The sequence below is a fragment of the Lynx rufus genome, unplaced genomic scaffold, assembly GCF_022079265.1.
Source record: "Lynx rufus isolate CCGP_SWC_20201006 ecotype Redwood Valley unplaced genomic scaffold, mLynRuf1.p SCAF_3, whole genome shotgun sequence".
Classification (NCBI taxonomy): Eukaryota; Metazoa; Chordata; class Mammalia; order Carnivora; family Felidae; genus Lynx; species Lynx rufus.
This window is the reverse complement of record NW_025814845.1, coordinates 115,644,950-115,712,267: the sequence shown is the minus strand read 5'-3', so window position 1 is coordinate 115,712,267 and position 67,318 is coordinate 115,644,950. Positions and strand designations below refer to the sequence as shown.

The window sequence follows — 67,318 nt, the reverse complement described above, 5'->3', positions numbered from 1 at the left end:
CCTACCTCCAGCCGTTCACCAAATCCTCTTGACAGTACCTTGTAAGTAGCTTCCTTTCCCATCCTCCCTACCTTTACTGCTCATCTTGCCAAGCCTCTCTGTAGTCCATTTCTCTTGCTACTGCTTTAAATTCTTCAATGGCATCTCTTCCTGAAAACATAAAAGTTTAAAGCAGAACATTTAAGTCCTTTGATCTGGCCTCTGCCTGCCTTCCCAAGCCTTATTCTCTTGCTTCTCTTTTGGTCATCTCTGGACTACAAACTTTCCAGGCACCCGTACCTCACTAGGCCCTTCCACAGATGGCTGCTCTCTAGACCTCCCTCTGCATTCACCCACATAGGAGTTCACTTTATTTATGGAGTTAGAAGTGACAGATATCAAAATAAAAATCTCTGAAATAGGCTGGGAAACCACCCAGGTTGGGAAGTGGTCTACTCTGAGTGAATTCTGAGGATAAAGACGGAAATGTGTAATGTATATAAAGACCAGGGTTAGGGGACAGGAAAAAGAATAAGCAGTGGGAATGAAAGATGGTTCACAGAGAATTAAAAGGATGGATGAGGAAACATTTCCAGATACGGTGGGCAACACTATCAAGTGTAGCAGAAAGGGCTAAGCATAGGTGGCCAAAGAAAAAGCCAGAGATTGTTGATACAGTAAAAATAAAAGGGCAGTTCTAGTAGGCGGTGGCCTTGAAGGCAGAAAATAAGGGATGGGGCACCTGAGACGTTACCAGTGGCCTCCCTCTGACAACCTGGCAATTACTTCACTACAGAGAAGGCATCTCTGATCACTATATAAATCAGTCGTGTGTAATAATTAGACTTACACAGGAAGACAATTTTACTGTCTTTGGGGTTATTTACAGAGTATCCTATGCTACTTTTACTTGAAGTCACCTGGCCTACTCCGAGGGCATGGACACAGCACATTGTTTTGGGGAGGCAAGAATAACCCTACTTTATTTTAGTTCCATAGCTGTCACTGTAACTTTTCCCTGTATTACAGCTTTTAACTATTCACAACCCAAGCCCTCTGTGGTTGTGATTTATTTGTACTTCAGCCCCTATGTTACAATCACCATACAATCTCCGTAATTAAAACTTACAATCTTCTGTAGGAAGTCGTACACAGTGATACATTCCTAAAGAGAATGAGAAGATACTATGCAACCCTTTGCAAGCGCACTGGTTTGCTTCCTTTGCGCATCACGCCTCCAAAGCCTTGAAAACTCAAGTGCTGCAAGGGAGACTGATCTGATTTGATTTTTATCTACTTCTCGTTTTAAGCAATCGTAACTATCTTTTTGAACACTGCAACTCAGCAGTAACGTTGGGAGTTCAGGACTTAAACACAATATATCGCAACTTCCACAGTGAGAACTTCCAAACAACAAGACTGTTTAATACTTCTGTATCAAAAACAAAATAAAACTGAACTATAAATAGGCTGTAAAATAACAGTTGTCGTCTTCTCCCAAGATCTTTCTTCCCATCCCCTTATAGTAATATGTTTAACTTTGAGAAAGTGTTGTCTATTTCAGAAGACTTAAGTGACACCATCGCTGTCATAACAGATGAAATACTATTTACATAATCTGCAAATTATTTCTGAGTTACAGGATATTAATTCACTGTAACATGTACCTTTGCTGCCCATTAGAATCACTTGGGAAGACTGAACAATCCTGTTGCCCAGGTCACACTCCATACCAATTCAATTACAACGTATGGCAGTGGGAGCCAGGTATCAGTATTAACTATGTCTAGACTTCATTGTTGCTGCTGGCAAGTTGTATGGATACAATCAAAGAAAGCTTTATATTCAGGGATCTGCTCTATCTGTCCCAAGCTTTTCTAAATGTTCAGTAGAAAAAGGTAGTTTGACATAGGTATATTAAGTATTACAACGGGCTTTTGAGTCACCTGGGTGGCTTAGTCGGTTGAGCGTCCAGTTTCAGCTCAGGTTATGATCTTCCAGTTCATGAGTTCAAGCCCCACATCAGGTTCACTGTTGTCAGCACAAAGCCGGCTTCAAATCCTCTGTCCCCACTCTGTCTATCCCTCCACCATTTGCGTTCTCTCAAAAATAAATAAAACATTTTTTTTAAAGTATTAGAACAGGCTTTTGAAAAGCCTATATACTATATATTTCATCAATTCCAAAGCCTTTCTCATATTTAACAGCTCTTTAATTAAGGTGAGAAAGTCCTACAAAACAGTATATTATGTTAACATGCCTTGTCCCTTCAAAGAAATTGTTTTGGAAAGCTATATACTAATGCCAACAATGCTACCATTGTTCGAAATGGTTTTTTGTTTTGTTTTGTTTTGTTTTTTTTTCCTAATTGCTTCCTGGAGCAGGGCCTAAAATTTAAAACATAATTAATAGAGGCAAGTTTTCTGAGGAAGATTTTAGTTTTAGAAACTGCCAAGTCACTTGAGGTAAATAAATTGATGTGAATCAAGCTAGGTAATGCCATATTTGGTTCAAAACGAGATGTGGCTATAAAATTCACAGTACTTTTCTGGAGAGCACCCTAAAACTGGATATGGAAGCAGTTCCAAAAAGTTGCAAAAATACATTTTTTAAAGGGACTTTTTTTAAGTTTATTTAGAGAGAGGGAGAGAATCCAAGGCGGGCTCTGTGCTGTCAGTGCAGAGCCGGATGTGGGGCTCAGACTCACGAACTGTGAGATCATGACCTGAGCCAAAACCAAGAGTCAGAGGCCCCCTGCAAAAAGTTTTGAGCAGTGTGAATAGAAATTCAAATTTTGTGGAGGTACCAGAGTTCAATGTTTTGAGAAACCTTAGAGATTTTCTGATCTATTGCCTGTGTTACAAAGAAAGACACTAAGGTTTGAAAACAATTGACTCCTCAGTCGTAGTTAGGTTAGTCAGTGGCAGACCTAAAAACTTCTCTGCCTCTCAATTCAGTTTTAGCCTCAATCTCCATTCCCTCCCTTCCAAAAAAAAAAAAAAAGGGTGGGGGGCGGGTAGGTCAGTTTAGGAATAAGTCTGTACTATCATCTAATGATCCTTACTTTCTCACAAACTAAATCTTAAAACGTTGCAGAATTTTGCTGTGATGCTGTTCTCTTCAGATTTACCAATCTGTGGAAACCAAAATGAGGTGTTGGACATATTCTTGGTGCCCAGTCTCCCATTATCTTTCTTTTCTTAGTTTTTTTTTTTAATCTTAGAGATGGAGGGGCAGAAAGGGAGAATCCCCAGTAGGCTCCATGCTCAGCACGTAGCCCCACGCAGGGGCTCGATCCCATGATCCTTGGGATCATGACCTGAGCTAAAATCAAGAGTCGGACACTCAGCCAACTGAGCCACCCAGGCGCCCCATTCCATCATATTTCTTGATGTTTTTACATTATAGATAAGGATTCTATAATCCTATTTCAACATTCTTGTACACAAATTGTCCACATCTAGAAACCTGAATCTGTTTAATGTAGCAAGGTAATTTATACTCTGCTTTATTACCAAAAGGATTTCAGATAGTTTACATATTCTAAGAACAAGTGAAAGTCAAAAAATAGGTAAAAGAAAAAAGGATGGCAAAAGATGAAAGCATACAGAATACATGTTGTAAAATGTTACACAGTAATTAAATTCAGCTATAAGGTTTGGTTTTGAATGTCTTGGAAGCCAAGGCAAAAAAGATGATCAGTAATGAGATTCAAAGAATCCAGTTTACCAGCTGCTTAGAAGCAACTAAGCTTTTCCTAGCATTTTGTCAAGAGGAATCGGGGCGCCTGGGTGGCTAAATCAGTTAAGCATCCGACTTCGGCTCAGGTCAGGAGCTCACGGTCATGAGTTTGAGCCCCACGTGGGGCTCTGTGCTGACAGCTCAGAGCCTGGAGCCTGCTTCCAATCCTGTGTCTCCCTGTCTCTCTGCCCCTTCCCCGCTTGCACCTGTCTCTCTCTTTCATTCTAAGAAATAAACAACAAACAAAAAGGAATGGCCGTGTCTGCATGTCTAATCTTGCATGAGTGTTCTTAGATGTGGGCTTTACACAGAAATCTGGGGAACAAAGGCCTGGAATTGTGAGTATTCTGTTCATCACTCAAAGGCAGATATTTTTTTACTTTACAAATCAAAGTAGGGTTGACATTCTCCCATGAAATTTAAAAACCAGATCACCCACAACCTCACATATGCCTGGAAGAACAATTAGGAAAAAAAACCCTTGCCATTCATTCTATCAACCTCTCACCTATTTGGGGCTTTATTTTCTATTACTGCTATTAGTTCTGCATTTTCAAACTGAAAGATTACTCTTCTTGGAATAGTAACAGTGGGTTAACAACATCCATGAATATTTTAAGACATCAAGTACAGTGCCCTTCCCTTTCTTGCTCTAAACCTTTGAAGGAAGGTTCAGTGACTTACGTGTAGAACAATTTACAGTATTGTTTTACAAACACCTCCGATATCTGTGGGGTTGACAGGGCAGGTACAATGCAATACTCTGTAGATGAGAAAACGGAGGCCCTGGAGATGGAGCGGCTCGTCCAGGGCCACGCCGGTCATGTGTCCTCGCTTGGAGCCTGGCCCCTTCTACTTGATGTTTGTTTTCTCCTCCCCTTGTTTCGGGAGCCCAACTCCAGTCCTCTACCATTCTGGGATCCATCCACTCTAGATAAAAGCTGGACTGTGCCATATTTTTATACATGTCATTTAAAAAAGCTCTTTCTGCAAGTACATTCGTTTTTTGGATGACTATCCTTGTCTAAAATTGAAACCAATTATGATTATGAACATGTGTTTTTATCTCTTTTTAGAATTTATATCTTGGATATAAGCTTCCTCAAGCCTAAAACACATTATCTAATTATATTCCCTTCACTATTATAAAACCTTGGATGGTTTAAAAATTCGCTCAAATAGAGAATACTTGCATCAATTTCCTCTAGTTTGAAACACTCCGAGTAGCTGTTCTCACTGCTTAAAAAAAAAAAAAAGCTACCATCAAAGTATGCAAATAGTATTAGATACTCTACTTTTGAACTACTTCACTGCCATCAGAATAACTGAAATCTACTCTTTGGGCCACTATTTGGCCTCTGTATCTCGCTTCTGTTCTATACTGCGTATGTACTACGAAGTATTTGACTCAGGTGTTTGACCATTTTTCATTGAACTGATCTCTTCCTCCTCCACCTATCACTTTTCTCTCCAATTGTACTCACTTGGGGCCAAAGGAGCATGTTGGCAGGGGAAAGAAGCACGTACTCTGGAGTCAAGAACTATTAGCTGTCATGTCACTTTGGTCCACGTATTTGATGTTTTACATCCATTTTAAATTAAGAGTAGTTGTAGAAACAATAATAAAGAACAGCTGTAGATCATATATGTAAAGCTCTTAGAGACAAAGGTATAAGGAGTTCAAATGTTAGTTTCTTTGTAAGTATACACCACCATGCTTTGCTTGAGTAAATGAGGTGGTCATTCCTATTCCTACCACCTTGTAGAGGGGAATCTACTGAAATAGGGCACAGAGGAGGAAAAAAAATCCATCGCCCCTCATTCTCTCTTCAAATCGGCACAATTTTACCTTCTCTCCGAAGACTCTTACTATGACCACGACTAAAATATTATGTGATATAAAAAGAAAAGCCAAACCAAAAGGTACAGAGGGATGGAATAAGAGAAATTTGTTAAATGGAACATGCTTAAAAATTTAGAATACAGATTTGTTACTTACCATTCTGCCTTCCGGTTACTGATAGTCCGTAAGGCAAAGGTGTCTATAAAGACTTAAAAGGAAGAATAAAATATGAAGTATAATCCAACAAGATTTAATACACTACTAAGAAATTATTTACCTAAATGCTCCCATAATTACATTTTAAATAGACAAATACAAAAGCATCAAACACAAGCATACTGAAGTGTTTAGGCCTCCTGTCACTGTAACTCCACAAGACCACTCATAACGAAGAGTTCCATTATAGGTTTTCCCCCATCTCCTTAATTTATGGGAACATTACAATCACAAGGTGTTTCCATTTTTTTTGTTCATTAGCATTCCCACCAACCCCGAGCCTAACACTCAATCCATCGCCTGTTAATTCATATATTGGTGGACATTTTAAATTCAGACATTATTTTGGCTTTCATACTCATCTGGAATGGTTTGCTTAAGGCTATTGTGATAGTTTCTCTTCAGGCTGGTGTACTTTGGGGTAGGCAAACAATATTTAATGCTGGTACTAGTGAGTATCCTAATCAGTATTCTGTTCCTCAACAGCATAGGATTACCATTATTGAACCAAATGACAGTTGGTATAGATGTTCTTCCTGCTTACCATTCCTTCCAGGCAGCCCTAAGATTTTGTGTGTGCAATGTACTGAAAACCTCATTTGTTTCCAAAGTAGCTCCAATGCAGAACATTTGGGTGAACCATTTTGGGGGACTCCAACCTTGATGCCTAGAGATACTACATAAGCACAGCACAGATGCCTTTCATGTGCAGCTACAGACCCACCTTTGTCCGCTTTGAAAATGAAGGTCTGTGGGTAAATGGATACTGTCGGTCACCATGTTAACAGTATTCAAAGATCAAATCTACTCCCAGATTCTTTTTTGGACTAAAAAGACAAGATATTAAAAGCACTAGCTTTAAAAGACCATTTATTATTCTTAAATATTTACAACTCATGGGTTAAAATATTTACCAGTTTATTACCAATAGGTTATTTGTTGGGATTTTGTTTGGAGGGGGCTTCGCCTGTTATCTTTACCACTTTTATTTCCTATGGAAGAGAATTCCAGGTTATCTTTCAGACTTTTTATACTCTTCTTTCTAGACGTTTTGAACTAGTCACCTGGCTATCTTAGGAAATTTCAATGACAGCTTCGTTAATAGGCTTTCTACTTTCCCGTCTCTGAAAAGCAGGTCCCACTTACTTTCTTAGCTACTGCCACATAACAGTTCCTAATTGTGAAAAGCACAGTCCAATACAAATAGACACTGGGTGACTTCAAATGTATATACCATAGCATTCCAATGGAAAACGATAAATGCAAAACAGTGATTAAATAATGAAGACTGACTGGCCATGGAATCTCTTTAAGAAACACAATTATGGGAACATGGAGGCATAGCAAGCATTACTTATGAAGAATGCATCAAGGAAACCTGATATTGTCACTTAAATAACAAAAAAATGCCTTCAGGCTAAATAGTCCCTTCGTACATGGCTACTGTTAGACCTGAAGTAAAAATATCTTAGAGATTTAAGAAAATCACTATAAATTACTCTATAACTTATGGTTTGCAAGGGTTTAAAATGTTCATAATGTTCTTATTTACTTCATCTTACATGAAGATATAAAAAAATAAATATTGCCATGCATATCTTGTTGGCATTCTAAAAACCCACAAATAAATAACTTGAAATGCTATCTAGAGAAATTGCTCCTGTATACTTATTATTATCTACGGAGGACTCAAGCAAGTCTGTTTTTATATAGCATCCTTAAACTGAAAAAAGCTACAAAACAAGCCTAATTGAAATACCCTTAAATGATCAAAATGTAATGCTAAGGGAAAGAAAACAATACAAGCCAAAACTGGAGTGCAAACACCTTTTTTGCTGTAGGTTTTAATGGAAAAGGTTTGTGGACTAATGGGATTCCTGGGTTCCCAAGGGCATGCTGGAAACACGGAAAATGATGTAAAAGAAATTGGGAATCCTTCCTCAGGCAACTTTTTATCCTATTTCAGTTTCCTGAAACATCCCTGGTTAAGACTTCTTGTGATGAAAAAGACACAGAAGAGCATTTATAAAAGTCCATCAGGTTCCTCATTAAAGCTGAAGTCACACACTAGGGACAGATGGTCTGAAGGGTAATTAAAAGACGGTAGCCGGTTGGGTCCAATCTGTTCTTCGGTGAGCAAATCAAGAGCTGACCTCACACTCAGAGCGTGTTTAGAATACCAGATATAATCCAGCGTGTGCCGGCACTCCCCTGAGGTCCGGATCTTCCAGGTAGTATACGGGGGCTCTGACTGCCCGTCAGCACTCAGCAGCTTGTAGGCACTGTTCAGGTTGAGGCTGGAGGAAGCAAAGTGTTTGTAGACCTCCTCTGTTGGCTCTGCGTTGAAGTCCCCACAGACGATAAGGGGAATCTTGGCTCCTTGAGTGATGTTTTGGAGGTTCTGGAGAAGGTCACAACCCTGAGCTGAGCGAAATCGTTCCCAGCCAGTGCGTGCTTTTAAGTGGGTGACAGCGATACAGAACTGTCTACTGGACTCCTTGCACTCTAGGGTCTGTGCAATGGCCACCTGATTGGTTTTCAGTGTCATGGCCGTCAGCCTGATATTGGCACTATTGACTAGCTTGAATCGGTTCTGGAGAAAAAACAAGGCACAGCCATCTGGTCCGTTGTTGTGTTCCACATCTAGACAAGGTGACCAGGGCTTGGGGAAAAATGTGCCTTGATAGCCCAGTCTACTGAGGAGTGGTTGGAAGGTGTCAAAATAATGGTCCACCTCTTGGAGGCACAATATATCAGGCTGGTAGGCCAGGATTTCTTCTAGGATGAGACATTTCCTTTCTTCCCACTTGAGTGCTTCCACAGGGCATTGCACAAAGTTGTCTTTTCCTTCTCCAAGAGCTGAAATAAAAAAGCCAGTCAGCTGTCAGCTACTACAGGACACATGACTTCTAAGTACCTGGAAGTCTCCGTAGGGTCTGACAGTACTCAAGACCCTCAGAACGCTTCCTCTACTTCAGATGCTTTGGGTGATTCTTCTCTGTCTAATCCGCATTAACCTACCAAACTAAATAACCTCTTACTATCCAAATGAGGCAAGCAATTTCTTTTCTTTCATATTACAACTGTTTCATGTAGGGGTGCCTGGGTGTCTCAGTTGGTTGGGCAGCCAACTACAGCTCAGGTCGTGATCTCGCGGTCTGTGAGTTTGAGCCCCGCGTTGGGCTCTGTCCTGAGAGCTCAGAGCCTGGAGTCTGCTTCCGATTCTGTGTCTCCCTCTCTTTCTCCCCTCCCCTGCTTGCTCTCAGTCTCTCTCTCAAAAATAATAAACAATAAAAAAAAAAAGTAAAAAAAAAAAAAAAAACAAACAACAAAACTGTTTCATGTAACTATATTCTAGGATATAAGATCTTAAGTTTTAGCTTGAAACAGTGTTCTTTACAATCCCTGGGATCTAACCTATGTCAGAGGAAGTAAATATTTAACTCTGTACACTAATTTTTTAAGGAAGATTTTATTTTTAAGTAATCTTTATACCCAACATGGGCTTAAAACTCACAACTCCAAGATCAGGAGTCACATGCTCTACTGACTGAGCCAGCCAGGCACCCCGTCTATACGTTAACACTAACTATAATGAACCATAAGGACTGATGCAGACACTACTTGGAATGAATGGAACCTATTTTAAATAGGCAGCTTTTCCAATCAAATACTGGGAAGTCAGGGTATACACCCTTCTTAAAAAAGCTGCCTTTGTTTCTTTTTCTTAAAATTTCAACTGCAACATGAAAGGCAATTCTACAGAGAGCCGACTGACACATTTTTTTAAATTCAGCAGACCTACGAAAGACAGCCTTTCTGCCATAACAAAGTAATATCTTAATGAACTAAAGCATTATCTCCTTAGCCTCAGGTTACAGATGCATATGGGTGGGAATCTAGCTTCAAGAACACCCAGACTCAGGGAGCCTGGGTGGCTCAGTTGGTTAAGCATCTGACTTCGGCTCAGGTCATGATCTCGCGGTTCGTGGATTTGAGCCCTGACAGTGCCGAACCCACTCTGGATCTTCTGCCCCCCTCTCTGCCCTTCTCCTGCTTGTGTGTGCTCTTTCTCAAAAATAAACATTAAAAAATAAAAAGGAATATCCGGATTCACCAGCACCCACAGAGGCCCTATTCCCTGCAGAAAAGTCCTATATGTTACCCATCCAGCAGACTTAGTTTCTGCCTTGCCAATGCTATCCTAGTGCTGTGGACTGAAAGTTGGAGGCAACGGAAAGTGAGAGAATGATAAAAGACAGCGTCCTTTAAATATGGATGTGCTAGGAAGCAGACATTGTATTTGGATAGCCTACAAACATGGAAGGTAAGGTATAAATCTTGAGTTGCTGGATTTGTTAGTGAAAATCAGATGGCTCCCTTTCTTACCCTCCCCGTCTGGGAGCTCCTCATACTGCCCTGGTCACCCCGTCCTCCTACACCTCTATCTGCCCACGCCTCTTCCCTCCACGTAACACATCAGTGCTTTAGGTATGCGCAGAAACAGAAAGGTAGTCACAGCAAACTTAACTGCTCAGGCACAAAAGCATCAGGCATACCTTGGGCAAGGATGTTCCACTGCATGACCCTAATAGGTGGGTGGCTGCTGGGGTGATCCGTCCTCAGGTCCACAAAATCCCTCTGGAATCGGGGGGGTCGAGTGTGCAGGACAGCCCTGCATTCCTCAAGGAGTTCTTTAGGATCAATGGGCTCCAGATGTTCTGGATCAGGTGACACCAAATACTCCGGGTGCTGGGAGGCAGTGCTGCTGTTCAGTGTCTTGGCGAGAGCACTATAGAGCCTGCTCGTGCCGTGTCCCATGGAGCACACTACAGGGAAGGAGAGCACAGTCACACGCCCCGCTCAACCAGAAGATAAAACATTCACCGTCCCTAGAAGCCAAGAACCCGACAGAGGGCAATGTTGCCATGTTCATGCAGAAAGCCACTGCCACAGAGGTGGATTAAAGGAGTTGCCAGGTTCTAGCTTTCTACTAGGACAGGTAACTTAAATACAAATGTTAAAGCCGGTTTCTGATTAACTAAGATAATTCTTTTAAGGGAGAAATATCTTCATCTTTATGGCCTCTTCTAATTTAGGATTTGTCTTTATAATTTATAAACCCGGTCTTAATGAAAGCATGGCTCAACAAAATTCACATTCCTTTTTCTAAATATTTTACTAAAAATTTGGAGGCCAGTTTGGAAAAAGCCAGATGTTAGAAAGCCCATGTTAATCTGGAAGAGATTAGGTTATAGCAAGCTGTTGCTGTGGACACCTCATCTATATAGATCCCTCCGTTATGGAACGTAACAGTTGGGTTAAATCCATATCCGTTTCTCTTAGGTGTCTACTATACATCAGGGCTCTGGCTTTCTGTAGGCTCTGGACGTCGCTGAGCAATATTAGTCTATAATATCAATTGCCAGATTTTTTAAGAATCTAGAAAAGGGGTTGTAGGTAGAAGGGGTAAGAGAAGGTTGCCCACATCTCCTGGGATCCTGCGAGGAGAAATGGGGTGGAGAGGAGCAGAAAACATTTTCTAGTGCTCCACTTTTTATCCTGATAGATTATAATTCACCAAGGAGAGGAGAGCACAATCTCCCACTAATTAGCATGAGGGAAACCGTACTTGTAAGCAGGTGATGGCTCGTTTATTCTGTTCAGTTAAGCATAAATTAGGGTCAATTTTACTTGGAACAACCTTCAAGATTCTGTGTATGATGAATGTTGGTATGGACGAATCTGGATTTCCCTACCACATCCATTATCCTTGCCTTCTCTTCAAAGACACAGTTTTCTAGGGTGCATGGGTGGCTCAGTAGGTTGAGTGTCAGACTTCAGCTCAGGTCATGCTCTCATGGTTCCTGAATTCGAGCCCCGCCTCGGGCTCTGTGCTGACAGCTCAGAGCCTGGACCTGCTGCAGATTCTGTGTCTCCCTGTCTCTCTGCACCTCCCCTGCTTGTGCTCTGTCTCTCTCTCTCTCAAAAATAAATAAACTTAAAAAAAAAAAGACACAGTTTTCTTATAAAATACATTATCTGGCAGGCTGACTGACTGCACCTGAAACCAGCAATCATGTTCACTGTCTCAGGACACAAAGGCAAATTCAAATATTTACCACCAAATGTCCTTAAACATCAAGGTCAATAAGCATGCAAGCATGCTCTCTATTGTTCCTTTTCATCAACTCAACGTAGTTTTTTTCCCCCAGCAAGAAAACTAAATAAAGGCAAAGAAACAAACACATCATACATTTAAGCAAGCCTGTTCTCTCTCACACATACATGCGCAAACACATGCACACACCTGTCTCCAAAGTGCTTGATTTGAATATATTAAAATATTTTTGTCAATTTGCTTGCCTATCTGAATGCATGGGTCCAAAGGAAGAGATTTTCTTCTGGGCTGGTAGTACAACTTTGAAAATCTTTCTTCTGTACTTCTAGTTTTTAAGAAAAAAGAAGTGAAAGGTCTTACTGGTTTTTCAAGTGTAGTCTCCAGAAGAGTAGCACCACCCAAACTGTAGACCGGAATGTCACAGAGCACCACAACAAACTCCCAGGTTACTACGGGGTATTTTAAATTTGAAATGTACAGCAATATTTGACATATGTCAGGCTCTAAGCAAACTACTAGCCTGATGTAGCTTAGTTTCATTTGTCAGGCTGAGTTTTGGGGTGGTTACTGTGATAAAAAAACAAGTGTGCAAAAATGAACATGAAAAAGAGAGTAATAGTGTCCAACAGGAGTCTAGGGTCGGAGGAGTTATGTGAAGCCAGAAAAACCATCTTGAACCACATTTCGTTTTAAAAAGTTAGGAACACCTTCACATAAAGAGAGTAACATCCATTTTCAGACAATGAATGCAAGCCAGAAAGACATGCCCAGAAAGCAAATCAAAACTGTATCTCACTACAAATGCAAATGAGCTAAACGTCATTAAGAAAATGATAGTACAGCCTAAATCAGAATTAAGAAACTCAGAAATGAGGCAAGAATCAGTAATTAAAAAAAAAAAGATCATTTGAGAGATAGTGGCAAATATTATGTGCTTATTTTAAGCAAAGACACAGTTTTGTGCTTAACCTTAAGCAAAGACGATCCAACATATGGGTAAAAGGAATTCTTGTAGCAGGAAAACCAATGCAAGGAAATGAAACAAATACTGAAAACTATAAATCAAGAAAACTTTTGAGAGTACAAATCATGGAGGGTTGAATTAAGTTCTGGAGAGGTAATTTCAGCTTGGTAACTATAGTTAATACTACTGTACTGTATATTTGAAATCTTCTAAGAGAGTAGACAGACCTTCAGTGATCTCAACACACACACACAAGGTAACTGTGAGGTGACAGATGTGTTAATTAGCTTGGTTGAGGTAACTATTTCACAGTGTATTCGTATACCAAAACATCATGTGGTATATACCTTAAATATATACTACTTTATTTGTTAATTATACCTCAATTAAGCTGGAAATAAATGAAATGGTTTAAAAGAAAAAAAAACTATGAGGTTAAAAAAAAGACGTATTATGGATATATTTAAACATACATGCATAAAGGTCTACCTTCTCTTTGCTATTCTAAAAAAAAAAAGAAAAAAAAACCTTAAAAAAACAATATTTGAAACTACATATTGAAAAACACATCACATACCTGAGAATATCAACCCAGAATGAGCAACACCAACTGGACTGTAAAGAAAAAGAAAATCCCTTGGGCATCTAGGCAAAAACATCGAGTTAACTTGTAAGGAAAGTAAATTAAGAGTATCATCAGACTTCAATTGCAATGTTTTATGCCAGAAGAAAATGAAGTTGCATATTTGAAATATATAACTCAAACTTTATATATATGGCTCATCTACATGTGAGCAAGGAATTTATATCTTGCAACATGGGAATATTGACTGACTCCATCAGCCCTTCCTGAGCAAATGAGCGGGGCTGACAAACCAGCCAGAGGTACTTTTGCACCGTCCTCCAGCTAAGAATGGTTTTAAAGGTTGTTAAAAACATACACAGACACACACACAATATGGAATAGGATCACTTTTGACTCTCAAAGCCTAGATGTTTACTACCCAGTCCTCTTCAGAAAAATTTTGCCACCTCTGGAACTAGAGCACTGACTTTTACTACCCAGTCCTCTTCAGAAAAATTTTGCCACCTCTGGAACTAGAGCACTGACTTCAGACCAAAATGGTAGGACTTTGATATAAGATGGGTGGTAAGCATTAAATATACTGCTACTTAGAAAATCAAGTCTAAATGAGGTGGAGAGAGTACAATATACAACGGCTATGTGATCCCACAATGAACTTACAAAGACTTAATACAGCTGAGAAAGGGGGCAGGGAGTAGGGACCACAATGACGAAAATATTTAATTTTTTTTTTTTTTTTAAATACATTCTAGGGGCATCTGGGTGGCTCAGTGGGTCAAGCGTCTGACTCAATTTTGGCTTAGGTCATGATCTCGTGGTTCATGAGTTCAAGTCCCACATCGGGCTCTACACTGACAGTGTGGAGCTTGCTTGGGATTCTTTCTGTCTTCCTCTCTCTCGCTCTCTCTCTCTCTCAAGAATAAATATTTAAAAATATATATTCAATTTAAAAATTTTAAACTGGGTTGCCTGGCTGGCTCGGTGGGAAGAGCATGCAATTGATCTCGAGGACATGGGTATGAGCCCCATGCTGGGTGCACAGATTACTAAAATCAAAATACGGTAAAATTTAAAAACCTGTAAATTGTTTTCAGAGATCATAATTAGTAGTGGTAGTGTTTGTATTGTTATTATTGTGAGACTGTTGTGTAGGTGTGAAACAAAGCAAATGGATATTCTAATTCCATCATTCTCTGTTGTCCTTTTTTTGGTTTAGTTTTGAAAATGCATTTATAGACTTTTAGCCACAACACTCAAGGAAAACACTCTTGTTAAAGCCAACCCATTTTGGACTAATTGCAATGATTAAATCTGATCACCTATCTGTTGACTCAGCCTCTCAAAGTCTTTCAGTGGTTTTCAAAAATTAAATCTGCCCTCGAAAGACAAAGCTTTACAGCAAACACAATGAAGGATGCCTTGTGGCACAGCCAAGTACTAAGGCCTGAACGGGACAGATGTCAACACACCAATTCCGCTCCTGGTTCCGTCACTGTTTAACTGTGCCCCGCTCTCTATACCTGCTTACTCAGCTTTCAAATGAGGGCCTGTCAAAGGATCCTCATTTTCTCGAGATTTTTTTGGAAAATGAATCAAGGTTAGAACTGGTGGCAACCCCAAAATAACATTTCTATTACTTGTACCAGAGACACACATATTTCTCTTGAGAAAACTTGCATGTACCATTCAGAATGACTTTTATTCCTCTCATATTTGAGGCCCAGAATGGACGATTTCACATATTAACAGAACAGCTGACCCTGAACAACACAGGTGGAACATGTGATTCAATTATATGTGGATTTTTCACAGTATAGCACTCTAAATGTATTTTCTCTTTCTTATGATTTTCTTAACATGTTCTTTTCTCTAGCTTGCTTTCCTGTATGAATACAGCATATAATACATTTAACAGACAAAATATGTGCTAATCGGCTGTTTACATTAGCAGGAAGGCTTCCTGTCAACAGTAGGCTATTAGTAAAGTTTTGGGGAGTCAAAAGTCACATGCAAATTTTTTTTACATGCACATTTTTAACTGTGCAGGGGGTCGGTACTCTTAAACCCCCTGTGTTGTTCAAGAGTCAACTATACCTGGGTATGGAATGCACTGAAAATAAGCCTTCTTTAAAAGAAGTTTTACTAGCGTAGACCTCTTGCTCTTATTTCACTGTGGATTCATTGAGCTGCAAAAGATGTCATTAGGCTAAACTGTGAAGATTCTAGGTAGAGGGAAATTGTTAGGGAGTAGTATTATAGTCTTGTCTCTGCTCCTTGGATCTTAAAGGAAACTGAAAGATGGTCCCTAAGATGGACCGATGCAAACGTGAATACCAAGTTCTATAATAACAGTGACCCAGCACATGCCTTCTAATGGTAAAGTACCTGGGAAGCTGATTAATCAATCAACCAACGTGTTGCACAGGGAGACTGAACTAAAAGAGAGAACAGATGATGCTGAAAGATGTCTCTGAGGTCGACCCACTCCTGGAGGAGGGCATCAGTCTATGCCTTCTCTGTACACTATACAATTTAATCTTTTACTCTCTTGGGTGTGGTCTTGGAGAAAACTTTTTTTTTTAATGTTCATTTTAGAGGGAGAGAGCATGAGCGGGGGAAGGACAGAGAGAGAGAGAGAGAGAGAGGGAGAGAGAAAGGGGGGGACAGAGACTCTGAAGCAGGGTCTGGGCAGACAGCATCGAGCCCCACGCGGGGCTCAAACTCACAAACTGCAAGATAACGACCTGAGCCAAAGGCGGGCACTCAACCAAGTGAGTCACCCAGGCACCCCAAAACTCTAATCTTCTTAATCTAATCTCTCAGTCCTCAGGGATAATCTGTTGACAGTATATTAATTTTACATTCTTATTTCCCTATTCCCTGAGTTTGGGGATGGGCACTCATACCAAGAAGATGTGTGTTGATCTTTTCTCTCAAGAAATTAACAAGTTTGGGGAATTAATCTTTTGGGGAAAGATTAATACACATGAACTAATGAGAGAAAAACTGAGTACTTACTATGCGGAATGGGCTAGGGTATAATAAGGGTTAAAATAATCAGAATGGATAACAATAACCAGAAAAAGACTTAAAATATGGAGCTCTAATTGCTGACTAAAACAGTTGGCCCATCACGGGTAGCCACCATAAAGTCCTGCTTCCCTCTCTCAAACACACACATAACATACTGGACACTAGCCCACTGGAGACAGACCAGTGAACTGACTAAAATCTGTCTTCATGGAGCTTCTGCTGTAGTGGGGAAATACAAGGGGATGGTCATCTGGTGAAAACGGCTATGGAGAAAAAAATGAAGAAAGGGAGATAGGGAATGCTAGCAAGTGGGGAGCTGCTATCCGTGTGGGATGCTCAAGGAGGTCTCACTAAAGAATGGAATTTGAGCAGAGAGGTGAAGATGGTAAGGCAATAAATTCATTAAGTCTTATGGAGATCCAATGGGAGAACAAACATTCTGGGCAGAGGGAACAGCAAATGCAAGTCCTGAGAAAGGACCACGCTTGGCAGGGTTGATAAATAGCAAGGCACTGAAATGATACACAGAATGAATAAAGAGCTAAGTGAAGCAGTGAGGACAGGGGAGCAGATTATACAGGGCACTGTAGGCCATTCTAAGGACTTGAGCCTTTATCTGAGAGGGGAAGCCACTTGAAAATGTTAAGCAGGAATAAGAATCTGATTTACAATTAAAAAAAAAATCTCACTGGCTGATGTCTTAAAAATACACTACACCGTAGGGAAGGGCAGACATAGAAAAAGCCATCAGAGGACAATTACAATCATCCAGGCGAAAGACAGTGTCAGTGTCGTAGCTTAGACCAGTGACAGCAGTCAAAGTGGCTGGATTATGAATACTAAAATTGGAGCCAATAAGTTTTGGTGATAAGCTGGATGTGGTCTGAGAGAGAAGAGTGGTCAAAAAGGTCCTGAGCATTGCCAGCAGAGCAACCAGAAAGAGGAGGTTTCCAATACTAGCTAGGAAGATTTGATGGGGTTTGCAGAAAATAGGAGTTTAGCAATTAGATACGACTAGGGTTCAGTAGAGAGGTACACACGGGAAATAAACGTTTAGAAGTTAGTGGACACTTGAGACTAAAGTGAATGTAGAGAGAAAACAGGCCAAAGGATTGAGCTCTGCGGCAAACCGGGGAAGATGTGGTGAAAATCTGAGGATGACAAGCCAGAGAAGTAGAATAAGCGGATCCTATTCTGGAATCTTCCTGGAAACAAAGCAAAGAAAGTGTTTCCCCCATGAAGTAGTTCCCTCTTGTGCCAAATGCTACTGACAGTTCAAGCAAAACAAAGACTGAGACCATCTGGATTTAGCAACATGGAAAACTTCAGTGACTTTAACAATAGCCATTTCCAATTTTTGGTGGAGTTGTGGGGAAAAAAGGAAACAGGAGAGAGTAGAGACATATTTTGAGGAAATTTTGCCCTGAAAGAGAGAGAAATGTAGTGGCTAGAGATGGAGGCAAGAGAATTTTTGGAGGCTATTATACATGTTTAGTTTGCTAATGGCGGGGGGGGGGGGGGGAGGCGGGTACCAGAGGGAAAAACGCTGAAGCAGGAGACTTTGGACATGACAGGCATGAAGAAGCCCACATATCCTCTCCCCCCCAAAAGCACTATAAACCTGAACAGAACTGTCAAAACCAACTATGTCAATGCTCTGGATACAGACCAAAGGCATACAACAAACAGAAGCTTCTGTTCATGAAAGCTACCGAACCCTGCACCAGGGCTAGTCCCCCCTGCCCCTCAAGCTCGATGCGAGTAGTTCAACTAGGGCAGCAAGGATACCAAATTATCAAGCCCAGGCCCTGTTGGCCTCCCTGGTGAGTCTATCAAATATTTAAATAAGAAATGACACCAATTTTCACAAACTGCCATTTATTGCTTCCCACGTACAGCCCCTCTAGAAGACAGTCTGGCAGGTTTTTATAAAGCCTAGACTTACATATGGCCCATAACTCGTGCCCCTAGGTACTTTAGCTAACTGAATTGAAAACTTCTGTTCCTGCAGAAAAATACACACACAAATGTTTTATTAACAATCATCCCAGGGGGTGCCTGGGTGGCGCAGTCGGTTAAGCGTCCGACTTCAGCCAGGTCACGATCTCGCGGTCCGTGAGTTCGAGCCCCGCGTCAGGCTCTGGGCTGATGGCTCGGAGCCTGGAGCCTGTTTCCGATTCTGTGTCTCCCTCTCTCTCTGCCCCTCCCCCGTTCATGCTCTGTCTCTCTCTGTCCCAAAAATAAATAAACGTTGAAAAAAAAAAATTAAAAAAAAAAAAAAAAAATCATCCCAAACTGGAAGCAACGAAGATGCCCTTCACCATGGGAATGGATAAACAACTGAATAACACGGTATCCAGCCGTGAAAAGGATCAAGCCGTCGATTTGCAAGAGTCATCCTTGCAACACGGATGGATCTCAATTGCATTCTGGAAGTGAAAGAGGCCAGATCCTAAAACTTACCTATTATGTGACTGTGTTCACATGCCATTTTTGAAAAGGCAAAACTATAGATTAGTAGTTGCCAGGGGATGGAGGGGGGAAGCGGTGGCTGACTAGGGGAATATTTGGGGTGATGGAACCAATCTGCACAGTCTTAGAGTGGTAGAGACACGATCCTATGCATTTGTCAAAATCCAAACAACTGTCTGTCAAACTTTAATGTGTACAAATTTAAAAGATCAACCAGGAGGTGGAACGATCTCAAGAGGGAATGCAGACTTTGACAAATGAATCTAACTTTTTACAAATAAATGTATGGCAATCTCACAGAAGGGGTTCAGTAAAAAGGGAGCTGTTGATCTGAGTAATTTTGGAAAACACTGTTTAATGGGAAACCACATGGCTCAAGACGAAAGGAACAGTATTCTAGTTAGTAAAGTTTCTCACGGGTGTAGTAGGTGTTAATCTCAAAACTGCTTCATATATATTGGTGTTGAACAAGTAAAGGGGTAGTGGATGATGGGAACCCTATTTCTCACAGAGACTGAAGTTAAGTTAAAGAGCAAAAAAGGCTAGAATGAATCATGTGGTCAGAGACATCAGGATGAATTCATGTTTCGCTTACCATACACATAAGATGTACAGATACAGAAATAATTATAGATATGTGTAGGATTCTGATTTTCCACTTGCTGTATGCCATTAGCTAACAACTGAGTTATCTCTGCCATCAACCTTTTATGCATTCTAAAAACATGCATTTTATATCTTTTTATGTCCAGGATTATTGTAAGGATAAAAATAAAGATATGAGTCTAAAACATTTCTTATAAAATATAATCTCTCTCTGCTCGAGAGAGAGAGAGAGAGAGAGAGAAAGAGAGAGAGAGAGAGAGAGAGAGAGAGAGAGGGAGAGGGAGACGGAGAGGGAGAGGGAGAGGGAGAGGGAGAGGGAGAGGGAGAGGGAGAGGGAGAGGGAGAGGCAGGCAGGCGCCTGGGTGGCTCAGTTGGTTAAGCATACCACTTCAGCTCAGGTCATGACCTCACTGTTCGTGAGTTCGAGTCCCTCATTGGGCTCTCTGCTGTCAGTGCGGAGCCTGCTTCAGATCCTGTCTCCCTCTCTCTCTCTGCTCCTCCCCGACCTGTGCCCTCTCTCAAAATTAAACATTAAAAATATGTTTTTTAAAGACAATATAAGAGGCTGAAAGCAGACATGTATACAATTCATACAAACACAGAGCACATAACTAAATTTGTTTTAAACTGTTTTGTTTGTTTAAAAAAATTTTTTTTTAACGTTTATTTATTTTTGAGACAGAGAGAGACAGAGCATGAACGGGGGAGGGGCAGAGAGAGAGGGAGACACAGAATCGGAAGCAGGCTCCAGGCTCCGAGCCATCAGCCCAGAGCCCGACGCGGGGCTCGAACTCACGGACCTCGAGATCATGACCTGAGCTGAAGTCGGACGTTTAACCGACTGAGCCACCCAGGCGCCCCACGTTTTAAACTGTTTTAAACTGGTAGCACATATGATCACAAAAGCTAGGAAGTCACTGCTGTAAAGTTGTCTCCGTGCTGCTCCAGAGACTTCAATTACCCCAAATTATGGATAATCTTCCCTGACGTCTGTCTTTATATTTCTGGTATCCAACCTAGATTTTCTATACTTCAAAAATATTCTTCTCAAAAAGTCATGAGACAGAAAGAAAAGAGGGATTTGGGGAAGTTCCAACTCATTTTTTCCTATGTGTTCGGTTTTTCTTTTCTGTTCCTAGTCCCAAGAACATATGAGCTTACTTAGTTATTTCTTAAGGCTGTATTTCCCAAAACTTTCTGGTAACATACAGACATGTCAAAGTAAGTGCAAAATCCCAAGCTAGGGAATTAATAACGAAAAGTGAACACATAAAGACTTCACATATGGCAGCTCTTTCTGCCCCGGGGCCCCGTCCCCATGCTTTAAGAAAACCTGTTCATTATGCACCAGGGGGAAAAACCCAAAACAACACTTCACATACTATTTTTGCACTTAAAACACAGTGCCAGCCAAGACTTAGACCCACATAAGGACTACAATGTAGTAAGGCTATAAAAATTTGAAAACATAAGAAAACTAAAGATTATTGGACACCTTTCTTTCTCCCCATCCTAAAAATGATGCCAGTGACCACTAAGGATTACTGAATACTTAACAGGCACCATTTACAAATTCTGGGGTGTCTGCGTGGCTCGGTCAGTTAAACGTCCAACTGTTGATTTCTGCTCAGGTCATGATCTCACGGTTTCTAAGATGGAGCCCCACGTCATGCGATTCTCTCTCTACTTCTCTCACTCTCTCAAAATATATAAACTTAAAAAACAAACAAACAAAAACAAAGAAAACCCAGGAGCACCTGGGTGGCTCAGTCGGTTAAGCATCCCACTCCAGCTCAGGTCATGATCTCATGGTTCCCGAGTTTGAGCCCTGCATCCGGCTCTGCACTGACAGTGTGGATCCTGCCTGGGATTCTCTCTCCCTCCGTCTCTGCCCCTCCCCAACTTGTGTGCACGTGCACTCGCTCTCGCTCTCTCAAAATAAACTTAAAAATAAACAAACAAACCTTATACCATTTACAAATTCTGCTTGCTCTAACTGCATTTTCAATTAACTCTCATAACAATCCTAGGACGTAGGGACTCTTATTATGCCCTTTTTACAATGAGGAAATGACCTGGTATCAATTCTCATTGTTTCTCACCTGTTTTTTAAAAATAGCATTCATGGGGCGCCTGGGTGGCGCAGTCGGTTAAGCGTCCGACTTCAGCCAGGTCACGATCTCGCTGTCCGTGAGTTCGAGCCCCACGTCAGGCTCTGGGCTGATGGCTCGGAGCCTGTTTCCGATTCTGTGTCTCCCTCTCTCTCTGCCCCTCCCCCGTTCATGCTCTGTCTCTCTCTGTCCCAAAAATAAATAAACGTTGAAAAAAAAAAAATAGCATTCATTTTGTTCTTTCGGAGAATTAAAACAAAATTTCTTTCCATACATAAATACATGTCCAATTTCAAGATTTTAAGTCATCCTAGTTTAAGTCTTATGCCATAATAGGGGTTGCTATGTGACACTTTAAAAAGATCTTCAAAGGTTCAGGATGCTCAACATCCAAAGCCAATTTCCTCAGGTGAGACAGTATAAATAATTCGTCCCCGAAGATCCTGAAATGTATGAAATATTGACAAAAACCTCTGCGCTAAACTTTATTTGGCACTCATACTGGCTTGTAGGTGAGTTTTTTATGTATTTAGAGATGAGTATTTTCTTTTAAGTTCTTCTCAGTACAAGGAAGTCACCTTTTTTTTTTTTTGAATGTTTATTTATTTTGAGAGAGAGTGAGCATGAGCAGGGAAGGGGCAGAGAGAGAGAGAGAGAGAGAGAGAGAGAGAGAGAATTTCAAGCAGGCTCTGTGCTGCCAGCGCAGAGCCCCATGAAGGGCTCGAACTCACGAAGCGTGTGTGAGATCACGACCTGAGCTGAACTCAAGAGTCAGATGCTTGACTGACTGAGCCACCCAAGCGCCCCTGGAGATTGGTATTTTTGATTTGACCCCATATTGTATTTGTTCCCCCTTCCCCACCCCCGCCAGGCATTTTACTAGAAAAAGTATCAGCCATCATCCTCAGTGTGATACACGTTATATAATTTATACAGGCAATAGGGCAGATCAAAACAGATTTCTTATGACTAGTTATGATTTAGCAATACCATTCCTGCCGTTTTCTTTTTCTAAAAGCGTATTTCCATATACATTTGGAACTGGGTATCTTCACTCCTTGCATAAATACCTCACTGCTATTTTACTTAATAGGAACAAATAATTCTTCCCTCCCTCATGATAGCCTTTAAAGAGTTGCCAGAGAATTCAGATTTAGGTTTCTGAAATACCCATTTAGTCATCCCTTTCCTAGAAAACAAGGCAAAAGTGAGCTAATCACTAAAATACAGAATACAAGTTTACTCTTCATATCACCAATTATAGATACTTCTAAAGCAACAGGCAGACTACAGTATAAGTTCCTGAGTGCCAACCATCAGAGGGAAGTGATCAAGACTTAATGAAACACCTTCACACCATAATCAGAATGCTGGATGAGAATCCTAACAGTTAGACCCAAACTGACTGGGCCTAACATTCCAAGCAGTCCTAACAGCACTTAGAAATCACAACAGAAAGACATCTCTCCACATAATGTTTCTCTAGTTACCCAGCAGTTGCATACTCTGGAGCTTGCCCAAATCAGTCTGTGAATAATTTCTCTCACAAGTTTAGTCTCCTGAAACTGTGGCTTGGCCAAAAAATGCTGATTAAATGCCAAAAACTAAACAAAAACCAGGATAATCTGCATACACACCTGGGAAGCTGCTGGAGCTCACCAACCCTGGGCCCAAGGAAACCTCAAAGAGCAGAGCATACACAAACTGTAAACGACCAACGTCACAGGAAGCCATCATGGAAACAGCAATCCTATGCTGCCATCTGCTGGCCATGTGTTGAAACCTCAGAAAATTTACTTCCCTTGTTCAGTAGCTAATTTTCATTAGGCTTCTTGGGGTAACTAACCAAATACACACATACATACATACATACATACATACATACATACATACATACATTAGAAAAGATGCCAAGAGACAGCAAAGCCCCAAGGAATTCTGTCAAACACTGATGAAGAACTGCCTTACACTGGTAGTGCGTTTTATGGTATACTGAGCACTTTTACTTGTGATCTGTTACCCTCTCAAAAACTCCTTGGCTCTTTCATAGATGACGACACTAAAGTTCATAAGCTTAAGTGACTTGTCCTGAGTCACTATGAAATGTAACTATCTTTCTAGAGTTTTGTGAGACTGTAGTTGGGACCCTCTCTCTGTGGTGGTCAGCAGGTCGACCTGGTAAACACACATAACCGCCTTCAAGTTTTGTGTAGGAGTGTGGACGTGTAGTACATTAAATCCTGGATCCTAGGGGCTCGATTCTTTTTTTTTTTTTTTTTTTAATTTTTTTTTTCAACGTTTATTTATTTTTGGGACAGAGAGAGACAGAGCATGAACGGGGGAGGGGCAGAGAGAGAGGGAGACACAGAATCGGAAACAGGCTCCAGGCTCTGAGCCGTCAGCCCAGAGCCCGACGCGGGGCTCGAACTCCCGGACCGCGAGATCGTGACCTGGCTGAAGTCGGACGCTTAACCAACTGCGCCACCCAGGCGCCCAAGGGGCTCGATTCTAAGTGCCAATTTAGGAAGAGACGACTTTCCGGTGAGGGTTAAGTATTTTAGCCAACGTCCAGTCTTCAAATTTCTGTTGTTGAGCACTCCTGACTGAATGTGACAGGCATGCCTGGAGCACTCGGCAGTCAGGTATGTTCTTTCGTGAAACCCCTGTGGCCAAAGCTTCAACTTTTCTCAGTAAGGCCAGGCTTTCGTTTAGCAGAGGCAAAAACAGTCGTGAACACGGGGACTCAAGTTAGGCTGCCTCGCTTCAAATCCCAGTTCCTTTTACTAATAGGACCCTGACCAAGTTAGCCACCATTTTGCGCCTCAGTTTCTTCATCTGGGGATCACTCTAATGTACTTCACCGTGTTACTATGAGGATTGAATTAAACCTGATATACATCCTAACTGGTCAGTTAAAGGTTAGCTATTCTACGTAGTGAAGCTCACTTTCCGGGTTTAAAGGGAAGGCTGTTCACTTTTGAAAGCCTGGCATACGCCATACTGCTTCCGTGTGTTTTCATTACTCTTTCCAACAATCTGGCAAAGGAGGTACTGTATTCACCATTTCACAAAAACAGATACTGAGGTTACGACATGAGGACACAGTTTTTTTTAAGATTGCACAATTACTGAGAGGTCTGGCTCCGGAGAAAGTTCCTCGCACCTTGGACTCTTGCTCATCAGCATCTCCGACAGCACGGACAGCCAGGACAACTGCAATGCTGCCTTGCCAGGACACACAAGGGAATAAACAGAGGTCGAATTCCACCTGCTCCATCTGCCAACGTCACTGCCACCACGGCACACGCGCTGGCATGGCACACGGTGTACAAAGCAGTGTAACAGCCTGCACGGCAGTGCTAGAGACACAAGTGAAGGTCGGGACTCTCAGCCGAACACGTCTAAAAATACCAGCACCTAGACACAGTGGGACAATCCGAACGACCTTTCCTCTCGAGGCAGCAGGCTATACAAGAACGCCAAAACGTTTTCCGGGCTCCGCCACACCTTCAGCCATGCCAGATTCATCTAGAAAACCTCACCACGGAAGAAGAAATCTCTCCACAGTAAGAGCTTATGTTGCCCATTTTAATTGGTGCTCAACTGTGAAGCTGGCTGACCAACCATTTCCACAAACTCGGCTTTTTCTAGCTCAAAGTGAAATGTGAAAAGGTAGAAAAACTAACAGAATGTGGTGGAACTGCTCCCACTAAGACATGAAGTCTGTGTTACTACATCTTGCCCCCCAAATAGTGCATTTTTACAGTTATGAATGGAAACGTGAAAGCTAAAAGGAAAAATCTGCTGACAGTACAGACATTTTCCCTTGTGACCAGGAATCCACAAACTACAGTCCATGAGCCAAATCTGGATGTAATAGTTCATGACATGGGAAGACCGTATGAATTCAAATTTCGGTGTCCAATTAGTAAAGTTCATGTCCTGTCTATGGCTGCTTCCACACCACGACGGTAGAGTGGAATAGTTGTGACACTGACATATGGCCCACAAGGCCTAAGGTATTTCCTACCTGGCTCTTTACAAAGAAGGTTTGCAGACCCCTGTTCTAGATTCTATTGAAATGCAATTGTATAGCTAGTTTGTATACATTTCACAAAACCAATGAACGATTTTCAGTCGCTTCAAATAGGGGAAAACAATTTGCATATATAAAATCTCCATGGCCTTGCTTGAATAGTTAAAGGTACATGTAGGAAAAGAATGATCTTTCACCATCTGAACTGAAACTGTAAACGGCTTTAAAACCTCTATTCATACCACTCAATTTTCAAGTGGGAATTGAAACAAATAATTAAAAATATATATAATAGGAATTGATATGTTAATACACTCAATAGGTCACTGGGCATGAAGTACAACATACATTTACCCTCTCCTTCCTTAAGAGCTTTCAGGAATAAACTAAGTATATTCAAATTTTTAAAAAGAATGAAACGATAATATGGGAAGACAAGAAAGGATGCCATCAGTGGACGAAGAATTTGGAGGAATTCCAGGAAGACAGAAACAGATTTGCATTAACAGAGAAACCAGAGGGGAGGAAAATGTAGTACAAGTTACCAAAGGTGCATTAAATATGGTTCTTGCCAAGGGAGCTTTGAAGAAACTCCAAGTGGAGTCAACAAAGATAAAGGGCAGGAGAAGCTGAGGGGCAACTGTTAGGGTAATTCATTCAAGAATGGCTTTTGAAACAGCTGTGCTAATTCCCCCACGTCCCCTGTCTTCCCCAGAAGCAAGGGTGGCTTCTGCCTGTGAGACAGAACCAGAGAACAGCTTCAAAGAAAAGGGGGAGATGTGCCTTGGAAGGGCTCCCAAGGATGACAGATCTAAAAGGAAAGTAGACCAGGAGCCCCTGGCTGGCTCAGTCAGAAGAGCATGAGACTCTTGATCTCAGGGTCATGAGTTTGAGCCCTATGCTGGGTGTATAGATTACTAAAAATAAAAACTTGAAAAAAAGAAAAAAAAAAAAAAAAAGAAAAGCAGACCAGATCAAGGTCTAACTCTGACCTCAAGAATATTTTTATGGGAATGCAAGCTGGTGCAGCCACTATGGAAAACAGTATGGAGGTTCCTCAAAAAAACTAAAAATAGAACTACCCTACGACCCAGCAATTGCACTACTAGGCATTTATCCACGGGATACAGGTGTGCTGTTTCGAAGGGACACATGCACCCCCATGTTTACAGCAGCACTATCAACAATAGCCAAAGTATGGAAAGAGCCCAAAGGTCCATCGATGGATGAATGGATACAGAAAATGTGGTATATATACAAATATACAATGGCCTATTTCTCGGCAATCAAAAAGAATGAAATCCTGCCATCTGCAACTACGTGGATGGAACTGTAGGGTATTATGTTTAGTGAAATTAGTCAGAGAAAAGACAAAAATCATATGACTTCACTCATATGAGGACTTTAAGAGACAAAACAGATGAACATAAGGGAAGGGAAATAATATAAAATAATATAAAAACGGAGGGGGACAAAACAGAAGAGACTCATAAATATGGAGAACAAACTGAAGGTTACTGGAGGGGTTGTGGAGGGGGGATGGGCTAAATGGGTAAGGGGCACTAAGGAATCTCCTGAAATCACTGTTGCACTATATACTAATTTGGATGTAAATTTTTAAAAATTAAAAATAAAATAAAAAAAAGAGAATACTTTTAAAAGTAGGGTGAGGAGTTAAACAGATTAGTGAACACAGAAAGAAGCCTTCCTAGCTTTGGCAAAGGTAGAGGTCTCCAACTTGCTCTTGGGAAACCTGCCTGTCCAACCACCACATAACCTTCTACTTACAGAACCGTGTAAACTGTTCTCCCCCTTAGGGGAGGCCCGTGGGAGAACCAGGCTTACATATCTACATATATTTAAAGCTACAGGAGAGTATTATGGACACAAAACAAGCTTCTATGAAAAAAAGCCACAGAGAACTAGAAAATGTCTAGAAATTTTTTTTTCTTTTTTTTAAAAAAAATTTTTTTTTTTTCAACGTTTATTTATTTTTGGGACAGAGAGAGACAGAGCATGAACGGGGGAGGGGCAGAGAGAGAGGGAGACACAGCATCGGAAACAGGCTCCAGGCTCTGAGCCATCAGCCCAGAGCCCGACGCGGGGCTCGAACTCACGGACGAGATCGTGACCTGGCTGAAGTCGGACGCTTAACCGACTGCACCACCCAGGCGCCCCTAGAAATTTTTTTTTCAAGTTTATTTATTTGAGAGCAAGAGCGAGAGAGAGAATTCCAAGCAGGCTCTGTGCTATCAGCACAGAGCCCAATGTGGGGCTTGATCTCAAAGCGTGAGATCACAACCTGAGCCAATATCAAGAGTGATGCTTAACTGACTGAGCCACCCACGTTCCCCTAGAAATTTTAAATGACTGCAAAACAGAAATAGAAAAACTGACAAAATGGATGAGATAAAGACATTAAAAAATGACAGAAGAGACACAGGATAGATCCACATGGTCAACAATCTGTCTAATGGGAGTTTAAGAACATGAGAATAGATGACAGAGTTGATAAAATAATCCAAAAAATAACAAAGTTTTCCTGTACTAAAGAAAGGTATGGCTTTAGATTAAATGGGCTTGCCCAATGCTGGGACATTTTTCCTGATGGAATTTTGGAACACAAAGCGTAAGAAAAATCCTGTAAGTTTCTGGAAATAATACTCAAAGACATTTAAAGTTTTGAGGACAGAAGATTTTTATTAACGGGCATGCGTTATTCCAGTAATTTTCTAAAGACTTAATTTAAAAATTCATCATGACTTTTTTTCTAAATAAAATTCAGAACAAAGTACCTGAAAGAGAAACCAATTCCAGAATATGTCTCAGGACACCTATCTGACCTATAAAGACTTGCAAGATAAACTTCTTTCAGTAGTCCCTGGATGATGGCTAACATTCATGACAGCAAAACATAAAAAGGAAATACAAAACTATTATATTCCAGGTATCTTTGGAATCTGCAAAGTACTTTACTGTGTACCCTGTACTGCACGAGACACTCAGAGTCACAAGTGTGCCTGCAGACTAGCAACGACCTGCCCAAGGACCGGAAGCGCAAAGAGCTGGGAGCAGGAAGATAGTGGGAACAGGCAGGGCAAGTGTGAGGAACTCTCTGGACATCCTGTGGAAACAATTCTTTACTGTACTTCTGTCTGCACTGTAACTTTTACTTTCCTGGACTTCCCACACTACTCTGATTCTGAAGATGGAACAAAAAAGGTTTTGAATTTTTCTTCTCTGCACAGTCCCTCATCATCTAACAGCAGAATCTAACTTTTGGAGGCATGAGAATCAATGCACTGGTAAGAAATTTCTAGCAGGCTGCTATGCATTTAGTAAAACAAATCTCCTCACTGGCAGTAAAACAAATCTGTGTGGTAAGAGGCTCTCCGCCTGGGCTATGCATCAGAGTCATCGGATGCTCAGGCCCCATGAGTTAAAATTCAGAAGATCTGAGTGGGCCCAGGTATTTTTAAAAATCAATTTATTTGAGAGAAAGCACAAGTGGGGGAAGGGCAGAGAGAGTCCCAAGCAGGCTCCACACTGTCAGCAAGGAGCCAAATGCAGGGCTCCATCCCATGAACCTTGAAATCATGACCTGGAGGGAAGTCAGAAGCTTAACTGACTGAGCCGCCCAGGTGCCTCACCCCTCCCCCAGGCATTTTTTGATACTGAAAGGAGAAAAAAGTATTTCTGGGGAGACATTCAAAGTAGTAATTTTCTTTATCCTTCTTTCCCCTGAGCACTCCTGCCCACAACAGATACTGAATTCTCGGTAACCGGTATGTTAAGTGTTGCTTTGACACCAGCTAAAATCATCCACTTGAGGTATTACTCCTTCCTGCGGGAAGGCTGGTTTTCACCTATTCTAAGAATAACAATAAATTGAAAATATTTTCGCTGCTTTTCATGGAAGTACAATTGAGTTTATTTTTTTTTTTAAATTTTTTTAACGTTTATTTTTATTTATTTATTTTTTTTTTAATTTTGTTTTCAACGTTTATTTATTTTTGGGACAGAGAGAGACAGAGCATGAACGGGGGAGGGGCAGAGAGAGAGGGAGACACAGAATCGGAAACAGGCTCCAGGCTCTGAGCCATCAGCCCAGAGCCTGATGCGGGGCTCGAACTCACGGACCGCGAGATCGTGACCTGGCTGAAGTCGGACGCTTAACCGACTGCGCCACCCAGGCGCCCCACGTTTATTTATTTTTGAGACAGAGAGAGACAGAGCATGAACGGGGGAGAGTCAGAGAGAGAGGGAGACGCAGAGTCTGAAGCAGGCTACAGGCTTCGAGCCATCAGCACAGAGCCCGACGTGGGGCTTGAACTCACCGACCGCAAAATTGTGACCTGAGTTGAAGTCGGACGTTTAACCGACTGAGCCACCCAGGCGCCCCCAATTGAGTTTAGTACAGAGCCAAACACCCATGCACATTATCCTTGAATTTCTCAGTATTTATTCAAGTATGATAACCATTTTCAAGTATATAAATCCTGATTAGAATTTAAGCAAATGGGGCGCCTGGGTGGCTCAGTCGGTTGAGCGACTAACTTCAGCTCAGGTCATGATCTCACGGCTCGTGGGTTCGAGTCCCGTATCAGGCTCTGTGCTGACAGCTCAGAGCCTGGAGCCTGTTTTGGATTCTGTGTCTCCCCCTCTCTCTGTTCCTCCCCTGCTCTCTGTCTCCCAAATATAAATAAACGTTAAAAAAAAAAAGAATTTAAGCAAATATAGGGGTGCCCAGGTGACTCAATTGGTTAAGCGGCCGACTTTGGCTCAGGTCACGATCGTACATTCATGAGTTTGAGCCTGCGTCAAGCATAGTTCAGAGCCTGGAGCTTTAGATTCTGTGTCTCTTTCTCTCTGCCCCTCCCCCCCCTCTCAAAAATAAGTAAACCTTAAAAAAAAAAAGAATTTAAGAAAATATAGACACTTCCTCTTTTCTACCTCCTCCTTCCAAAAAAATTTGGAAATCGCCTTATTCATTAGTAAACATCATTGAAATCTACATGATACTACATTTATCCACACTGCTACACTTCCATTACAATGTCAGTCTCAAATTTTTCCTCACTGAATTTTCTTAAATGCACCAATTCTTTCCTTTTTTAAAAACTTTTTTTAATGTTTGTTTATTTTTTGAGAGAGAGAGCCAGAGCGTGAGTGGGGGTGGGGGTGCAGAGAGAGAGGGAGACACAGAATCCGAAGCAGGCTCCAGACTCTGAGCTGTCAGCACAGAGCCCAACACAAGCCCGAACTCATGAACTGTGAGATCATGACCTGAGCCAAAGTCAGACACTTAACTGACTGAGCCACCCAGGCGCCCCTCCTTCCCTTTCTTAAAGCCTGCTTTTTGTTCAGGTAAATGTTCTTACTCAGAGGCCTCCTAAATTGCCTTGGAGCCCAAGTTCAAAGATCTTAACACTCCTCCAGAATCCTCTCCCAGGTTTCTCAAATTTTCCAGAAATAAATACTTTTGAAAGGAGGAGTGGAGCTTATAAAATACTCGCCAAGTTTTCCAGAAAGAATCACCTGGGGCACTTGTTAAATATACAACTTGGGGTGCTTGGGTGGCTCAGTTGGGTAAGCCTCCAAGCGTCCCGACTCTTGATTTTGGGTCAGGTCATGATCTGGCAGTTCGTGGGTTTGAGCCCCATGTGTTTGAGCTCCGTGCTGACAGTGTGGAGCCTGCTTGGGATATTCTCTCTCTCTCAAAATGAATACACACACACACACACACAGACACACACTTGGGATATTCTCTCTCTCTCAAAATGAATACACACACACACACACACACACACACACACACACACACACACACAACCAGGCTTCTCCTAGGAGGAAATGATTCAAGTACATAGGTGAAAGACAAGAAATCTGCCTTTTAACAACTGTCCCAGATTCTAGAAGTACATCTTTTCTGATGGTATTCATTCATCACTGCTTCCATACCTGCCACCTTCTCATGTGGTCTTTTCGCCCTGCCTGTCATCACTGTGCTCCCTTCCAGGGATGTACCCTCCTTTCACCTATTCAAAAGCACTTCGCTTCCCAACAAATCCAGCCACACTGATTTCTCTTTCTTCTCAATTCCTGACACAATTAGTCATGTGATACAATATTTGGCCTTTTAAGTATACTGTATTCAATAAAACTTGTGGACTGAATGATGTCAATTTATCTTCTTTACTTTTTCTAGGTCAAGTCCAGTGTTGAGACAGTAAGCAAGATTAAATGCTTTGCAAAGGTTCATACGTAAATGTGTTGAATGTGATTCTGGAGCTATGGTTATTAACTCAAACACCCCCAATAGCTCACTATTTAAACTATTAGCACTGAATGCTACAGGAAAATGATACCTTAGTTCTCCCACAAGGAAAGCAATTTATTCTGTAGGAACTTGATAATTACAAGCTTTCCCATTTCTTCTCTCTCATCAACAGCTTACTCACAGAGTTAAGGGACATACTAAATAAAGCCACCTCCTGAAATGAGCTGGTATTTGCTTTTAAAATTGTCCCAAGGAAAAAAGCAACATGTTCCAGGGGTGGCGAACAGTCATTCAGCCAAGCTCTTAATTATCTGAGGAGGAGGGATCTGGAAGACAGCACTTATAAACCCACAGATGACTCCCGATGGCATTTCATCCAGTACAGTAACCGTGGCAATTGCTGCTTCTTTATGGGGGTGCTGTCCTTGTGTGAGAAAAGACAGCAAAACACTGAAGTTGTTTCCAAGTTCCCCTTTAAATTCTAATAACCTAGGATGTGATGACTGTACTCGTCTTTCTAGTGACCTCTGATGGACTGCCAAGGGACCTACGTTAGGAAGGAAACGATTATCAAATGGAGTCAAGGGTTGGGACTCATCACCTACCCCCAAGCCTCGACAAGAGACTCTCTGGAGGGAAGAGTAGCTTTCAGCTACCTGAGGACTTCTCTTGCCAGATGTCTAAACTTTGGGGCATGGAAGAATAATGGGGAGGTTTATTCTTATTGTTAGCTTGTTAAGTAATGTGGAATCTGTTAAGTAATGTGGAACCAATTCTTTTAATAGGTCTCTAGTAGGATCCATTAGTCTGCCATTTTTAAAAGCACTGAATGCTGGTTCTGGGGCTCTTTGGAAAACATTTTACTGGGGGTTTCTTCTCTCACCCTGCCAGCTGCTTCCATGCTTCCTGCTTTTCCCTTTTTGTTCCTGCCTTTTCCCAAATAAAATGATTTAATTTCTTTCAATCTTAACCATGCTTCAAGGCCCAGCTCAAATACCAATTACTTCTTGAAGGCTAAAAAGATCACCTTTGCTGAAAGGGACCTCCCCATCTCTGGCACCCTTGTGTCATGAGCAAACCTCTAACTGTAAGAGAATAAAAGGTGTTTCATTTCATTCAACAGTTATTTCTTTTTGTAAGTTCTTCTTTCTTATTAGGCAGTAAACTCTATAAAGGCAGACTAAGGCTCACATTCTTTTACTTCCTGTAATAAAGCACCTACAGTGTGTGTAAGGCATTCTGCAAAGACTTCCTGAATGAATGAGTGATCCAGCAATGAGTAAATGAATGTATTCACATTTCTTCTCTAACAAGTAGCTGAAGCTAAAACTGCATGAAAAAGGAAAACTGCCTAGATTTCTAGTAACTGTCTATGATATCATAAGCATCCTAAAGCCTTTCAGTTTCTTTATTTGTAAAACTAGGGGGTTTCAGAGACTTTTTAAAAAGTTCATTAAATACCTGTGTCAAAAGCCTAATGTTCCAAATACTCTAACCTGACCTTTTTTCCTCAGCCAACACCACAGCTATCTGTATCACACAAGCTATCTGTATTCCCAAGATGTAACTACGGACAAACTCTGCCTAAGGGACTTTGAGATCTGAGCTGGTTCTGGAGAAGACACTAACTGGCTTTCTCTTTTACCTCTTCTTCTTCAAACCAAACAACATTCCTCTTGAAAATTTCCAGCAAGAAAAAACACTAACAGTTATTAGGTGGCACCCATCCTAACAGCTATTTTCACACAATGTGCCAAATTCCTACAGAGCTGGGGGAAAAAAAAAAAGAAACCCTGTGAATTTCATGTAATCGACATGTTCACACTATAAAACACAAAAAACCAAAAAAGCTGAATAGGACTGTCAAGTTCACCCTTTGTAAAGAATAATATGGAGTTGAGTCTAAAGTAACCAGTTTAGCATCCTAATTTTAAAGGTACATCTCAGCCTAAACATCTGCTAATAATCTGAGAAGAGTTTAAAGTCTTTTTTTTTTTAATGTTTATTTGTTTTTTGAGAGAGACAGAGTGCAAGTGGGGGATGGGCAGAGAGAGGGAGACAGAATCCCAAGCAGGCTCCTGGCTCCTAGCTGTCAGCAGAGTCCCAAGCAGGGCTCGAACTCAAGAAACAGATCATGCGTGACCTGAACTGAAGTCGGAGGCTTAACCTACAGAGCCACCCAGGAACCCCGAAGAGTTTAAAGTCTTGGCTTCAATCACGTTTAGATTTTAGATTATCACTTTCATTAATAAAAGAAAGTCCCATTAAACATATTTTTTCTACTGCTCAGTTCTTAAATCAATCCAAAACTTTCTGAGGAAAATGTATTTATAACCTAGGATGGCTATACAAAGGTCTTAAACAGCAATAACCTAACTTGAGCATGGCCAAGATACACTTTTTAGTGTGATGTAGTAATTGCCAGATTTGAAAGAGAACCTTCATTCTTATTTAAAACAGTATCATTACTTTGTACGTAATTTTTAGCCTCAGCAATGTGTCCTCAGGCAGAAACGGAGGTGGCAAAAAAGGTAAAGTCCAGGGTATGTATGTGATGTATCACATTGGCTCTTGACAAACGAAGGCATCGCCTTTACAAGATCTTAACCCAGGTATACAGTACACACAGATTGACCTAAGTAGTAAGAGTGGAAGACTCCGGAAAAATCCAAATACGTAAATGCAAAACCAGTCAATGTGTGTTAACATGTAGTCAGCATAACTTTAAAGAAATTCATAACATCTAAATCATGCAAGCTCCATGATCAAAAAATACCACTTTCGATGGCTTTTTTTTTTTTTTTTGCACAAAATTTGCTTAATTAGCGCAATAGGAAGTAAAACAGACACAAGTTAATTTGCGGCCTTGGAAGGGGCAGATTTAGCGTTAAGAGCGAGAAATACCAAAGGCACCGCATCCAAGGATCAAACGGGACCCTGAAAGGTGTTCCAGTTCTTACTGGACGCAAACCCCAGGATAGGCAGGGCAAGGGGAAAGCGGAAAACGGGAAGAGTCGTCTGTTCGGGGAGAGGAGGGCCGGCTTCCCGGCCAGACCCCCACACCCTGGCAGCCCCGGGCTTCCCATTCATTCCGCGCCGTCCCCAGGAGGCGGCCGCGGGTCGGCAGCCGCGGGTCGGCAGCCGCGGGTCGGCAGCCGCGGGTCGGCAGCCGCGGGTCGGCAGCCGCGGGTCGGCAGCCGCGGGTCGGCAGCCGCGGGTCGGCAGCCGCGGGTCGGCAGCCGCGGGTCGGCAGCCGCGGGTCGGCAGCCGCGGGTCGGCAGCCGCGGGTCGGCAGCCGCGGGTCGGCAGCCGCGGGTCGGCAGCCGCGGGGTTCTCCGCCCGGTACCGCGCACTCACCTGTTCGGGAACACGACCTCGCGGCGCCCGAGGCCGCTGAGGCCGCCGCCAGGAGCCGGGGGGACGCGGGCCGGGGGGCGGCCGCCGGCGGAGGCGACTGGCGGCGCAGCCCGGAGGTGGGCAGGCGGCGCAGGCCGGACGCGTCCCTCTGCAGCAGGGCGGAGCAGAGCCGCCGCGGGCTCTGATACATGCCGGGCGCCGCCGCCACAACCGCCGAGGCCCCTCGCGCGCGGGAGGAGCGGAGCCTGGCCGAGGCCGAGGCGGGCGAAACGAGCAGACTCTCGGGGACCTTCTGAGCGGATGCTCCCAGGCTCCTAGTCGCCCAGCCCAGGCCTGAGGGCAGTGCTGAGCAGACAAGCTCGGGAGGGAGACGCGGGAGCTACGGCAGCTCAGGGAGCAGCAGCTCGGTCTGCCGCCGGCCGGCGAGAGCTGGAGGGTAACCGGCTAGCGCAGCGCGCTGACAAAGCGGGCGCGACCAAACGGGACCAGGAGGGGGGATCCGTGGGACCGGACCCTGGCGCGACCAGGCTGCGGCTCCCTGACTCGGAATAATAGTATTTTGAAAGGAAGGAGATCTTAAGCTCTTCGTAGGGCGGAGGCTGTAGAAGATCTAAAGTAACAAGTATCTGTTAGAGTGTCTTAAAGGAATGAGCCTCCCCTTCCGCTGGCTGGAATGGAAGCGCCCACAGGCGGAGGATCCCGAGACAGTTTGGGGCTGTGGCCCTGGGGACACGTGTGTGTGTCCAGGTGGAAGACAGCATCTGTATGTGCGTGTGAGTGTATGTGTGAATACAGCAAAGGGCGTTCGCCAACGGTCCCTTCGGAAGTATATGTTTCGTTAAACGAAATTGAGCGTGTAAAGCACCGACTGTGTGCGAAGGCCATGATGGATAAGACAATGTCCCTTTCTTCAAGGGTGCTCTACTCAAGCAAAGGGGGCAGAAGATGGCAAGAGAAATAAGACTATAAAGCTCTACAAGGTAAATTAAAATCAGTGCCACAAGATCCACAAGCGTGACAATCGAGGTTATAACCGGCTTGGGTGTTCTAGGTTTATTAGAATTGGCATTTGAGTTGGGCCATGACTAGGAGGTCTAGAATTCAACACATGTGGAATTTGGGAGGGGAGCGGTGGTGATTTATACACGAAGAAAGGAAGTAAGCAGAAAGCCCTGGTTGTATTTGCGGAAACAACTCTTCTTGGTTATGTAGGATGGAAGCTAAGGTAAGAAGACAGAAGCTTAGATAGGTTATAGTGTGGATGGCAGAGATTATACCAGACTTAATTTGGTAGAAAATGAGAGTGGTTGATGTTTTGTGAGCTAGGCAAAGATATGAATTAGGGTCATGTTTTAATTGGAGGTCGTGTATTCTTGGCACATGAAAAGGCAGGAGAGGGGCGCCTGTATGGCTTAGTCTGTTGAACATCCCACTCTAGATTTCTGCTCAGGTCATGATCTCATGGTTTGTGGGATGGAGCCTTTCATGGGGCTCTGTGCTGACAGTGTGAGCCTGCTTGGGATTCTCTCTCTCTCCCTCTCTCTGCCCTTCCCCTGCTCGCACTCTCTTTCTCTCTAAAAATAAATAAATAAACATTAAAAAAGAAAAGGCAGGAGAGAGTTGACCAGCTGAAATGAAAGATAATTTAGATCTGCATCTGGTACTAGAAAAGAATGGAAGAAACTTCTCCAATTGGGCCGGAAATGACTAACCAGGAATGAAGTGGGGGGGAGGGGCGCGTTAAGGGGGAAGAATATCCAAGATTGGATTCCTCTTTGAGTGACTTATGAGCTAGAAATGTTTTCTTGTTGGTTTTCCCATGATTTTGCTGATTCTCCTATCTTACAGAATTGGAAGCTTTTCATTAGCAAGAATATTCAAAATACTTTTCAGAGGAGGGTTATTTATCTAACACCCAGAAGGTAAGGATGAGTCAGCTGGCACAAGTTGATCACAACTCCAGGAAATAATCTCCTTAGGAAGTCATTAAGCCCTCTTGGTCTCAGTTTCCTTATCTATAAAACATAGAATCATACCTCAGTCATTACATGAAATAAAAGGTGATAACAAAATTAGCCCATAAAAAGTATTCTGCAAATATACAAATATATCAAATTAGAATCTAGGTGATGGGTGTATGGGTGTTCACTTACAATTCTTTTTCTTTTCCATATGTTTGGAAATACTTGTAATAAGTGTTGGGGGAAAGGTGCTTTGAAAAGTTAAAAGTACTGTTTAAATATAAACTGTTATCATTAAAAGGGTTTTAGAGGGCAATTCTATCCTGAGAATGGGTCAGTAGTATTATTTAAGATATATTAAACACTGTGTACTTTAAGAAATCAGAAAAATATAAAACTTACTCATTTCAAAATTTCATTCAGTCAGCATTTTGTTGAGTACATATTCTGTGCCAGGCTCTACATTAGGGCACGTACAACAATGAACTGAACAGTCCGTTCACAGTTTAGTGGGTGAGACGTTGTATAAACACAAATATAATTATCCGATAATAAATATAGAATCATGATATGAACGAGGTACCGTGGAAACACAGAGAATTCCTATTTGCCTGGAGAAATCAGGAGAGGCTTTTGGAACAAGGTGACTTCTAAGTAGGAAGGAATGAGGGGTGATATCCACCGAGAACAGCAAGGCAAAGAAGGACGGATGTTCCAGGAACAGCAAGTACCACACTTTGATAAGGCGTGAGTGCAGGGTGCCCAGGAGGGAGTGGCAAGAGATGAGGTGGAAGCTACTGGCAAGAACCAAAGCATGAAGGGTTTCCAGAGGAATTTGGACTTTATTCTTCAGGATAAAGAACCTGAAGGTTCTGAAGAACCTTTGAAAAAATAAGCAGACAGTTTGCAGTACAATCAAGGTTGCATTTTTGAAAGATCATTCTGGGTGGCTCAGTCGGTTGACCTGACTTCGGCTCAGGTCACGATCTCGAAATTTGTGAGTTCCAGCCCCACATTGGGCTGTCTTCTGTCAGCGCAGAGCCTGCTTCTGATCCTCTGTCCTCTTTTCTCTGCCCCTGTCCGACTTGTGCTCGCTCTCAAAAACATTTTTAAAAAAATTTTGAAAAGAAAGGTCTTTCTGTCAGCCGTGTGGGAGATGGACTGGAGATCAGGGAAGAGTAAGAACAATGCAGGTAAGGAAGGGTATATGCTGGTTCAGATCTCTGGAGGAGGGGCATAACACACACACACACACACACACACACACACACACACACACACACGTGATTCTGATGCATATCTCTAATCCTCTCTCAATGAATAAAGTGGGGGCAGTGATGGTGGAAAAGAATCATGAAGGAGACAAAAACCATAGGGTTGAGTGACAGATTAAATCTAAGGGTCGAAGGAGGGAGGAGAGTACAGAGTCTAGGGATGACTTCTGTGACTGGTGGATAACAGTACCAAATAAGGTGCAAATGCTGCTCTCAGGGAACACAAAACACTGAGTTAAGGTCAGAACATATAATTGTGATGTGGCCTGTGGAACCCCCAGGGGGAGTCACTCTGTAGACAAATAAAATGGTGGACCTGGAGTTCATAGTAGGGTCAGGGCCAAACACTTAAGAGCCCAGGAGTTGAAGCCATAGATGGTGAGATCACCCACAGAAAGCCTTTAGAGTGAGATAAGAAAAGCAGTAAGGATGAAATCCCCGTGAAACACGTACCTTTAAGGATTGGTGGAATGGAAAGAGACTTGAGGCCTGGTCAGAGGAGAACAAGAGATTGGTGTCGTAGAAGCAAGGGGACAAATGGGGCACCTAGGTGATTCAGTTGATTGAGTGTACGAATCTTGATTTCTGCTTGGGTCACGGTCCCAGGGTCATGGGGTTGAGCCTTGGCGGGCTGAGAGTGGAGTCTGTTTAAGATTAGCTTTCTCGGGGCGCCTGGGTGGCGCAGTCGGTTAAGCGTCCGACTTCAGCCAGGTCACGATCTCGCGGTCCGTGAGTTCGAGCCCCGCGTCGGGCTCTGGGCTGATGGCTCAGAGCCTGGAGCCTGTTTCCGATTCTGTGTCTCCCTCTCTCTCTGCCCCTCCCCCGTTCATGCTCTGTCTCTCTCTGTCCCAAAAATAAATAAACGTTGAAAAAAAAATTTTTTAAGATTAGCTTTCTCTATCCCTCTGCCGCTCTCTCCTTCTGCCTTTCGCCTGCTTGTGCACACACTCTCTCTAAAATAATAAAAAATATGTATATATATATATATATATATATATATATATATATATATAAAAGGGGACAGTAAGTTTCTAGAAGGGTGTAGCAGTGATAACTTCTCCCAAGAGATCAAGGTGGGGACTGAATCCTTTGAATTTGAGTTAGAAGGTGGCTCTTTAGCTCATTGTGAATAGTTGCAGGTAGGCATGGTGATGGTGGAAGAAACCAGAGTGCACTGATTACTGGGACTGGAAGGCTGGAGACCGATGAAAAACAATGGAATAAAGCCCCAGGTGAGGCTTTCTTTTTCTTGTAAGATTGGAGCAACCTCAAAATAGAAGTTGAGGAGAAGGAGCCCAATAAACGTAGGAGAAAGTGTAGTTTTTCTACTGTTGAGACTTCCTGCTTAGCACCACTGTTTGCCCAGCAGTTCTGCTAGTTCCCCTATTAACGTTAGCGGTCTGGGGCAAAGCTACATAAAAATAGCACACAGACAGGCTGGAGGGCAAGGGAAATCTCTCTCTCTCTCTCTCTCTCTCTCTCTCTCTCTCACTCTCTCTCGTTTTTTTTTTTTTTTTTAAGTAATCTCTATGCCCAAGTTGGGGCTCAAGGTCACAACCCTGAGATCAAGAGTTGCATGCTCTACTGACTGAGCCAACTGGGCACCTCTCTCTTCTTATAAGCCTGATGAGGGAGAGTGAGGCAAGCTGAGGGTGAAGTACAAGTTAGTACACATCCCCTCCCCCTGTGGGACATGCATGATATTCCTTGGACACTCCCAGCTACTCCAAAACAGGAAAGGACAAAAAAAACCAAATGGTTAAACTGGTAAGAGTCTCCACAAGTTTACCGGAAAAATGCAATCTCATCATAGCCTAAAGTCCAGGAACTCCCTACTGTCTTAATATTAATGCCTTGCTAGGGGGAAAAACAACCTTAGCTTGACAATAGCTAGGCCTCCAGTAAGTCTTTAGCATGTGAAAGTCTCTTTGGAAACTCCCTCTTGACTTTTCCTCCCTGGACTCCATAAAACAGTCCCCCCCACCTCCCCAACCCCAGTGCAGCTCTTCCTGCCCACAGGTCCTGTCTCCATGTTTTAATAAAATCACCTTTTTGCACCAATGATGTCTTCAAGAATTCTTTCTTGGCCGTTGGCTTGGGACCCCCCACGAACCCTCCATCACCCCATAACTTCATCAAGCCTAATAATCCTTTTGGATTAGGGTGCTACCTTTATGACCTCATTTAACTTTTATTGCCTTCCTAAAGGTTCTATCTCCAAATACAGTCGCTTTGGGGGTTAGGGTTTCAACATATGAATTTGGAGAGACACAATTCAACCCATAGCACTGTCAAAAGCTGGAAACATCAGTTGGTGAGTAGTCAAACAAAATGAAACAAAGTAATAAGGACTCTCAAATTCTATCACTCTAAATTATTCTAATTTTTCATAACTGAATAACTGATATTGTCTTTAGCATATTTAACAATGCAGAAAAACCCCAATTGCTTTCACTAGATTTTTATAATTAATAAATTCATTCAAAAATCAACGTTAGTCTCCTTTGGAGTTTTCTCATTCATTATATGCTTGTTCTCAGAAGGTAACACTTTTTGCAAGTATCTTTTCAGAGGCTAGCTCATCAGGCATCCTGAGCTAGGAGAAATGTGTCTTTACATCTCCTACTGGGACTGCAAAGGTACGATTGCTCTGACACCCGTCACCACTGTGATGCTGAGGCCTTGCTTCCCACAAAATGCGTCCAGCCATGGCTGATGTGCACTGAGCTCACCAGGGGCACCAAGGCAGTAGGGTTCCTGCAAAATGTAGGACTACTTTGAGGAATGATTGAATTTGACTAGGTAAGTCCCCACTGGCCTTATCAAATTCTCTGAAAACTGGACTGCTGCCTAACCTTCCTTCTCCCTTTCCTCCTTTCCAGCTTTCCCTGTATCCTGCCTCAGAACTTCTGAGGGCAACAGCTCCCTCCACCTCTTCCAGGTCCTTTCTGTTTCCTTCACTGACTTTGCCCTATCTTTTGCATGTATTAAATGCCAGTGCCCAAATATCACCACCACCAACAAGATAAAATTGAATTTATTGCTCCCTGTTGCACAGGAGAATTACCACCTCAAGAGAACTTTGTTGTGTCTCAAAGAAGGAAGGGCAGAGTCTGTTCTTACTGAGATTTTGAAGTTTGGTTTAAGACAGGTCCTTCAATGAGGAGTGACATAATAGTGATTTAGGATTGGTGGAAATAGCAAGAAAAGGATTAGGAGGCACGGAGTCCCAAGAGTATTGGTAAGAAAAATGTTGATACCTTCTAACAAAGAGTTGATGATCTTTCTTTTTTTTTTTTTAATGTTTATTTATTTTTGAGAGAGACAGAGCACGAGCAAGGGAGGGACAGAGAGAGAGGGAGACACAGAATCTGAAGCAGGCTCCAGGCTCTGAGCTGTCAGCACAGACTTGATGTGCTGGACATGGGGCTTGATGTACCTGACGTGGGGCTCCCACTCATGAATGGGTGAGATCATGACCTGAGCTGAAGTTGGACGCTTAACCCCAACTGAGCCACACAGGTGCCCCAAGAATTGATGATCTTTCAAACAAATTCCTGGAATGAACAATAAAGTTATTTGCCTGAGGGGCACCTGGGTGACTCAGTCAATTAAGGGTCCGACTTTGGCTCAGGTCATGATCTCATGGTTTGTGGGTTCGAGTCCTGCATCGGGCTCTGTGCTGATGGCTCAGAGCCTGCAGCCTGCTTTGGATTCTCTCTCTGCCCCTCCCATGTTTGTGCTCTCTCTTTCTCTCTCAAAAATAAATAAACGTTAAAAAAATTTTTCTTAAAAAGCTATTTGTCTGAACAGAAGTCTCCTGGAATAGTAAAGTTATGCAAGTGAAGACAATGGAATAGTAAATCAGGTTAATGCAGATGTGGGAGTGGCTGGTTTCAGTTTCGCAGTTAATTACCTCTCGGCATGTGCTTCTTGGAGGACAGACACGGGTACAAGTTTAAAAGCAAATTTCAAAAACCTTGTTTTTTTTGATGCAGTAATGAACACTCCAAACTCTTGTAGTTGTCCATGACCAGAAGTTAAATTTTAATCTCCTTTTCTGCACGGGCTCGAGGAACTCTCAAGATTCCCTCTTTATTCCTGCATTTATAACATCATCCAAAGGTATTTCATGGTCTTTCTCGTGGAAGGTCTGGTCCAATGATGCCATATGAAATTATTATTCCCCGCTTCCTGTCAATGGACCAAATGTTCTTTTTCAGGATTAAAATTAAAACATGGCAATCAGCTCAGAATAAAAAGCCCATATTTTATTCTTTAAAAGAGAAGCACATAAAGCAAAAGATTTCTCACTTTTTTTTTTTAAAGTCGCCAACTTTTATATAATTCCTGTATTTCATAGAAACAGGAGTGTAGCAGACAGGGTAATATGAAAAATGTGTTTTAAAACTGCAGGTGTAAAGGCGCCTGGGTGGCTCAGTCTGTTAAGGGTCCATCTCTTTGCTTCGGTTCAGGTCATGATCTCACGGTTTGTGGGTTTGAACCCCGCGCTGGGCTCCATGCTGACGGTGTGGAACCTGCTTGGGATTCACTCTCCTTCTCCCTCTGCCCTTCCCACTCCCTCAAAAATAAATAAATAAACTTAAGATAAAACTTTGCTCTTACAAAAATAAAATAGAAATGAAACTGCAGGTGCGTACCTGTTGCTCTCTCTCCATCTGGAACAGGCTCTCCCCCACATCAGGCACAGCAGCAGCACCATCAGGTGTCTCCTTGCGGATGCAGCCCTGGGCACACTTGACACAGCCCACGGGGCAGCAGGAGCAGCAGCTGTCCCCGTAGGGGGTGTGTTTGCACACTTTACATGTACAGGAGCCGGCACAGGTGGAGGAGTCCCCGGTGGAACAGGAGCAGTTGGGGTCCATTTTGAGCCAAGGTGAGGACAGACCTCCAAAGCAGGTGACTCGGGAAGACACTCGATGTCTCATTGTTTTTAAAGAGCACTTATAGTATTACTGAAATCCTCAGGGACCCCTGGGTGGCTCAGTTGGTTGAGGGTCTGACTTCGGCTCAGACCATGATCTCACAGTTTGCTCGTGAGTTCAAGCCCCCCCATCAGGCTTACTGCTTCGGAGCCTGAATCGGATCCTCTGTCCCCTTCCCTCTGCCCCTCCCCTGCTGTCTCGGTCTCAAACATAAATAAACCTTTCAAAACAAACAAACAAACAAACAAACAAAAAAAGAAAAATCTTCAAAGCTTTAGGAAGATGACAATCAGTATATGTGGTTTATCAGTTAGAAATTGTGTTTAGCTGATAAGAAACCTGAAATAACTAGATTAAAACAAGATAGTGCTTTCTTTTTTTCTTATGTAAAATAGCATTTAAGAAGGCAGTCCAGGGTTGGTGTGGTCTATGTTGACCAAGAAAGAATTCACTGACAATATAAGCAAACGGGTATTTATTTGGGCAATTAAAATTGCAATTCAAGAGACACAGAGTCAGGTGACTTGTGTTCTGAGGAAGACAAAGAAAGGGCAGAGTTACGAAGAAAAAAGGTCATGAATACAGTTCTCATTTAGGAACTCTGTGCAAAACGGGGATTGAAACTAAGTTACCTGGTATGGTTGGGTTAATATGCAAAAGAGGGATTGAAGCTTGTCCTGGAAACTGGAGGGTATTATGCTAAGTGAAATTAATCAGTCAGAGAAAGACAAATATCATATGACTTCACTCATATGAGGACGTTAAGATACAAAACAGATGAACATAAGGGAAGGAAGCAAAAAAATATATAAAAACAGGGAAGGGGACAAACCATAAGACTCTTAAATATAGAGAACGAACAGAGGGTTGCTGGAGGGGTGGTGGGAGGGGGGATGGGCTAAATGGGTAAAGGGCTTAAGGAATCTACTCCTGAAATCATTGTTGCACCATACGCTAACTAGGATGTAAATTATTTTTTTTTTCAACGTTTATTTATTTTTGGGACAGAGAGAGACAGAGCATGAATGGGGGAGGGGCAGAGAGAGAGGGAGACACAGAATCGGAAACAGGCTCCAGGCTCTGAGCCATCAGCCCAGAGCCTGACGCGGGGCTCGAACTCACGGACCGCAAGATCGTGACCTGGCTGAAGTCGGACGCTTAACCGACTGAGCCACCCAGGCGCCCCACTAGGATGTAAATTAAACGATAAATACATTAAAATAAATAATAAATAAAAATAAAAAGTTCATGTCGAAAGAAAGAAAGAAAAAGAGAAAGAAAGGAAAGAAAGAAAGAAGAAAGAAAGAAAGAGGACAGAAAGACAGAAAGACAGAAAGAAGGAAACAAAGAAAGAAGGAAAGAAAGAAAGAAGAAAGACAGAAAGACAGAAAGAGAGAAAGAAAGAAGGAAAGAAAGAAAGAAGAAAGAAAGAAAGAAGACAGACAGAAAGAAGGAAACAAAGAAAGAAAGAAAGAAAGAAAGAAGGAAAGAAAGAAAAGAATGAAACTTGTCCTTGAATGGCGTTGGCTCCTTTGGAAGTGAAAAATATGACTGATTCAGGTATCCTGGCGAGGACGGAGTTAAATCCAGGCTGAGTGTCTGTTGCTGGCAAAAAGTTCAAGGTTTCTTTGATGAGGACCTGCATAAATTCCTCCTCCCTCATGGCCCCCTGACCCCATTTAAACAAAACTCTTAGCTAGGCTTGCTTGTTCTATTTTGAAATCTCTTTTACATCTCCACATCACCAGAGATTCTGATTCCTTCTGTCTTTCTGCTCTATCATCCTCTGAACAGAGTTTCCATCCTTCAGTTTACCTCATTGTACAAGACAGGGCTGTTGGAACCATCATGTTCACATTGGAGGCAGGAGGCAGAAGGAAAACAACCATGCCAGCTATTTGTTCCCATTTCAAAGAGCTTTCCTAAAAGTACTTCCAACAGTTTCCATGTATATCTTCCTAGTCATCTGACCACACCTGTCTGCCGGGAGATTAGAAATGTGGTCTTCTAGGGGCACCTGGGTGGCCTCGTTGGTTAAGTGTCCGACTCTTGATCTCGGCTCAGGTCACAATCTCATGGTTGGTAAGTTCAAGCCCTGCATCTCCTGTCTGCTCCTCCCCCACTTGTGCTCTGGCACTCTCTCTCTCTTTCTCTTTGTCAAAATAAATAAACATTAAAAAAAAAAATGTAGTCTTCTGGATGAGCACATTGCCTTCAAAAAGCAAGAGAACCTGAAATTAGATTGGCAACTAGCAGTTTCTGCTGCATATGAGAACTGAGGAATGCAACTTTTATATTTGAAGTAAGCATGTGATAAACGGTTAAAGCTTAAATTGTGCCATGATAAATAATACCAGAGAATGGGATAAATATAGGAATATATCCACTTGCCAGTGTTGTTAAAACCTGCTACTGAATCTTGTCACTTCAGTGTTGGAACTGATAATAAGATTAAAAATAGGGACGCCTGGGTGGCTCAGTCGGTGAAGTGTCTGGCTTCAGCTCAGGTCATTATCTCGAGGTTCACGAGTTCGAGTCCTACGTTGGTCTCTATGGAGCCTGTTTTGGATTCTGTGTCCCTCTCTCTCTGCCCCTCCCCCGCTCATTCTGTTTCTCTCTCTCAGAAATAAATAAAACATTACAAAAAGATTGAAAATAAAACTTTTCCCTATTTCATTTGTTCTTGAAACAAATACTTAAATGTCTTCCATATATCAGGCACTGTTTTAGATGCTTGAGATATATCAGTAAACCAAGACTCCTGCCCTTGTGGAGCTTATATTCTAGCAGGGGTATATGGACAATGAACAATAAATAAGTAAATACTGTATTTCAATGATGAAGACTCAACTTAGAAATGTTAGGTCTTTTTTTTCTTTAAATTTTTTTTCAACGTTTATTTATTTTTGGGACAGAGAGAGACAGAGCATGAACGGGGGAGGGGCAGAGACAGAGGGAGACATAGAATCGGAAACAGGCTCCAGGCTCCGAGCCATCAGCCCAGAGCCTGATGCGGGGCTTGAACCCACGGACCGCGAGATCATGACCTGGCTGAAGTCAGACGCTTAACCGACTGCGCCACCCAGGCGCCCCGAAATGTTAGGTCTTAAATACACTAAATCTACCTTAACTATCTCTGTCAAGTGACAAAACTACAACAACTGATTTTTTTAAGAGACTTAAAAAAAAATTATTTACTTTGAGAGTGAGTGAGCAGGGGAAGGGCACAGGAAGAGGGAGCGAGAGACAGAATCCCAAGCAGTCCCCACACTATCAGCATGGAGCCCATTGCCGGGCTTGAACCCATGAACCTCGAGATCATGACCTGAGCCAAATCCAAGAGTCAGACTCTTAACTGACTGAGCCATTCGGGTGCCCCAAAACTGCAACAATTTAGTAACCAGTTGATGTTCTTTATTCAAGGAAAAACAATCTGTGTATGTCCAGGGAAGTACAGTGCCTCACAAGCTGGGGAGTGCTCTGCCTGAGGAATTTGGGGGCAGGAGCAAGTTTCACAGAGCCTTAGAAAAAGCAACCCAGAAACAGGGCATGATTAGCTAGGAGGTCAGGGATCTCCTTAAAAGGTTAGCAGGTCCTGGCATACCTGGGCGGCTCAGTTGGTTAAGCTTCCACTTTGGCTCAGGTCATGATCTCATGGTTCCTCTACACTGATAGTGAGGAGCCTGCCTGGGATTCTCTGTCTCTAGCCCTCTCTCTCTGCCCCTCCCCAACTCACACTTTCTCCGTCTCTCTCTCTCAAAATAAATAAGCTTAAAGGAAAAAAAAAAAAAAAAAAAGGCTAGCAGGTCCTATTTTCTAGGGTAAGGTAAAGTAGCTATGGCTGATTCGGATGATTATGATTGATGTGTATTTTGGGTTTTCTTGACAGGTGCTTCTGATCTGACTTCAGTTTAGATTTGTGACTTGGACTGGGGCCCTAGGTAACCTCCATTTTGTGGGTCTCCATATAAGAATCAAAATAATTATACCACTTCTCATTATAAACATACATTGGTACAACTTCTTTAAAAAATTTTTTTTAAAACATTTATTCATTTTTTTTGAGCGACAGAGCATGAGCAGAGGAGGGGCAGAGAGAGAGGGAGACACAGAATCCAAAGCAGGCTCCAGGCTCTGGGCTGAAAGCTCAGAGCCCTATGTGGGGCTCGAACTCACGAACTGCGGGATCATGACCTGAGCTGAAGTTGGATGCTTAACCCACTGAGCCACCCAGGTGCCCCAAATTGGTACAACTTCTTGAAAAAAGCTATGAAACGGTCACATCCTTTGATTCATTCATTTTAATTCTTAGGAATCAGAATCGATCCAAAGAAATGATCCTAAATACCAAAAAGCTTTCTGTATAAAGATATTAATCTTTTTCCCATTTACTTCAGATAGGGGAAAACTGGAACCTGTCTGTCTGCCCAGTGATAGGGTAATGGTTAAACATACTATGATACCTCCATTGGCATTAAGTGATGTTTATAAAAACAACTTAATGATGTGGAGAAACGCTTATAATATAGTGTTAATGAAAAAAAACTGCAGTGCAAAATTATTGGAAGAAAACACACTGAAATATTAAGAGTGATTATCTTTGAAGGTTGGGCTCCTCCTCCTCCTACGTGGATACATTTTTCTAATTTTCTTGATTGGTCATCTATTTTTTATGAAAAATTTTTTTTGAAGTTTACTGATTTATTTTGAGAGACAGAGAGCACGAGCTGGGGAGGGACAGAGAGAAAGGGAGAGAGAGAATCCCAAGCAGACTCCCCACTATCAGCATGGAGCCTGATGTAGGGCTTGAACTCATGAACGGTGAGATAGTGACCTGAGCTGAAACCAAGAACCAGACGCTTAACTGACTGAGCCACCCAGGAGCCCCTTGATTGATTATTTACAAAGTAGGTAAAAATAAGAAGTGAACACAGCTACTGGAGACTTGATTTACTGTTCTAGTGTGAGTACTGGGTAACTGACCTCCACAAATGTTAAACTCACATTGTTATGCATATTTGCTTTTCTGTATATACAAAAATCTGCCAGAGGTTTTTCATAATTGGCCCTGCTGATCATCTAAGTAAATTGAAATCATACCAGATTTTGACTATTTGGTGCTGAGGAGAAAAAAACAAAACGAAACAGCAGTTCCACTGATGGAGTCCAAGCTCTTTTAGTGTCACAGGAAGAACTTTCAGAGATCATCCGCACAATCTTTTTTATTCATAACGAGAAGACAGAGATCCATAGGTTTAAGATGTTAATAGCTAAACAGGGATTGGGAGTTAGGTTTACAGATTTTCTAAGAAATCAAACCTCTACAATCCAACCAGAGCCTTGTGATTCAAATCCCCAGTACTGGCTGTTATTTAAAAAAGAAAAGAAAAGACAAGCTCTCTGAGAATGCTGATGGTAAGGAGAAACAGAGTGACTAGTTGTCAACTGGCTATTTGGACAACATCTGCTTGAAAATATAAACAAAGAGGGGCATTGTTAAGCATCTGACTTCTGCTCTGGTCAGGATTTCACGGTTCGTGAGCTCGAGCCCTGCTTCTCTCTCTCTTTCTCTGTGCCCCTTGCTCACTTGCACCCTCCTCTCTCTTAAAAAAAAAAGAAAGAAAATATAAACAAAGAGACTATATAGGTTTTTTTTTTAACAGCTTTATTGAGATAAATACCATATAGTTCACCTATTTAAAAATTTTTTTAAGTTTTTTAAGTTTTTACTTTTTTAAAAGTTTATTTACTGTGTGTGTGTGTGAGAGAGAGAGAGAGAGAGAGAGAGAGAGAGAGAGAGAGAGAGAGAAGAGAGAGAGCGTATAAGTGGGGGAGGGTCTGAGCAAAGGAGATACAGAATCCCAAGCAGGCTTTGCACCATCAGCGCAGGGCCCAATGTGGGGCTTGAAGTGATGAACTGGGAGATAATTTCCTGAGCTGAGATCAAGAGTCTGATGCTTAACCGACTGAGCCCCTCAGGCGCCCCTACTGTACAATGGTTTTCAATACACTTGTAAGATTGTGTAACCATCACAGCAATCAATTGTAAAATATTTTGATAACCCTAAAAAGAAATCCCATAGATACTAGCAGTCACTCTCCATTTCTCTGCAAACTTCCCATCCCTGGGTGACCATGAATCTGCTTTCTGTCTCTGCAGATCTTCCAATCACGGAGGTTTCTTATAAGTGGAGCCGTGCAGTTCGTGGTCTTTTGTGGCTGGCTTCTTTCATTGGGCATAATGTTTTCAAGATTCATCGGTGTTATAGCATGGATCACTACCTCATTCCTTGTCCTGGCCGAAAAATATTCTAAGGTCACACTGTATGTCGTTTACCATTCGTCAGTTGGGGTATTCACGTTTGGGCTATTGTGAAAAATGCTGTTTGAACATTTGTGTACAAGTTTTTGTGTGGACATATGTTTTCCTTTCTCTTGGATATATAACATAAGAGTAGAATGGCTGAGCCATATGGTAACTCTATATTTAGCCTTTTGAGGGACTGTTGGACTGGTTTTCGAAGCAGCTGCACCATTTTACATTCCCACCAACAAGGTAGGAGAGTTTCCATTTTCCCCCTCCTTAGCAAGCACTTGTTATTTTCTATTTGCTTACAGCCATCTACAGTGGGTGTGAATTGATATTTTATTGTGTTTTTGATTTGCATTTCCTTAATTAGTAATGATGTTGGGGGAAATGTTTATTAAGATTATGTGCCCACTTAAGAAAAGTGGATGATTTCTTTTTATTATTGAGTTATAAGAATTATTCTTGTATTCTAGATGGAAGGCCTTTATCAGATATATAATTTTCATAAATTTTTTCCTATTCTGTGGGTTGTCTTGATGGTATTATTTAAAGCACAAAACTTTTAAATTCTGATGAAGTCAAAAGTATATTTTTATCACTTGTGCTACTGGTTTTGTGTCTAAGAAACCATTGCCTAACCCAAAGTCACAGAGATTTACCTCTACACTTTTTTCCTTTTTTAAAACAGTATTTATTTATTTATTCTGAGAGAGAGAGAGAGAATGAACAAGGGAGGAGCAGAGAGAGAGAGAGAGAGAGAGAATCCAAAGCAGGCTGGGTGCTGGTAGCACAGAACCTAATGTGGGGCTTGAACCCACAGAGTGTGAGATCACGACCTGAGCTGAAATCAAGAGTCAGACACGTAACTGACTGAGCCATCCAGGCACCCCCCTGTACTTTTTTCTAAGACCTTTGTAATTTTAGTTTTTACACTTGGATCTATGATCTTTTTTTGTTTTTTGTTTGTTTTTTTTCTTTTAGTAATCTCTACCCCCAACTTGGATGGGACTGGAACTCACAACCCTAAGATCAAGAGTCACACGCTCTTCCAAATAAGTCAGCCAGGTGCCCCTCCATGATCCATTTTGAGTTCATTTTTGTATATGGTGTTAGGTAAGGGTCCAGGTTTGAATCGTCTCAGCACTCTTCTCGAAAACATTTGACCACAAACGTTAGTTAGGGTTTATTTCTGGACTTTCAGTTCTATTCCATTAATTTGTGGAATTCAGTCCTTTTCCAGTGCCAGACTGAGTGATTACTGAAGCTTTGTGGTAAGTTTTGAAATTAGAAAGTATGTGAGTTCCTCAACTTTGTTCTTTTTCAAGATCATATTGGCTATTGTTGATTCCTTGACTCTCTTTTTGAATTTTAGGATCAACTTAACAATTTCTGCAAAAAAGCCAGCTGGGATCTTGAGAGGAAATGTGTGAATCTGTAGATCAATTTGGGTAGGATTGGCATTTTAACAATATTAAATCTTCTGATCCATGAACATCGATATCTTTCCACTTATATAGGTATTCTTTAATTTCTTTCAACAATATTTTGTGGTTTTTAGAGTACAAGGACTATTTGGTTTTGTGGAAACAACAATAACTTTGCAATCAGTCGGGTCTGGATTTGAATCCCAGTTTTACCACTGAGAAACTGAGTGACATTCAGAAAGTTATATAATTTCATGAAACTATTTTCTTCATCTGAATAATGAGAGCTGCAGTACCTATTCTACAGTTAATGTTAGGGTTAGATGAGATAATCAAAATTCTAGCAATGAAGTCTAGCACATAGTAGGTATTCAACTATATATATATTTAATGTTTATTTATTTCTGAGACAGAGACAGAGCATGAGTGGGGGAGGGGAAGAGAGAGAGGGTGACACAGAATCAGAAGCAGGCTCCAGGCTCTGAGCTGTCAGCACAAAGCCGGAATCAGGGCTCAACCTCACAAACCGTGAGATCCTGACCCCAGCCAAAGTCGGTTGCTCAACTGACTGAGCCACCCAGGTGCCCCAGGTATTCACCAATATTAATCCTTTTGGGAACTTCCTCATAGCATTACATTATCTTCCTTCCTTCCTTCCTTCCTTCCTTCCTTTTTATTTATTTTTTAAAAAAAAATTTTTTTTTCAACGTTTTATTTATTTTTGGGACAGAGAGAGACAGAGCATGAATGGGGGAGGGGCAGAGAGAGAGGGAGACACAGAATCGGAAACAGGCTCCAGGCTCTGAGCCATCAGCCCAGAGCCCGACGCGGGGCTCGAACTCGCGGACCGCGAGATCGTGACCTGGCTGAAGTCGGACGCTCAACCGACTGCGCCACCCAGGCGCCCCCCTTCCTTCCTTTTTAAAAGTAGTCTCCATGCCCAACATGGGGCTTAAACTCATGACCCTGAGATTAAGAATCCCATCCTCTACTGACTGAGCCAGCCAGGCACCCCTCATGGTATACTTTCTGATTGATTGATGTCACTGTTTGTTTTTGTGTGTACCTGTATTTATTTATTTATTTATTTATTTATTTATTTATTTATTTAAGTTTATTTATTTTGAGAGACACAAAGATAGCACAAGTAGGGGAGGGGCAGAGAGAGGGAGAGAGAGGGAATCCCAAGCAGGCTCCACACTGTCAGCACAGAGCCTGATGGGGAGGGGGCAGGTGGCTCAAACTCACGAACCATGAGTTCATGACCTGAGCTGAAACCAAGAGTCAGACAGTTAACTGACTGAGCCACCCAGGCATCCCTGTGTGGACCTGTTTTTAAACTGTAAGTTCCCTATGTACTCTATTTTCTGCACCATGGTAGGCAGACCAATTTCCTACCATACTGTTTCCAATTATATTATACTCTGTTGAATAGCCTGCAGTTTTATTCTGTTACTTTCTCTATAGTGTCTAAACATCTCTAACTTTCCAGGTCTCACACTACCCAGTCAGCATTCTTTTCTGGATAGTTTTTTCTATCTAGAAATTGGACCAGAGATTCCACCTTGTGTAATAAAGCAAAGAGAGTTGGGATGCCATCTTGGGCTTTCTGCCACAGACATCTGTTCCTCCATCTCAACAATATGTGCCCAACAAACCAGGTTTGGACAATGCAGACTGCTAGACAATCAAGAACATTCTATCTTTTAGGCTTCAGGTTGCATGATTCTATTATTAAGCAGAACTCCTCTTTATTGATAGCAAAGAAAATATAAACTGTCTCAGTTATACAGACAGTTGACAAGATTAGAAATTTAGAATGTTAAAACCAATAGCCCAAAGCCAATCATTCATAATATAGAGAAAATATTACACTGTACTTATGAATATAAACAGGATAGAATCCTTTTGACTAGAGTTATCAGTCCCTAGCTGATAGAATCCCAAGGCTACTGTGGCAACCAAAATTTATTTAAATCCCCAGGGTCCATCAGTGAAACCTATAACAATAAACAACAACAACAACAACAACAACAACAACAACAACAAAAACCCTGTAACATATAAATTGGTTTAGTAACCATGTGGGTTCAACTTCCTTGGAGGTGTTTTTGGGGGAATAAGAAACCAATTGGAAAGTTTCTCCATGGATATCTAAGACTAACGCAGTAGGCTTGGAAGGAAGTGTGACTATTTCAGTACAAACTAATGACTTCATGGGGCCTAGATATTGACACAGATCTTCTTTGTAATGGACTCATGTATAGTAATAGTCCTCCCACTCAGAGCTCCTAATTACTTTGGCCTACAGTTTCTTCTGAGCACGTACCCAGTTCTGAGTCTTGTCCTAACAATATTTTTGCCAACCTAAAACAATCGTCGTTATGTTTTTACATACATTTCTCTTTGGCTTCTTTCCCAGTTGAGGAAATGTGTGCCTCGGTCCAGTCCTCATCTACCAAGCTATGTGTCATCAATTCTAAGATATGTGTTTGCTATTTTTTTTTCCCTTTTACATTTTACCACCTTGGCATTTGAGACGGTTTTTTAAGTTCAATGGAATTCAATATTTACATTCATCAGAGGTGTAATTATAACCAACGTTTTCCTAGATCTTTTTTGAGATCTGCTTTTATTCACCTAAAACTGACTGGGAAGTTTATGATTTTCCTGCCTTATGCTAAATCCTGGTTGGGTGAGTTAGGCCCAACCACTCTAAGCTGTGTCAGAAACAGGGGCATCACAGAGCCAGAGTCTTGGATCCTAAAGGACAGAACTTGTATGACCTTCAGGATGTTCTTAGACATTTTTTCCCCCAATGTCTAAATATTCTGTGTTCCAGTGTAGCAAATGCAATGGCTCCAATCTTTCTTTTTGTTTGGCTTAACTATCATTTACAAGAGACCAAGGTATTAGAAAGTGCAATTTCCCACATCTAAGATTTCAGATGCTCCCTCTTCTCCCTTTTCCCCAACCAATCACCTCAGAAACCTGTATGTTAGCCTTAGGCAAATTTGATGACGTTTTGGAGTGATGGGGGTTCTGGGTTGACAGCCAAGAAAGAATTCTGGAAGATATCTTTGGTGCATAAAAGGTGATTTTATTAAAGCACGGGAACAGGACCCGTGCAGAGAGAGCTGCGATGGCGTCCTGAAGAGTGACTGGTTATATACTATGGAGTTGGGGGAGATAAAGTCAAGAGGAAGTTTCTTAAAGGGATTTCCGCATGCTAAAGAGGATTTACAGATTACTAGAATCCTAGCTATTGTCAAACTAAGGTTGTTTGTCCCCCTAGCAAAGCATTATCATTAAGATGGTAGGAAGTTATTGGAGATAGGCTATTGAATAGATATTTGTAAACTTATCAAGACTCTATCAGTTTAACCATGTTTTGTTTTTTCCTTTGTTCTTAGGCAGCCAGAAGTGCCTGAGGAAAGTCACACATATCCCACCTTGGTGGGGTGTGTGTGTGGCCTATCATCCTGCTTTATGTTCACTCATCAAACTGACCAAGCTGATTTTTGTTAACATTAGAAAGTCTCTGAGTTACTTGGCCATATAAATTAGAATCCATTTTTCTCATTATAGTCAAACTTTGGTATATTTTGGTAAGCCGTTTTGTATCTGTGTCTTAAAAAAAGAGATTTTTTTAATGTATATCCTAAATCTTTCTACTCATATGTGTACCCATCCATCAGAAGTCTGGAACCAATTTGATAGTCCTCCAAATTGTTTTCTTAAACTTCATTAGCTTGTATAATAACTGTAGGGAACAAACACCAAACTTGGTGGCATTCTACTAAAGCTTTATTTAAAACTGAACCACAACATTTAAGCAGACACCATAATAGGATCTCATCAGCCACATGAAGCTCTGCAGTTAAAAGTTCCACCCATGAATGATCCATTTGCGGGAAACTTTGTCTGGAAACTTAGCATCAAAGGAACTGTGAGAAATAAGCCCATTGACCCCATCAAAGGAGGGATGTGGAGACTGGAGCACAGTGAAGGGAGCTTTAATCAACTGTCTTGCAAAAGTGGGTGTCTCAGTGGACAGGCACACCCAAGGCAGTTATAGCAGGCAACTTATCTCCTGGCATGCAGGTCCTTCCCCTGGTTCCTCATTGGCTGACTCCTAGAGAAGTTACAGCCTTTCCCGGATGTCGCCAATGCCCATGTAAGGCAAAAAGTATTCTGAATGGAACAAAATGTACATTCCTTGAGGTGATGCAGACTCTCAGTCCTTCCTTTGTTCTTTGGCACATGCTCATTGCAAAGCCCGAGAAAATTACCTCATGAAATGGAGAGGGGAAGAAGAACCAGGAAGTGAAGTGTCTGAAAAGTTAGGACTCCATTATGGGGGTGGGGTGGTTTGTACATATTTCCAGTAGGTTGTAAACCTACTGTTAACTGGATAGCACAGCTTTTATTTAGCATTTCTGAAAATGAATCATCTCTTTTACTTCTCACGGGAACTGCTAGGCTGTAAATGTAATCATGAGTTAAAATTGTGTGTCTTCAGGGTCACAAGGCCTTATTTGTCAGGATTGAGACCCTTCCTGGGGTGCCTGGGTGGCTCAGTCATTAAGCATCAGACTTCGGCTCAGGTCATGATCTCAGGGTTTGTGAGTTCCAGCCCCACCTTGGGTTCTCTGCTGTCAGCACAGAGCCCACTTCAGATCCTCTGTCCCCCTATCTCTCTCTGCCCCTCCCCAGCTGTGCTCTCTCTCAAAAAAAAAAAAAAAAAACATTAAAAAAAAAAAGAATCAAGTCCCTTCTTTGCAAATCAGCAGATATTCTTTTTTTATCATTTCATTTCATTTTATTTTATTATTTATTTATTAATTTACATCCAAGTTAGTTAGCATATAGTGCAATAATGATTTTAGGAGCGGATCCAGTGGTTCATCCCCTATGTATAATACTCAGTGCCCATCCCAACAAGTTTCCTCCTTAATACCCCTTACCCATTTAGCCCATCCCCCCACCCACAACCCCTCCAGCAACCCTCAGTTTGTTTTCTATATTTAAGAGTCTCTTATGTTTTGTTCCCCTCTGGGTTTTTATGTTATTTTTGCTTCCCTTCCCTTATGTCCATCTGTTTTGTATCTTATATTCCACGAGTGAGGTCATATGATACTTGTCTTTTTCTGAATGACTAATTTCGCTTAGCATAATACACTCTAGTTCCATCCATGTAGTTGCAAATGGCAAGATTTCATTCTTTTTGATCGCTGAGTAATACTCCATTGTATATATATACCACATCTTCTTTCTCCATTCATCTGTTGATGGACACTTGGGCCCTTTCCATACTTTGGCTATTCTCGATAGCGTTCAGCAGATATTCTTAAACCTGTGTGAAATGACTGGGGAATTATATTTTGTAGCAATAATATTGTTACATAGGGCCCCTATCCAAATGGGATCACCAGTCATTTTCCAGCTTTTAAAAGGATCAAAACATTTCTATTAAAAGTCAAAGTTAAAAAAAAATCAATTGGAGTGTTAAAAAACAAAATTGAATCAAGCTAATTTTGAAGATCTAATTGGCTTTTTTTTTTTTTTTTTTTTTTTTTTTTTTTAAGTAGGCTCCATGCCCAGAGTGAAGCCTAATGTGGGGCTTGAGCTCATGACCCTGAAATCAAGGCCTGAGCTGAGATCAAGAGTCTGACTGCTTAACAGACTGAGCCACCCAGGCACTCCTGGCACTATTAAATGATTAATGAATTGGGCAGCATCCCATCAAGTAGAGGAGAGCTCCAGAGTTGTACAAAATAGAAGGTTTTAATAGGAAGGACGGTGGGGCAAGAAAGTTATTAGCAAAAGAAAAGAAAGGCTTGTTTCAGGCAAGGTCACCTAACTTCCCTTATGGGGAGGGCAAGAGGTCTTATTATGCAGATGACCTCATCTTCCTTTGGGGGCTAGAGATGGGCAGTGGGACAGATTACCTTATTTGCTCATGGGAAAATTCCTGACTCACCCAATTAAGACTTACATTTCTGGGGGAGGTTGAAACTGTAATTAGGTTAGGTATTAAGCCCTGGTTTGGTGACTTGGCCAGGCCCAAGTGATACCATTTGGGGTCTTTAGTTTTCTTTTTCACAGCAGCCCATAAAAATCAATACTACGTAAGACGTGAGTACTATTGGGATATAGAGGCTACAGGTTCATAGTACAGTAAACTCTGCAATTGATAAGTTCAGAAAACAGTAAATAGAGTCAACATATAACACCAAGCTGGAGAGCACAGTGAAAACAGTGCAGGGCAGTGAGGGGCTTCTTAATCTTGGCTAATCTTGGCCAGTCCACAGGGACTGACCCATTGTAAAATTTCTTCCAAGTCTTTTGTTTCATCATAAAAATAAGGGCAAATTTGGCCTTCTGCACCATAACGTATCTATATTTGTTTCAAATAAATTTGTTTTATTCCTAAACCCTGGAGTAAAAGGTGTCTTACATGAATGTGCTATGTGTATTGTGTGGCTTCAGAGAACCTGGCCTATTGCTGAGCACCAAACTCTTGTGCTGAGAGTGAGCCGGGCTAGAAGTGGGTGTTGAGAAGTCCACCAGCTTTGAAAGGAGATAGAGCTGAGGTGAAATTCCAGCTGCGTGAATTTGGGCAAGTTATTTAACCAGTCTGAGCTTCAGTTTCATCAACTATAAAATGGTTTTAGTAATGCCTATCTTAAGATGGCTATTCATTTTCCCCTTCCTTTTGAGCAACAGCATCCTGAGTTTTAGCAGGACCCGGTACCTCGAGTTAAAAGACTACATTTTCTAGACTGTTTTGCAAAAAGGTGTAGCCATACGACTAAATTTGGGTTAACAAGGAGTGGAAGTGTGAGAAGTAAGTGAGATGATTCATTTTCAGAAATACCAAATAAAAGCTGTGCTGTCTAGTTAATAGGCTTACATCCTATGGAAATATGTACGACCCCCCTCCCCCCGCCAATGAAGTCCCAAACCCCTAGATACTTCACTTCCTCGTTCTTTCTTCTCCTCTCCATTTCGTGGGCTTATTTTTTGCGAGCTTTGCCATGAGCATATACTAAAGAACTGAAGTCTTTGGGTCACCTCAAGGAATGTCTTTTTGGCCTTACATGGGCACGGGCAGCTTCCCAGGTAAGGCTGTAACCTCTGTAGTACTCAGCCAATGAGGAATCAGGGGAGGGACTTCATGCTAGGAGATAAATTGCCTGCTGTAACTGCCACGAGAGTGCCTGTCCATCAGACACCTGCTCTTGCAAGAACGTTTATTAAAGCCTTGCTTCACTGTGCTATGAGTCTCTGCCTCCCTCTGTTGATTGTATCAGTGGGCTTATTTCTCAAAGAAGGAAGTGTTATATGGTACTTCTGAGAATTCTCCATGACGTTTGCTGGGATGTGGGTGTGATGACTGGAAGTCTGGAAGCCATTATGAACCATGAGAATAAGGGTAACACTTCATAGAAGGTGAAACGTGACTGGAAGGAGCCTGGGTCCTGGAGCATCTGGGAACATGTGACCTGGAGCAAACTCCCTCAGGCGTGAAGTTCCTCTTGAGAATGTAACAGACACCACCTACTCCCCCTCAGGTTTCCCTCAGGAATTTGACAAAAGACCTGACTAAAAAAAAGCAGTAGACCATAAAATGTATGACCTGCAAGGAACATAAGGCCATAGACCACCCCTCATACAGTAGAAATGAGCCAATTGACAAGGAATGACTGGGCCTTTAGAGTTACCTAGCCAATAAGGGTAGAACCTGAGAAGGAACAGGATGGAGGGGGAGGGAGCCAACCAAACCCCTGTAAAACAGATTCTCTTGCCTATAGTCGGGGGGTATTCACTTTCGAATGCCCCCTCTCTGCAAAGAGAGCTTTCATACTATTGTTTCTGACCTTATACTCTAATAAACTTTTGCCTGCTGCTCATTTTATTCTGCGTCCACCTCTTCATTCTTCGAAGAGGCAAGACAACGAACCCTGGTACTGAGGTAAAAAATCCTGCAACAATAGTGTATGTACAAGGAACCCACACAGACCTGGAAATTCCAGAGACAGTCAAGCAAAATGAAGGATATAGGTCATCCTGAACTAAGGAAAAGGGAGTAGAGGTCTGGGACGTCAAAGGGAAGAAATACAATCTTCAGGAAGATGAAAAAGAAATGTTTGGTAAACAAAAGTTTGCTGGGCCACTCAGAGACAATGGGGCACAGAGGACTTTGATCAAACAAGGTTCCTCCATATTCACCATACACCTAGTTCATACCTACTGTAGTTATCTATGGTGACAGGTCTCTTCCTCGAGCAAGTTCCATAAATTATTTTAGACAGTTGCGGAGAAAGTAGGTCCATCTTGGGATGGTCTGCTATTGACCCCTACAAAGGCGATATAGTAAAAAATCAGCCTTGGGGCACCTGGGTAACTCAGTTGTTTAAGCATCTGGCGACTCTTGATTTAGGTTCCAGTCATAATCTAATGGTTTGTGAGTTCGAGCCCAGTGTTGGGCTCTGTGCTGACAGTGCACAGCCTGCTTGGGATTCTCTCTCTCTGCCTTTTCCCTGATCTTTCTCTCTCTTTCTCTCTCAAAAATAAATAAAATAAGGGAGGGGGGATGGGCTAAATGGGTAAGGGGCATTAAGGAATTTACTCCTGAAATCATTGTTGCACTCTATGCTAACCAACTTGGATGTAAATTAAAAAAATGAATAAATTGAAAAAAAAGAAAAAATAAATAAAATAAAATAAATAAACATAAAAAAATTAGCCCCTTTTCATCCATTGTCCCCTCACTCACATGTGCGGCTCCTCTCCCCAGAGACCATCCCTGTTACCGGTGTCTTGTGTTTCCTTCCAGATATTCCACACATAGACAAGCCACACATGTATACATTACTCTGTGCCTTGCTTGTTTTTTACTTTATGTATCTTGGAAATCGTTTTTGTAGCTTACCCTAATGCTATTTCTTCCATCCTGCTTTCTTGATCTGTGATTACTGTTTCTTGACTGCACTATCTTAGAAGTACCCAGAATGACCTGTACCAATGACAAATATTAGTTAATACTACCAAATGCCTGTCCCATTTTTAAATTAATGAGCTGGCACTGCAGCTTATAGTGGATCTCTTGTGTGTTTGATTCTCCTCAAATTGTCATCTTTCTTCCAGATAATAGCATTATCAAGGATCATTTCATCCAATTGTATAACCTGGCAATTACCCTTACCAGATTGGTAAATAAAAATGCAAGTGCTCAGTTAAATCTGAGTTTCAGATAAATTAAAAATACTTTTTTTAGCATAAGTATGTCCCGTGTAATATTTGGGAATACTTATACCACAAAATTATTTAGTTTTTCCCTTTGAAATTCAAATTTAACCAGGCATTTTCTCTTTTATCTGGCAGCCCTACTTTCTCAGAATCTCTCAAAGTAGCACAGACTGCTATTTGAGCTCCAGAATACTCTCTCTCTTTCTCCCATTTTGCTTCCCAGCTTTACAACATTTCTCAGTCTCCCTTGGAGTTAGATAGAGCCAGGTGACTGCGTTTTCTAAAGGAATATAAGCAGGGCATGATACATGCTACTTCTGAGCCTGATCTATAAAATATCCCACGCACATTCCTTTATCTTCTTTCTTTCTTCCTCTCAGGGGCTATATTGGCCTTTCCAGTGATGGCCAGAGTGGCTTGGGAAGCAATGTATTAAAAATGGTTGAGACTCAGTCAGCCTGGGTCCCTGAATGACTATGTGAACCAGAGCCCTCACCAACTTGGGATCTCTGCCCCTGAATATTATTTGGAAAAAAAAAAAAAAGTTTGGTTTTGAACCACTGAGTTTTAAAATCCATTCGTTAGTGCAGTTTGCCTTACCCTAACACATGCAAATATTTTAACCATTTTTCTCAAATCTAACAAGGCCTTCTACTCTGTTGTGTGCTGGGGCTGGCTTGCACTGACTCATAAGGGCCAATTGTAAGCACCTCTTTTGTTTCTTACTGTTTATTTTAAGTTTACTTATTTTGAAAGAGGGAGAGGGAACACATGCACGCGTGTGTGGGATGGGGGGAGAGGCAGAGAGACAGGGAGAGATAGCATTCCAAACAGGCCTCCATGCCGCCAGAGTAGCCTGATGTGGGGCTCGATCTCAAGAACCTCAAGCTCATGACCTGAGCCGAAATCAAGAGTCAGACAGATGTTAAACCGACTGAGCCACCCAGGCGCCCCGTGAGCATCTTTTTTCAAACCCTGTTCAGTAACATCACATTGGTAGCTTGAAAATAGCCATGGTGGGAATATTTATCCTGGGAAATGGGCAGATGTTACAAAATCAGGTCTTCCCCCACCCCCAGATGTTTGTTAAACATTTACCACACGCCACTGCCCTTACTTCACTGTATTTCACTAGTTCAGGCACTTAACAGCTTATACTTGGCGTATTTCATTACCTCCTGAACGGTTTCCTTGCCTTTGCATTTACCTAAAAATCCCTTTTATATTTCCTTGATGACTTCAGGATTAGTTCGAATTCTTTAAACTTCTCACAGTCCAGTGTCTTCAAAATTTGCCTCCATTTTTAAGTGTGCAGTTCTGAGTTTTGACAAATGTATACACTTCTGTAATCACCAACACAATAAAGATGAGAACATTACTAATCCCCTGAAAAGTTCCCTTGTGCTCCTTCCTAGTAAATCCTTACTCCCAAATCCTGACTTCAGGCAACCACTGATCTCTTGTATATTGTTATATTTTCATTTTGCTTTTTCTAGAGTTTTATATAAATGAAATATACACTATATATTCTTCAGCATACTGCTTTTGTGATTCATCCATGTTGTTGTGGGTGTGTCTTTTTAAAGAAATTTTTTAAAGTATTTATTTTGAGAGAGAATGAGCATGAGTGGGGGAGTTGCAGAGAGGGAGACAGAGAGCATTCCAAGGGGTCTCTGTGCCACCAACATAGAGCCCGATGTGAGGCTCAAACTCACCAACCGTGAGATCATGACCTGAGCCAAAATCAAGAGTTGGACGCTTAACCAACCGAGCCACCCAGGTGCCCCAACTCTTTTTTTTTAATGTTTATTTATTTTTGAGAGAGAGAGAGAGACAGAGAGAGAGAGAGAGAGAGAGAGAGAGAGAGAGAGCACGAGTAGGGAAGGGGCAGAGACAGAGAGGGAAGCACAGAATCCGAAGCAGGTTCCAGGTTCTGAGTTGTCAGTGCAGAGCCCGATGTGGGGCTCGAACGCTGGAACTGTGAGATCATGACCTGAGCTGAAGTTGGATGCTTAATCAAGTGAGCCACCCAGGTGCCCCCTCTCTTTCTCTCTCTTTTTCTTAATGTTTATTTTTTTTATTCTTGAGAGACAAAGAGAGAGAAAGAGAGAGAGAGAGAGCACAAGTAGGGGAAGGGCAGAGAGAGAGAATCTGAATCTGAAGCAGGCTCCAAGGTATGAGCTGTTTGTTAGGGTCTGATGCAGGGCTCGAACCCACAAATTGTAACATCATGACCTGAACTGAAGTCAGCCACTTAACTTGCTGAGCCACCCAGGTGCCCTGTTGTGTGTCTCTTTAGTTCCCCTCATGTTATTACTGGAAAGTATTCCATATATACTACAGTTTGTTTATTCACTCACCTGTTATTGGACATTTGAATTGTGTCCAGCTTTGGCTTTTAAGAATAAAGTCCTTTTGGAGCTCCTGGATGGCTCAGTTGATTAAGTGTCCAACTCGTGGTTTCAGCTCAGGTCATGATCTCATGGTTTGTGAGTTTGATCCCTGCATCAGGCTCTGTACTGGTAGCTTGGAGCCTGCTTGGAATTCTCTCTCTCTCTCCCCCCCCCCCCCCCGCCTCTCCCCTGCTCACATTGTATCTGTCTCTCTCAAACAAACTTAAAAAAAAAAAAAAAAGAACCAAGTCCTTTGGACATTCATGTGCTAGTCTTTGTGTGGACTTGGATAAATGCCTAGGAGTACAGTTGCTGGATTGTGTGGTAAATGTACATTCATAAAAAAGATAAATTCTTTTTCAAGTGGCTCTTACCCAGGAAGACAATCTCATTCTGAGAAGATAAATTAGAGGTTTGTTTTTAAAGTAAGATTATTTTCTCTTTTTGTGGTAATACATATATACAACCTCCCTTTAAGACATTTAATCATTCAAACAACAGAAGAACAGCCTCACTTGTGACTCCTCCTTCCCTTCCAGATAACTCTTTTTTTTTTTTTTTTTAGTTTTTATTTATTTATTTTGAGAGAGAGTGAAGGCCCAAGTTGGGGGAGGGGCAGAGAGAGAGAGAGAGAGAGAGAGGGAGGGAGGGGCAGCAAGAGAAACGGGGAGTGAGGATCCCAAGCAGGCTCTGCACTGTGAGCGCAGAGCCAGAAGTGGGGCTCCATCCCACAAACCTATGAGGTCATGACCCGAGTGGAAACCGAGTCGGATGTTTAAGTGGCTGAGCCACCCAGGTGTCCCTCTCCCAGGTAACTGTTACTCAGTTTCCTTGGAAGGAGCCTGCCCAAGGCACCTGGGCATCTGCCCAAGTGCCTGGGCCAGCAGGACAGAAGGAACAGGAGGTGCCTCAGCAGCACTGAGCAATTGGGTCCCTTTCTCAATGGCTCCTGGTCTTGCTAGCTATGAAAGGATTACTTTTCACTTTTGCAGAATAATTATAAAGAAGGACTGGTTATTAAGAAACAGGTATGCTTTTCCCAAGAATACACAGTGTTTGAGAAACATAGGCAGATTCTTTCTTCTGGTGCTCATTTTTTAAGACCCCATTTGAGCCACAGCCCTCTAGGTACTTCTTAAAAAGAAGTTTAAGTTTCTTTGTGAGTGTGCATGTGTTCCAACACATTTTATTTACAAAAATAGGCAGCAGGCCAGATTGGGCCCAAGGACTGTAATTTGCCAACCACTGCCCTCCATGACCACTGAGTAGATGACCTGGCTCCCTGGGGGACTATGGTCCGTTCTGCTCCTCCGTGAGATGGAAACCTCTAAGGTCTGGTGCTTTGCTGAGTTGTACGTGTGTGCAGCACAGGATACTGCGTATGGGAGTTTCTGACCAAGTGATGGCTGCAGAGGCCACCATGTAAGGGCCCCACCGGGACAGGTTGAGCCTCCTTCTTCATAAGAAACTGGTTGATTCCAGATCAGGCCCAACCCTCCCACCCGCATACACACATGGGCCCTGGGTGGGTACTGTCCTCACTGGACACTTAAGAGCCCTTGTGCCGGGACCTGCCCACCAGCCCCTCTCTGGTGATGGCCTGGTTGTAGCTCTTCTGGGAGTCCAGCGCTTCTTCCACCCCCACCTCCAGGTTGTCTTGGGTGATGAAATGTTTTTGCCTCCTCCTGCAGCTGCAGCACTTCCTGCTCCTTGAGCTGCAGGGCCGCCGTCTGCTGCACCTGCCGCTGCTTCTGCTCAGGCCCCTCCTGCCGCAGCCTCGCCAATCGCTCAGCCCGAGCAACAGCTGGTTCTCCGCCTGGTTCCAGGCCCTCAGGTCGCGGTGCTCAGCGGTATCCCGCAGCACCTTGCGCTCTGCAGGGACAGCGCCCGGGCCTCGTGCACCTTCTTCTGCATCTCGGAAGCGAAGCGAACTCCAGCCCGGGCGGAGACGCGCGCAGAGTCGGCGCCCTCTGGGCGAGCCCGCTTCGACACACCACCCACGGGGCCGACGGCAGCCTCTTCCCTGTCACACACACCTGAGGGCGCGCACCTTCTGGCGGGACTCAACGGGATCCACCACGGGCGGGTCGCCACGCACCCACCCTTGCACTTGGCCGGCGGGTCCTGGCGGGTCTTGTGGCCGCGCATGGGCAGCAGCAGCGGGGCTCGGAGGCCCGCCCAGGGGCCCCGCACCCAGGCCTCCAAGAAGCTTACGTTTTGTAACATGTCTGTGCTCCAGTCATGTCTTCCCGAAGATACACCCTAAGTGGAGATTTAGCAAGCACCTGATCTTTTCTTAAGCTTTTTTTTTTTTAATGTTAATTTATTCTTGAGAGAAGGGGAAAGACAGAGCATGAGCAGGGGAGGGGCAGAGCGAGAGAGCGACACAGAATCCGAAGCAGGCTCCAGGCTCTGAGCTGTCGGCACAGAGCCCGATGGGGGGCTTGAACCCAGGAGCTGCGAGATCATGACCTGAGCTGAAGTTAGACGCTTAACCGACGAAGCCACCCAGGCGCCCCAAGCACCTGATCTTTTCAACACCTGGAAGATGTGGGTACTAGCCATTGGGCGTTCTCTTTTCAAACGGTAAATTTATCCCAATTTTATCTATTTTGGGGATGGGACCGAGACACTTTCTTAACTGTAGTTCTTAGCACATTGAGTATTTGCCTTTTTCTCTGAGAAGAAACTTCAGACTGTAAATTCTTGGTTTGCATGTTACTTCTTTCCCTACAACGTGGTATGCTTAGTTTCATGGCCACTATGATTTGGCGCAAAGGGTATAGGGATTTTTAAGCACTCATTCATTTGTCTACCCAACACACACTTTTACTGAGCATCCCTTACTGCAGGCAGTGCTAGGTGCTGGGTGCACAACAGTGAGTGAACAAGACAGACAACAGAGCCTTATGAAGTTTACATTCTAGTTCAGGGAAAAGACACAGATTAATAGGTCAGCGAAATCAATGGGACAATTACACAGTGTGGTCAATGCTATGAAGAAGGTAAGACCATGTGATAGAAAGTAACATTTGATTTGAGACTGAAGGATGACAATGAGCCCCCATGCGGGAAGAGCTGGGGCAGGGAACTGCCAGTGTAATGAATGGCCTTGGGGTGGGAAAATCAATGACTTTGAGGGACAGAAGGAGCCAGTGTGATGAGAGCCACATCACAACTGTCGAATAAAGAATTTCGATATTATTCTAAGAGCAATAGAAAGCCATCGGAGACTAAGCAACAAAGAAACAATATCTGATTGATGTTCTTAAATATAAAGCACATTTAAAAACATAGCATATAAAACACAAAACATCTGGCTGGGTGGAGAAGGTGTTGTAAGGGGATATAGTATCAATGGAATCAGATTCTGTTGTTTCCCTAGTGACTTCCTAGCTGAAGGCAGCACCTTTTATGCAAACAGCAGGAGCAGGAAACTCCACTTTCTTTCTCTCTTCTCTTCTCTTCTCTTCTCTTCTCTTCTCTTCTCTTCTCTTCTGTTTCTTTCTTTCTTTCTTTCTTTCTTTCTTTCTTTCTTTCTTTCTTTCTTTCTTTCTTTCTTTCTTTCTTTGTAAGTTTACATCCAAATTAGTTAGCATATAGTGCAACAATGATTTCAGGAGTAGATTCCTTAATGCCCTCACCCATTTAGCCCATCCCCCCTCCCACAACCCCCTCCAGCAACCCTCTGTTTGTTCTCCATATTTAAGAGTCTCTTCTGTTTTGTCCCCCCGCACTGTTTTTATATTATGTTTGCTTCCCTTCCCTTATATTCATCTGTTTTGTATCTTAAATTCTTCATATGAGTGAAGTCATATGATAATTGTCTTTCTCTAATTTTGCTTAGCATAATACCCTCTAGTTCCATTCACATAGTTGCAAACAGCAAGATTTCATTTTTTTTTTGATTGTTGAGTAATACTGTATTGTATATATATATACACCACATCTTTTTTTTTTTTTTTTTTTAATTTTTTTTTTCAACGTTTATTTATTTTTGGGACAGAGAGAGACAGAGCATGAACGGGGGAGGGGCAGAGAGAGAGGGAGACACAGAATCGGAAACAGGCCCCAGGCTCTGAGCCATCAGCCCAGAGCCCGACGCGGGGCTCGAACTCACGGACCCAGGCGAGATCGTGACCTGGCTGAAGTCGGACGCTTAACCGACTGCGCCACCCAGGCGCCCCGACCACATCTTCTTTATCCATTCATCGTCGATGGACATTTGGGCTCTTTCCGTAGTTTGGCTATTGTTGATAGTGCTGCTATAAACATGGGGGTGCGTGTGTCCCTTCAAAACAGCACACCTGTATCCCTTGGATAAATGCCTAGTAGTGCAATTGCTGGGTCGTAGGGTAGTTCTATTTTTAGTTTTTTGAGGAACCTCCATGCCGTTTTCCAGAATGGCTG

General features: G+C 42.3%; 1 protein-coding gene and 2 pseudogenes across 2 annotated transcripts; all 3 read right to left on the bottom strand.

Annotated features, from left to right (window-relative positions):
* Positions 1-6,632: 6,632 nt before the first annotated feature.
* NOCT (nocturnin) lies at positions 6,633-35,735 on the bottom strand. 2 transcript variants are annotated; one of them, XM_047090625.1, is made up of 3 exons: positions 35,346-35,735; positions 10,339-10,608; positions 6,633-8,638 (listed from the first exon to the last, which is right to left on the bottom strand). In XM_047090625.1, exons 1-3 carry the CDS (start codon positions 35,533-35,535, stop codon positions 7,803-7,805), a joined length of 1,296 nt encoding a protein of 431 aa, XP_046946581.1. In that variant the 5' UTR covers positions 35,536-35,735; the 3' UTR covers positions 6,633-7,802. The 2 variants fall into 2 exon arrangements, with proteins under 2 accessions (XP_046946581.1, XP_046946582.1); XM_047090626.1 differs by lacking the exon at positions 35,346-35,735 and adding an exon at positions 13,442-14,228.
* Positions 35,736-43,281: 7,546 nt separating this feature from the next.
* On the bottom strand, positions 43,282-43,479 carry LOC124521278 (metallothionein-2-like; annotated as a pseudogene).
* A 20,978-nt stretch (positions 43,480-64,457) lies between these two features.
* On the bottom strand, positions 64,458-65,134 carry LOC124521141 (28S ribosomal protein S26, mitochondrial-like; annotated as a pseudogene).
* Between the last annotated feature and the right edge of the window lie 2,184 nt (positions 65,135-67,318).

Excerpts from the sequence above, each read along its gene's own strand:
- NOCT (XM_047090625.1), bottom strand. The coding sequence starts at position 35,535 with ATGTATCAGAGCCCGCGGCGGCTCTGCTCCGCCCTGCTGCAGAGGGAC. Across the intron at positions 10,609-35,345 it reads GAGGTCGTGTTCCCGAACAG|TGTGCTCCATGGGACACGGC; the intron begins GTGAGTGCGCGG and ends CCTTCCCTGTAG. Across the intron at positions 8,639-10,338 it reads GTGGAACATCCTTGCCCAAG|CTCTTGGAGAAGGAAAAGAC; the intron begins GTATGCCTGATG and ends TTTTTATTTCAG.